This window comes from Panthera uncia, assembly GCF_023721935.1.
Source record: "Panthera uncia isolate 11264 chromosome A1 unlocalized genomic scaffold, Puncia_PCG_1.0 HiC_scaffold_17, whole genome shotgun sequence".
Lineage (NCBI taxonomy): Eukaryota > Metazoa > Chordata > Mammalia > Carnivora > Felidae > Panthera > Panthera uncia.
The window spans coordinates 95,587,252-95,659,340 of NW_026057577.1; positions in this window are offsets into that span (position 1 = coordinate 95,587,252).

Sequence of the window (72,089 nt, forward strand, 5' to 3'; positions counted from 1 at the left end):
TGGAGACAGACACACAGAGACAGACTGAAGTGGGTTTATAATCTATCAATGTTTCTCCTCTCCTCTCCTGTCCCATTTTGCTGTCCTTCCCTCCTTTTGCTTCCCTCTCCTTTCCTTTTCTTCTCTTCTGTTAAATATCAAAGGATTATTTTTATTCCTTAAAATACATTGAAATAATTTTCTAATATAATGCTGTTTTTTCTCCCTTTAAATTCTTTTGGAATCACAACTTGGTATCAGCTGAGAAAGCTATGCCATCCTCTCTCAGCCATGGCACTGCCCAGTGTGACCAAAAAGTATTCAAACCCTAAATTTCTAAGCTCCCTCTTAGGCCTTAGAGACGTAAGATTTAGGGTAAAGATAACAATGGCTGTGTAAAAGTTCATATGTGTTCCCTGTTTAGTCTGCCAGCAGTTAGCTTGGATTGCTTTTTATTTTTAATATTTATTTATTTATTTATTTTAAGAGAGAGAGGGAGAGCACAAGTTGTGGAGGGTCAGAGAGAGAGGGAGAGAGAGAGAGAGAGAGCAAGAGAGAGAGAGAAAATCCCAAGCACGCTCTGTGCTATCAGCATAGAACCTGACATGGGGCTCAAACAGTGAGATCATGACCTGAGCCTAAATCATGATTCTGTTGCTTAACCAAATGATCCACCCAGGCTTTGGATGCAAACCAAACCAAAATCAGACTTAAGTAAGCCACTGTATGGGAAGATCACATTGATAATGGATGACAACACTGAGTCAAAACTCCTAGAAAACGTTATGGATGAGTCTTACAGACAAAGCATAATATGTTGGTTATAGGCTCAGGCTATGGGTTTAAATCTTGCCACTTCCTACCTGAGGAATCAAGTTATGTGACCACTTTAAGCTTTAATGTGCTGAGGCACTGGGAAAATATTATCAATGGTACCCACTATTGTACTAGAGCTGGTTTAGGAAGTCAAGACAAAACTCTTACCACATCCTAGGTAAAATAATCCTTATCACTTCTCTAGAATTATTTTGGACTTTGCTTTCCCTGGCTTCAGCCACCCAGAACTTCTCTCAGTTGCTCACCTGTCCATGCTCCCACCTGTCTCGCAGCCAAACATACCTTGCCTCTCTTGCCTCAGATGTTCTTTCCTAGTTACTGAGCCTTCATTGTTCTGCCCAGTTGACACTTCCTCAGAGGAATGCTTCAGGGATTCCCAGGACTACATCATGTCCTCCCTAGTCCCTAGAATGGAAGCTATGTGAGTTAGGAGCTGAGCCTGCCTTTGACCATTATTCCAATGTCAGCTAGGGACGGAGGACTTGATACATAGTAAGAACTCAGTAAGTAGTAGTTGCTATCATGGTACTATGTGTTATATCTTAAGAGGAGAGGTTGGGAAAAACTAATGTATTTCCTATGGATAGGACACTAAGTCACTGAGAAGGCAAGAAGTGGCATAGTTTTGGTGGCTTTGAATTTTTCAGGTGGACATGATCTCAATCAAATTGTGATTTTAATGAGCAACACTGTTTGCTGAAAAACTCATCAAAATCCAACTGTACACCTCTACTGAGCTGTGATTATTGCCAGGCATGCTAGGTTCACTGGCCATTGTCTTGAAAGCCATCCCTCAATGTGCACTATCCTTGTATTCATAGGCAATAGCCCAGGTATTAGTATTCAAGTTTGATCATCTCTCTGCAAATCCAGTGGCTAAATACATATTTTAATTGAGCCCAGGAGTGTTGACTTGCAGACACAGGGCAGAAAAAAAAAATCACTACAAAAATGGCAAGTGGAAGCAGCCTTTTGCCTTTGAATGGAATGTGATACTTACAAAACATCAATAACAATTTTCTATTGGGGAAAAGCCTGCAGCAAGAATAACCTGCTTAGGTTTTTAAGCTGCAACTCAAAAATTAGTGTTTCTTTTTCTTTAGAAAACAAAACTACCACAGCACTCCAGGTAAGGGAGCTTTAACTGGATGAAATCTAATGCAAGTAGTTGTCTGTGATGTTAAGATATGGGAATTGCCATTAGCCAATGAAAAGCCTTCCTTGTCCAAAATGATGTTAAGAGGGCTCACATTGATTAAAATGGGCAGTATAAATCCAATAAGAAATGGAATGACTGGAGTGGGTGAGGATATGCCTTTGTTAAACATCAAACTGTTTATGGACTAAGATTTCTCATATCTACAGCATAAAATAATACATAAATTTATCATTAACACCAAGCACTCCATAAACTATACATCACTCTGCCCATTAATTTCACTGTCATATATACACATATTCATACAAAAATGACTTCAGTGTATATGTATTTCTTTTTATACGATGCCTTTACGTACATTTATTTTCATATGCGATGTCTTTCTCATGGCAATATTATTTGTGGTTCACTTATCATCACAGCCAATATTTACTGAGAACTTTTTCTGAGATAGGAACTGTTCCCAAAACTTAACATTTATTATCTTAATTGTCACAAGAACTTCATGAGAGAGGTGGACTATTGTCTCCATTTTCTAGATGAGACCATGGAGGTTCAGGGAGCTTAAGTAAATCATCCATGGTCACAGAGTCAGTAAGTGGCTTTGCTGGGATATACCTCAGGCAGTTGGACTGCAGAATACTGGAACCAGCCCACCAGTCTCTACCACATTGTAATCTCATGGTTCACACCATTCTAGAAACATCCCAAGCAAACAAAACAATACTCCTGTGGGCTTTGGGGGCTCCAGGAGAAGCCCAAATATGGCCCATCCAGAAATCATTAAGTCTGATACAGAGTGTCTGCTCATAGCAAACATTTTCTTAATAATCTAGTTATTTTTTAAATTCCAAGGCAGAAGGTGAGATGCCACTAAAATTGGGTGGATTTTTGATCTTTAAAAATAAACTTTATGAACATTCTTAACCTTTCTAGTGGGTTTTCCAACTGCTTGTTTCTGTACCACATAATTATCACATAAAGAACTACCTACTTATGCAGAAGCAAGAAAGAGAAAACAAAACAAATGGAAAACATAGGCATGTTTGTTGTTTCATATTGAGGGTTATTTAGCTTGGATAATAAATCATTACAATGAATGTCAACACTGCACAGGGGAAGGGAGTAGTTAGTTGCATATGCTAATGGAAGACGTGCATTACTAATAAGGAAGAGAATGAACAACTCTAGCCACATGCTAGTTATCACTGCAAATCACAAAGATAAGCCATGTTCATGCAGAGCATATGACTGCTATATGACAGTGCAGGCAAATATTCACACGTCAACAGCAACAGCTCCCATACTCCATCCAAGACTACTGAAGAGTTTAAAAATAAAGCTTTCCTTGTCATGCACCAAGATGTCAAGTTTAAACACATCTGCCAGTCAAAGGGATTTTGCCAGTCTTTACCCCCATAAGTGTGGTCTAAAGGCTTCCAGTGTATCAGAGTTCTAACTGTAAAGAACTGTGATGTTATCCATCAATATCCTGTAGCTTTTCCCTTTAATATAGGTCTCAGATCCACACATCCTCTGCATCTGTATTGCCACTAGACCACCATTGTCTTAATACCGAACTAGAGAAAAATCTTCTTATTGTTTTCTTGCCTTCTTTCTCTCTAGCATAAAATAGTTTGAGGTTTTTTTGTAGCTTTTTTATTGTGGTAAAATAAACAAAACAGAAAATTTTCCCCTTTAACTGTTAAGTGTACAGTTTGGTGGTATTATTTAAATTCACATTTTTATGCAACCATCACCACCATCCACCTTTAAGAACTTTCTCATCCTTCCAAATGAAAACTCTGTCTCCATTAAACACTAACTCCCCATTCTGCTTCCTCCAGCTCCTGGCAACCATCATTCTACTTTCAGTGTCTATGAACTTAACTACTCTAGGTACTTTTTAAGTATAGAATCATAGAATATTTATTTTTGCACCTGGCTTATTTCACTCAGTACAGTATCTTCAAAGTTCATTGTGTTCAGGGACACCTGAGTGGCTCAGTCAGTTAAGCATCTGACTTCAGCTCAGGTCATGATCTTGTGGTCTATGAGTTCAAGCCCTGCATCAGCTGACAACTCAAAGCCTGGAGCCTGCTTTGGATTCTGTGTTTCACTTTCTCTCTCTGCCCCTCCCCTGCTCCTGCTCTGTCTTTGTCACTCTCTCTCAAGAATAAACAAACATTAAAAAAAATTAAAAAAAAAAAGTTCGTTGTGTTCAGGCATGTGTCAGAATTTCCATCCTTTTTAAGGCTAAATAATATTCCATCATATGGGTATACTGCATTTTGCTTATCTGTTGAGGAACAATTTGTTTATTTCCACCTTTTGACTATTGTGTCCAATGATGCTGAAATATAGGCGTCCAAATATCTGTCCGAGTGCCTACTTTCCATTCTTTTAAGAATATACTCAGAAGTGCAATCAATGGATCATATGGTCATTCTATGTTTAATTTTTTTTTGCGGAACCACTGCACCATATTCTACAGAGCTATAGTATTTTCCATTCCCATAAATAATCACAAAGTTTCCCATTTCTCTACAACCTTTCCACACTAATTTTTTTAAATATCATTTTTAAAGATGTAAACTGAACCAAAAATATCTCCCTTCCACGTCTTCTAACTGCACTTAGGATAGAATAATAAATCCGTTACCAGGGCTGTAAAGCTCGCCATGATGTGTTTTCTGCAAAAGCTTCTTTACTTCCACTCAACCCACTCTGCCTCCTTGTTTTGTTCTAGACATGCTCATGTACACTTAATTTTTCAAACATGTCAGACTTTTCCCCGGCTTAGGATCTTTGCACATACTAATTCCTCCATATTTTTTCAAGTTCGTTTTTGAGAGAGGGAGAGCACGCATGCATGGGAGTGTGGAGGGACAGAGAGAGAATCCCAAGCATACCACATGCAGGGCTCGATCTCATGACTGTGAGATCATGACCTGAGCTGAAACCAAGAATTGGATGCTTAACTGACTGAGTGACCCAGGGGCTCCAAATGATTCCTTCATCTTGAAAGCTCTTCTCCCTCTATTTCCAAGACTGGCTTGGCCTCATCCTTTTTGTCTCAGCTTAACTACCATCTCCCCATCAACAGAACTAGTGACTTCCCTTCTCCATAATTCCCTTTTTTCTCTTCTTGTTCTTTCCCCATGAAGCAATGTGCAATTATGGTCTTTTTTCTTGTATATTTTATTATTCGTCTCCATACCTAGGTAGGGATCCTCTGGGATAAGAGCCCAGATCTTGTTGCTCACTGTTACATCCCCAGAGTTGAGCAAAGTTCCTGGCACACAGTAGGTACTTAGTAAATGTCAATTACATTTATGAGTAAATTACAGAAAAATACAGGCCCAGAAACAGAACTCAGTAGCAAGCCACAATGATAACCTCACACAGTTCTGCGAAAAGGTAGGAAGAAACATATCCCATGCAGATATTCATCAGCCCTGGCAACAGGCACTGTGTGTCTTTGGCCTGAAAACCCACACATCTCAATAACAATGGGATCAATTTTGACATTAACACGAATATTACTAAAGCCCAGGAGATACATTTAAATTCACCGAGCTCTGCAGCAGATAATATAAAAGCTCTAACTTGCTCTCTAGAAACAAGAAACTTTCATTTATGGCTTCCCAGCTCTTGCTAATCCTGCCCATTAGGCCAAAATATTGCATTTTACACAGGATGCAAGATCATACGAGAGACTGATGTAATACTCAGGCACAAAACCAGCTGGCAGATTTACCACTGAAATCCCCTCTATTCAGAAGGCACAAATCAGCCTGTGATGCCTTTCTTGACAGATTCCTGTGTGTTCCTCATTAGGGATAGATGAAAGAAGACAACCCTGCATTTGGGGGCTCAACTCCACCTCTGTGCATTTGCATACTCAGTCATTTGTAAATGGAGAGAAACACTGCCCCACATGTGCCCAGAGGTGACTGTTTATTCAGAAAGGTGACTTCTGACATTGACAATAATGTCAGTTTTCCATCTGCATATTTTAAGGTAATGAATCCCTCCTTTAAGTGCTTTCTTTCAGCATCTTGGTTTCCTTCTTTCGATGAGCACAGTGACACCCAGACCTCTAGGTCTCAATCTGAATAACTTTCTGGGAAAAGCGAAAAATGCAGTAAGGCTTCTTACCAGCCCAAGGACAGGCACCCAGGGTTGCTAAAAAGTGAGCACTGATACTGAAGTCCTTTCATATTCCTTAGCCCGCCATACTTGACCAGCTCAGGGCTAAAAGGCTCACCCCAGGATGTGGATGAATCCTTCTCTAAAATGTGGTTTATCCCTGGAGATGTCTCTGGAACATTTGCTCAGGTAGCTGAGTGGTTCATCAGCATAGCAATTTGCCCAGTCAGCTACATCCATCAGAGCGGAGCAGTGTGGCTGGTGGATGGGGAGACTCGTGGCAGAGCTCCCCATGGACAAGTGGAGAAGGCACATTCATCCAGAGATCATAAATATTCATCTTGGCCCTCATCTTCTCTGCATGAGGGTGATAGAATTAAGAGGCAATCCTCCTGGCCCATCGTCTCCAGGTGCCCCTGTTCCACCTAAGAAAGTGCCCTCTTTAGATCTAAAGAGGCAGGCAGATTTGCCACATGTGACTTGGTGAGCTCACTGAAACACAAAGGGAAGAGAGTGCACTCTTTCCAGCTTTCAGATCACAAAGCTTACAAATCCCACCCAGCAGAGGCTTACTTCTTGAGAAGCTACTCCTTGCCAGGTGGAATCCGACAAGGAGTAAGACAGCCTCTTGCTCCTTGGAGAACTGACAATCTAGACAATTTAAATTAAATTGCTAAATTAATTTAAATAGGATATAAGAAGCACTATGATGGAAAAAACAGATGGTGCCGTGAGAGCAGGGAAGAGGAACCTTACTTAACTGTGGGTGGCATGGGGGCGGGGGTCACTGAAAATCTCCCAGGAGGAGTGAAATTTGGACAGGGACAGAAGAAACAGAGAGCAGCTTGCGGGATAAAATCAGGCTATAAGAAGTGGAAGGAAAACTCAGCAGTCCTTCAATTTTAACCACAACCGTATGTATTTTTTGCTTTTCTCTGGAGCAGGAATATTAAGTTGAGAATTTTCCAGCATCTCCCTGTTGGCCAGAATCTATCAAAAGATACCTACTCTATGAAGGCAAAATAAAGTGACACAGCATAGCCCCATCAGCAAGAGTGGCTTGGAAATTGTGACTTTCACTAATGAAGACACCTCTCCCCAAAGAAAGCCCTGATTAACACTATGTCGTTTGTTGGTTATTCATTGGCTTCTGTGCCAGACAAAGATGAGAGTTAAAATGAAACAAGAGAAAGAAAGAAAGAAAGAAAAGGGGGGAGGGAAGCAGTAAATGAATGTCTGTCTAGCTCAACATGTTTGGAGAGTTGACAAAGGCTTAATTAAAGTAAACAGACAATTTACAGTGAGAAGATCATCCTACATGGAAGAAAAATTCTAGGTATTAAATGAAAAGTTACAAGTACCCACTGTCATTTATCACTTACTCAAAGCATGGGTGCTAACAGAGTTAGCAAGCTCCACCCCCCTCATTTGGTGTTAGTATGACTTTGGTCATTGAAACATACTGAGCAATTGAAGATCATGTGTTTGTGTCCATGCAAGACATCATCTTTCTTTTTTCTTTTCTTTCCCTCCCCATTCTACCAGTAACAACAACAACATCATTATCATCATCATCATCATCATCATCCCAGCCCCATTCTGCATGCAGTGCCTCACTATCTCAGGTGGTTGCTATGCCCAGGGGCACTTGACAAGTGCCAATCACTTGGTAGTTTGAAGCTTCAATTTTAAACTCTCAGCATAAAGAATATAATGGGAAGAACTAAATGACAGACTTGGGAACTAAGAAAGCTTGCTGGTAAGAGTTATGCCTCCTATGGTCTGAGTAGGTAAGAAACAAAAGAACCTAACAGGATGGAACAAGAACCAGTCTATCTCAAGTACTTTTTAAAAGTCTGTAAAGCATTCACTTTCTTGGACCATATTTTTGTCTAAGTGGTGAGCTCTGTAGGGGTTGCCTTCATTGAGAGGGCTGGAATACACACTTTTGCAATGTTGAGCACCAATATTTAATGATGTGTGCCTTAGGGGCCTCAGTCCTGGCTTCTGGAAATGCTCTGCAAGGAGAAGGCAGGCCAAAGAGAAAAGTATAAATGTGGAACTTATAAACTAGATAATCAGTGATAACTGAAAAATAAATAAAGGGGAAAGAAAAAAAAAATCAACACTTCAGTTGGATTTAGGTACAGTATTTCTTGCATGGCAGTCATTCTTCAGACCAAAAGACAGCAGCTTTTGGAAGGTAAGAGGTAGAGTCCTTAGTGTAATTCTTTTGGTAGCAATGGTTGGAAGAATTCTGATCCTTTGCAACCTCTGTATTCACTTACTTGAAGCATCTTTAGTTGGAGGTTTTTAAAACTGGGTCAAATAAAGGGGAACAGCACCCTAAACGTTGATGCTACTTTATAACAGATTGAATATGCCATGGCAGTAAATCTGTAAAAACCTTTGCCTAAGCACAGCAGTGAACCAGCAAGCAAAAGCCTTCCGATAAACAGAGATCAATAACAGAACATCTAAAATTGGCTTTTCATCCTAACTTCACCATTGCATGGTGACAATTGGAACTCTGCATTTTGAGGCATCCACTTAAGTTGGAAAGGGTCTCACAGAGCAAGAATAAATGGAAGCAGAAAAGAGGATCGGGAGGCCAGTAACTCTCTGGAAAAATGATTGGCCATTGTAGACATTACACATGCTTTTTCATCTTTCATGTAGTTTCATGTATCTGCTCAAGAAGCTCCAATGCTTTATGCAGATGAAAAAAAACAGAAACAAAACCAAAACCAGATGCTTAGATGGAGATAAAGTTCTCCTATTTTACTCCCACCTAAGAGTAAAATAAGGGTGTCTGGGGATGTGGCAAGAGGGGATTTATTTTTTTTCTCCTGAGGAGCTGGTCAGATGGTTCACTCATTTGTAGAATATCTTAGATCTGTGTATGCATGCATGCACATGTGCGTGTGAGTATGAGACAGAGACTGAAAATTAGTCACTTTGGTTCTCTTCCAGAAAGCCATCTGAGAATCAAGAACAGCATGCTTCTCAAGCGAGCCCCTAGTTAGGCAGTACTTCTGTATCTGCGGGATTCTTTCCGGCAGAGGAACTGCTTCTGGAAACACTCCTAACCCACTGGGAGAAACATATGGGTGAGTCAAAGTTGATTAAAGTTTTCCAACCAGTGATAGTGCTGGACATGGCCTTTCTGACACTGTCTCTGTGTTTCTGTCTCTGGCCCAAGGGCTATAAGGTATTTGTAGGATGCCGCTATGGTGGGAGGAGGATTGGCAAGGCCATGAGCTCTGAATAACTGTCGGGAAGCTCAGAAAGCCAAGTAGGGAAAGTCTAGTTTCCTTAGAGGGCCTTAGGCTGGATGCTGATTCTTTGCATTAGGCCACATAGGTCCTCTGCTGTCTGGAGAGCAATTTTTGTAGGTTCATGCACCACTCAGTGATTTTAATCCTGTGTTTTCAATTTGTTAAGAATCTAAAGCTAAAATATTTATCAATTATAAAGACAAAGTTTTCTTTTGCATCGATACTGTTATTTTAATAGAACACATTCTTTTTCCACTGAGTTTTCCTAAGAGCAGGCTATATACCTTAAGGTGGAGAAACACAACACTGGGCCTTTTTCTGGAGTTAAGAGATTTCTTGCAGAAACTTAGATAACAAAATTTCTTTAGGACACTTTTTTGTTATTCATCATACAGTATATTGGCAGAGAGCCTGCCATGTACCAGGCATCATTCTGGGTCTATGGGATATATCAGTGAACAAACAGACCAAGCTTCCTGCCCTGGTGGAATTTATGTGTTAGCAGGACAAAGAAAAAAGACATAATAAAGCATTACACAGCATGTTAGAAACTCCTAAGTGCCATGAAATAAAAAAAGTAAAATAAGGGGCGCCTGGGTGGCTCAGTCGGTTAAGCGTCTGACTTCAGCTCAGGTCACGATCTCGTGGTCTGTGAGTTCGAGCCCCGCGTCGGGCTCTGGGCTGATGGCTCAGAGCCTGGAGCCTGCTTCCGATTCTGTGTCTCCCTCTCTCTCTGGCCCTCCCCTGTTCATGCTCTGTCTCTGTCTCAAAAATAAACATTAAAAAAAAATTTTAAAAAAAAAGTAAAATAAAAATCAACAGCATAAGGGGGTTTGAGAGTGAGGGGGTGAGTGGGAGAAAGGGCGATTTTTACTTTTCAACAGCATGTTCAGGATAGGTCTCATTGAGAAAGTCCATTTTCAAAATGACTCAAAAGAGGTAAAATGGAATGTAGAAGGGAAGATGCATTCACTGACTATCTTGGTCATGCATAGTCCTGGATATATGTGCCACAGAGGCATTCAATGGCCACTTCTGGGTGGAGATGATGTGGGAATTGCAGTGTGGATAGAGCAGCAAGAAGCCAGCTGTAGGTCATTCCTTTATTTACAAGTGATCCTGAGAATGGCTACCTACAAAGAAATATATTGTTGGCTCTGGGGGCAATTAGCTTCTGGGCCAGAAATCAAAATTATAATCCAAGCATAAGAGAAAACAGGGAGAAAGCAAACAAGTTGGAGAAGCCTGGGCTCCCTGAAACTGGATGTTAGCACCAAGGTCTAACTCACAAAGACCCTATAGCACCGTGGACATCCTTCTATGTTCCTGTGGCCTCTAACAGTGTATTAAATTCTTTCCTTGTCTGACATAAAGTAATAGAGTGTTGTCACTGTCCTGAGCAACAGAAGATGAGATGACTTTATTCCTTGTTCTTTCGGAGGCATGTCACAGTGTCATATTTAAAGATAGAAGAAAAGCACTGGACCTAGGTAAGAAAAACCACAATTTACCAAACCCTTGGGGAGACAAGGAGTAAATCCACTGAGGATAAAATGTACCACATGGAGTCTGAATCGGCAAAGAACTGTGTGTCACTTTCTACTTGAACCAGTAGTTTAGGACAATCCAGCTACCCTCTCTAAACACCCATGGGTACTCTCCAGGATAAAGATGCTCAAGTATAACTGATTTTGCATTCCTGAATATTCATAAAAAATTCAAAAGGAAGAATAAGTATATGAAAAACATTAAAAAAATAGGGACACAATGTTTTATTATTTTATACTCTGAAGCAAAAGAAATCCTGTCTCTAGGTGGGGGCTCATCAGTACCTTTGGAAACTAGTCCCCAAGTTATTCTTGGTGCAGGAACAGCCAAGCACATAGCTGTAATATCAAGCAACACATTCCATGGTCTCCTCCCAGGTCAGCCATCCAGGAATTGGACACCCACTCTGCCGATTCACGTCCCTCCCAGGCAAAACAAAAGCTTCCCTGCACATCCAGGCTTGTCCATCACAGCGCTGTCTGAATTCCTGTTCTATCTGTCCTCACATCCCCGTGACTCACCTCCCCGCCCCCCCCAAAATCTGCCCTTCCCAGTTCCTCATCACTCTTCAGCTCTTGGGCGCCAATGACTCTATCCTCAGGAAATTTTATGACACTGTGAAAGGCTCAGGACAATCTTCAATTTTTTTCCATTTGCAGAATCAGAGTGCTAGTAAGTTGTTTCCATGTATAGAATGTGAGTCCTAACAAATAGCAAATGCTAATAAAAGCTAACATTTATGGAACACTTAGCATGTGCTGGGCACTTAGAAATATTTACTACTGAACGTTATGTGTGCTAAGTTCTCTGAATGCACTGGTATCTTTTTATCTTCCCCATAGCCTTTTAGTCATGAAAGAGAATACTGAGATACAGAGGTTAAGCAACAGTAAGTGGCAGAACTGGGATTTGAACCCAAGACTTTGAACCCATACTTTTAAGTACTCCATCCTATTGCTACTCCCTATGGAAAGCATTATGTATTTATAAAAGACGTATTCATGCCAAGTAGTAAGCTCTCCAGAGTAAAAACCTTCTGGTAGAAAGACTAAGAGTAGGGCTATGGCTATGTATAACCAGCTGGGCTATGGTTTTAGCTGGAGTTGTTACTGTGCCAGTCAAGGTCACAGCACAGAGCAGATAGCATCTAAACTGCATAATGTGAAGAGAGTTTATGAAGGGCACCTTCTAAAAAGTTGTGGTCAGGGTTTGGGAAACCAGAAGAGATGGTGCAGTGCCCAAGGGCTAGCAAAACAGAGAAGTCATTGCCATTGGCAGTCCTGCAGGGGCAAGGAGAGGGAGGGATTGGAGGAGCCCAGAAAGAGAAAATGGTCTGAAGAAGGCCACCTGAGAGGATGGGTATCTCCGGGACAGGAAAATCCTGGAGCCAAGGCCAGGAGGAAGCTGTTAATGGGTGCCCCTGCCTCCTTTTCCTCTGCCCTCTGATCTCCTTCCATCGAGTAAGCCAGATGGCAGCTAAGGAACAAGGGTGTCCATTGCTGCAGCCCACATCAGGTCAGTTTTAAGGACAGGGAAAAGGTCTTGAAGGGTTCACAGCAATATGAAGGACACATAGGAAATATGTAACATGCCATTATCATGATAAACTGGGACAATTCTCAACCTCCCTGGGACCCAATTTCTCATCATTATAATGAGGCAATTGGACCACATGTAATTTACACTGCCTTCCAGCTCTGACATTTCAAGGTTTTATGAATCTACCCTCCACCTATTTCTCAAGAGATTTTCAAAATAACTTCAAAAAGTAAGACTAAAACAGAGCCCCCACAATGCAAACTCGAGGGATACTCTGCATTATTTCTACATATGTGTGTCAATGAAAGCACGAGTGGCTGAGGTTGGGAGGGAATTTGTTCCAGAAAGTAACCAGGACATTGCCTAGCAGTCTAAAAGAAGGCTTGAGAATATGAAAATTGTCTTGGCAAAGGAATTAATGTAACACAAAATCCCTTGCTCTCTTTCTGAAGCAGAAAGAGAGGTACATAATAAAGTACTGCCTAGTACACTAGGTGAATCTTAAAAGAGATGCCTCACATGCTTTTGTGGGATTCTGTATCACCGAAGTTGAAGCCCCATGCTTGTGTTCTCTCAAAGAACCAATGGACATATGCGGTTGGGCACTGAATGTGGATGTTTGGAGGTAAGGCCTTGGTTGGGGAAAAGGAGGGGTGGAACTGGGAAGAGAAGGTTGTATACTACTGAATCATACGAGGCTTATCTAAGTAGTCTTTGCAATTTGCTCCTAGGTCCTTGATGAGCTGTTTTTTGTTCACAAGGTTTCTGGCCAATTCTTGAGGTTGTTTGAAGAGACAGACATCATAGACTCTCGATGAGGGCATCTGCCCTTCTGGGGACACACTTGCTTATTCTCAAAGGCTGAAGTAACTGATGTATGATAATTTCAAGGATATTCAAATTTCCCCCCTGGTTCCCCCTATCTCTCCCACTAAAATAAATGTAAACGAAATTGCACCATAATAGAATCATTCCTTTGTTTTGTCTAGACTCATGAAAGTTAATATTAACCCTTTATTAGGTTTCTGTTGATTTTCATCTTGAATAAGAAGGAAACTTGCCTCACCTCAAGACCCTTAAACCTAGGGTGCCAAGTATGTATAGGGGTGCATGTGTAGTAGAAAGGCAAGGAATGCTCACTTTGATTTATTTTATTTTATTTATTTATTTTTTTTTAATTTTATTTTTGGGACAGAGAGAGACAGAGCATGAACGGGGGAGGGTCAGAGAGAGAGGGAGACACAGAATCGGAAACAGGCTCCAGGCTCTGAGCCATCAGCCCAGAGCCTGACGCGGGGCTCGAACTCACGGACCGCGAGATCGTGACCTGGCTGAAGTCGGACGCTTAACCGACTGCGCCACCCAGGCGCCCCAGGAATGCTCACTTTGAACTTGACCTATTTCACAAGTATTCTTATACCTGAAGAGCAAAAAAAAAAAAAAAAAAAAAGAAAAAAAAAAAAGAAAAAAAGAAAAAAAATGAACATATGCACATATATAAAAAACAGTATGCAAGTAGGAACCTATTTTTGTGTGGTTGTGACAATAATATTTATCTTCTGTTATCAAAGCACCTTCAACCCAATAGATGATATAATCTCAGTCTAACCAGTACCACCTATAGGTCATATGCACTAGAAAATGAAAGCTTGGGACCTGGAGTGGGTTGAAATAGCAACAAGTTCACTTACTAGTTGATGACCTTGGATGAGTCCTTTGCCATTAGTTTCCTCACTTTAAAAAATGGACCTAATGAAAATATTAACACTGATTATGCAGGCTTGATGTGATAAAATGAGATCAATTCAAATACTTATGACAATTAAGTAAAAGCGCTCTGTAGAACCTAAGTTACCCTAAAATGCAAGGGATGATTATTATTATTCCATTTAAATTGATATGACAGCAGCATGCCCTTCGAAGGCAAATGGTGCACCTGAAGATTTGTCAACAAACCCAGCCGCCTACAACAAAGACACCAGGAGTTTCTTAAAAATCTGTTCAGCATACTAAATATCAGATACAGGTCATGACAGGAAGCCACGTTTTGAGGAAAAGTTCAATTAATAGAATGAATCATTTCTCCTCTCTTCGTTTTGCCTATTTTTAAAAACGTCTTAACATAGAGCCATAGTCAAGGGTAAAAACTAATCAGTGCACCGAGAACTACCACAAATAGGTCTCTGAAGGGTGAAAAAAATGTGACAGATGTACAGAGAATCACTTGTAAGAGTATTTCAGCAACAGAGACAAGATGCTTGACTTAACAGATGTTTACAGTTAATAAATCCCATTTTAGGACTATTTTCACCGAATATTTTTCTAGTGATCTACCTGGCAGCCACCATGAAGGGAACAGAAAAATATTTCATGTCGACAGCCTGATCAGAACGAGAAATCACACTCAGTGACAAGAATTCACTGCTACTCTGAGAGCTGTGGAGCAAAACCAGTGTCACAGCTGAATCCCCTACCTTTTCCTAGGTACTCATTAAAGGGTTCAGCTAAAGGCTCCACCTACTCTGTCCATTAGGAGAGGTCCTTGCAAAGCTCCAGCTGCACGCACTTCAAGAAACCTTTACCCAGAGAGTCTATCACAACCTTCTCGTGGACAAAACTCACAGGCTGAGGTGAGGCACTGGCGAGTCTCCATGAGGGGCGGCCTGGCTTGCATTCAGTCTTGCCAGCCACACTGATGAGCAGGAGAGGCTGGCCCACCATTGGCATAGGCTTGGGAAAGGGAAGCTCTTCCTTTTGTGTTCCCCTCTAACTACAGAAAATCACCAGCGATCCCAGCCCGACACAGCTGAGGCCTTCTCCAGCTGCGAAGCAAGAACATAATAGACAATATCTGCTCTCCCCTCCTTTTTCTCTCCATTCCCTGTAGACACACTCAGCATGAGGTTCCTGAGGAATTAGTTGCGGGAGGACGCCTCCCCCGCTGGCAGCCAAATGCCAACTGCACGTCCTGCCCATGTAATGTGTCTGACATTTCTGCATCTCTCTGGGTTAACGTTGTTTGACACGGACTTTCTGAAATACCTCTTTAAAAGGTTTGTGCATGTGTGTATGAGTGTAGGTGTGCACCATTTCTGTTGTTTCATGGCATCACTGCGTGTATTTATTATTATTATTCTAAATTATTCTCTTAGTTGCTGACACATCCCTGCTTTGGCATTTCCACTTAGGCAGAAGTAATTGGTTTCAGAAGGCTGAAAACCCTTATTTGAAACCATGTGCACATTCCTGTTGATGGATGCCATAAAATGTTCAAATATCATCTTCCCTTAAGTAAAACAAGCGTTAAAATCCAGAAGGACGAAGTGTGATTGACAGCATGGCATACTTACATTTTAACTACCTGTTGTCAAATTATTTTAAAGCACCTGTATACGAAATGGGGTCAGTGCTCCTTCTTGGTCAGTTACCTTTACATAGATCTTATCAAGTTTGAAAGGGAATATCTTTCCCTGTACTGGAAAGTACTTTCCATTTCTCATTGTGTTTCCTAATGGGCAAAGGGCTGATTAAGTCAAGATCTCTCTCAAACATTCACACAAGGTGCTGTTTCTGATGGAGAAGACAATAAACAGCTATCCATCATGGTTGGAAGCAAGATCTAGTTGTAGCCCTTATACCCAGAAAGCAAAGCTTTTTTTTTTCTTGTGATGTCTTTGGATATTTTTTGTGATTTTATTTTTAAAGAATGGCATGGCATGGCTGCTGAAATGGATTACACAGATGCCATCAGTATCTGAGACAAAAGAAAATTCTACCCAGAAACAATGAACCCCAATGCCAGATGGAGTACCGAAGGCAACTAGATGTCTTGGCATAGCTACAGCAGAATGATCGACTAGGCACACATGTGGGAACCACGTGTGTTTTGTACCACCACAATATCTGCCTATGTGAGGCACCACAAAATTCACTCTACCACTGGTGGAATTGTCAAAGACCACCCTGGAAACTCAGGGCAGAAATCACATTCACAGCATCCCCACGTGATGCCCAGAGGCAATATGGCAGCACAGTAAAGCCTGTAGAGTCTATACCTGGTCTGACTGCGTTCAAATCCCAGCTTTGTCAGCTATTCATTGGGTGATTTTAGGCAAGCAGCTTAACCATACCATGCCTCAGTTTCTTCATCTGTACCATGGGAATAATAGAGACTACCCCAAAGGATTGTTTTGAGAATTGAGGTAATAAAGACAAAAACACTTCAATCATTGATTTCACAAGCATTGCTATTCAGTCTCTTCCTGATTACTCAGCACACAAGAGAGACTAGGTCCCATTCCATTCTTGGTTAGATACTATTGTCTGAAGTTTCATCTCTACACTGAGCACAAATTAAGCTCCTGCATTTCAATCAATTTACCCCAGGTCTATTAGGAAAGGCACAGCCAGAGAAGTATCATTTCTTCACAAGAAATGCCAATAGTTCTTCACAAGATTTGAGACAGCTGTAATGCATCCTTAGGTCTTGCAAAGACCAAGCCAAGCTTGTTTGAAACAACATTTCCTTATATGGCAGTGGTCATATTTTTCTTCATCTTTATCATCTTTGCTTCATATTTGTTAGCGTCCTTAAGTTTCATCATATCAAATGGAACACAAGTTTCTGGAAGACTATTTCTTAGGCTAGATATGCCGTATCTTTAATCTTAGAAATGACCAGGTATAGTCGATTCATAGTCACATGGCCAGCCACTCATTCTCTTGGCCCAAAATGTGTTTTTCAAATAGAGCTCTAAAGGAGGTTCCCCCCACCTTGATATCAGTGTGAAGGATACACTCTCTTGTGTATAGACCCATATAACTAAATACTTATAATTATCCTGCGGCTAAAGAACCTTCTGAAAAATCAGTTCACAGCTCTCCTGTATGGAAATATTTATCTGGAACTAAGTTTGCCAAGCACCTGGGTGATCAGCCTAACCACCTTATTTTTCCCAAGATACTCAGAAACTTCCCCAAGCTCACATCAAGATAGGGCTGAGCCATTGTGAAACCATGGGCTAGTACTTGCTCAAGGTCTCTCTACATGGCCAAGCAGCATTTTCTGTCTCATGATCTTGCTTATAACCCCAGCCTATTTTTCTTCAAGAGAGATACACCAGTGGAACTCAATAGCTTTTCTGTCATAGCAAATCAGTGCAGCTGATGGGTAATCCCTATTAAAATCAGGCCGTATGCAGGTGTGGGCAGCGATAAATGCTTAGAGTGGTGTTTTTGAAGGGTGTTTCAAGAAGGGGCCGAGAACTAAAGGAAGACCATGTGTAAGTCTTTTTAATTGCAATCCATCCCAAATTTCTTAGGCTGAAGGCATCAAGTCTTTGTTCAGTGGCACAGACATTAGTGTGGGCCTGCGTGGCTGATGTGTTGACTCAGCAGCACCATGTCCTCCAAAAAGAGATTTGTTTCTAAACCCTTCCTAACTCTACTGACAGATGACCTTGAGCAAGAAAAGGGGAATTCATTTATTCCTTCCTAAAAATTCACTTATTCCTTTAAAAAAGGAAAGAATTTAAAAAAAAATAAGAAGCCACTTTCTACCTTGCCTGACACAGACAAGGTGAACCTGAATATAAAATGTGCATTTGTAGCTTTAAAAAAACAAAACTGAAAAAAGGTAGAAATGCTACTTTTAAAATATTTTCATATCCTGGAAGCAGTTGTAACTAAAATAAAAATAACAACAGACAAGCACAACTCAAGGCAAGGCAAATCTCAGGTCACACGAGTCTTTGGATCCCGCTCAATATGTAAGAAGAGATTTCCCTGATTCTGCTCAGAATGACCTTTTCCTGTTCTCACTCTATCTTGCTGAATTTCATGGCACATCACATACTGCACTGTAATAGTTCTATGTGCATATGTCCACTATGGAACTAAATTGTAAGCTTCTGAGGGACCAGGACAAAGCATGCTGCTTTTTGCCATCATGGCATATTGCATGATTTGACAACCTCCCATTGGTTCTCTCAGTATCACTCTTATTCCTCCAATCCCTTATATCTGCATGGCAGGCAAAATGATATTTTATTTTTTAACATTTATTTATTTTGAGAGAGAGAGTGTGTGTGTGAGGGAGGAGAAGAGAGAGGGGGAGAGAGAATCCCAAGCAGGCTCTATGCTGACAGCACAGAGGGGCTCAATCTCACAAACTGTGAGATCATGACCTGAGCCAAAACCAAGAGTCAGATGCTCAACCGAGCCACCCAGGTGCCCCAAAATGATTTTTTAAAAACAAATTTCAGGTCACCTGGGTGGCAGTCAGTTAAGCATCAAACTCTAAATTTCAGCTCATGTCATGATCTCATGGTTTGTGGGTTCAAGTCCCGCTTCAGCATGGACCCTGCTTGGGATCTCCTCACTCCCTCTTGCTCTGCTCCTCCACCTCTCACTTTCTCTGTCTCACACACAAAATAAATAAAACTCGAAAAAGAATCTCATGATTATATCCCCTTCTTAAAAATCCTTCACTGACTTCCATTTTTGTGAGGACAGAGTTTATACCACTTTCTGAGGGTCCAGGAACCTCTGTAGGATGTTACCTGTCCACTCTTATCATGTGTCTCTCCTCATTCCTACTCCCTCTTTCTGCCCCAGCAACCCTGTCCTCCTTTCAGTTATGGGAACACATTATTTTCCTTCCCTGTCCACATGTATGATTTCTCCCCCTCCCTCCCACACCCTTCCCTCTGGTTACCTTCTATAAATCAGTTCACTTCTTTAGGGAAGCCTTTCCTCATATCATATTCAAGTCAAGTTTCCCTGATGTTACATACTATCATTCTATCCTATAAATTTTCTCCAAGACCTTCTGAAGGCATATTTCCTGATCCACTGGTGAAATAGGATATAATCGTATCAGAAAATGTTACATTCCTAAGTTCTCAGAAACCTTCTAAGGAGTGGAACTGTGCCACCAAAGGAGGAATTATATTCCCTTCTGAAAATAAAATATCAGTGCAGACTTGTTTTGGGGTGGGGGAATTAGAATCTACCATAATGCTTCATCAGCCACACACATCATTTTTACTTTAAAAAAAAAAGAAAAAGAAAGAAAGAAAGCCCCAGGCTGTTTAATGAGCTCAATATTTTAAGAAGCTCCCAAAGGTTTAGAGAGGATCAAAGTATAGGTGTATTACTGTATTATAGTGTATTTTCAAAGTTTTAGTTGGCCTTTTTTGATAAACTGCTTCTCTGGTATATCAGTCATTCCCAGCAGACATGTACCACACTTGGACTCCTCCCCTTATAATCAGGCTCAAAACTTCAGAAAAAAGTTGGAGTCAAAAGAAAAGGACCATTGCAGGATCATTAGGGCAACACTGTCACCCACAATTCTTCAGTACATCAAGTTCAAGGAGAAACACCGTGACTCTGAGAATTGGACCCCCTAACTGTGGGTGGCCCTGGAGCCCACAATACTCTAAGAATGTTTATATCAACACCAACTGAAACACACAAGAGCAAGGGACTAAACCAGTCTGGAGTGAGGGCAGGGGGAAAAGGGTGGAGAAATTGTATTTACAGAGCATCTACTCTGGCCAGTTCCTCTGCTAGAGGCTCTATATCCAGTTTGTCATTTAGTTCTACTTGTCACTTGGCTGTTTTGTTAGGATTCTCCAGGTAAGCTGATAACTTTCCTGCTGAATAATGAACCAATACTGCAATTAGCCCCTATATATCTTTTCTGCTTAAAAAATCATCTCCATTACTTACAATATAGAATACAATATACACCCCCGAGATTGGGGGTAAAAAACAAAGACACTCATTCAAAAATACAGGTATCAAATGTGAATGCATAGTCATAGGCAGATTTAACTGTGCTTCTGCCCCTCTCATCCTGACCTGGGAGATGTGGGTCACAGGACTCAGCATAGGATTCATAGAACTACTCAGTCCATAGAGAGCACTCTCTTTCCATTGAACTTTTAACTTCCTTAAGTTCATCTTATTATGGCTATCTGAACATCCTTTTTCCCCTAACCTACTAAAGCATAAGTCCTTTAGAGACAGGACTCAGGTCTTACTTATTACTATATCCCTGTCAGTTCTTAGCATAATGCCTTCTACAGCATTAGTCCTAAATAATATTGTTTTCACTTTTTTTCTCAATTTCTCTAGAGTTCCAGTAAAAGTAATACTTAATTATTCCAATAAATATATAATAAAATCAGTACCATTGTTTGGTATCTTTTAAATAAATGAAGATAAATACATATAAAAATAGGTGAATTGTTCTTTTTTTAAATGAATAACAGCAGCCTTTACAGACTGAAATTTCTTTACACATCAACACCTTGAATGTAGGTCACTGCAACTTAGTGGAATTCTTTTCAATACACATCATAAAACAATTTAACTTCCATGTGGGGTAGGGGGAATTTTATATACCTTTCTTATGAGTGAAGAGAATTAAAGAAAAACAGGAAATAGACCAATGGGAATAATTTTTGTTAATGATGACAGTGAATTGGAAGGAAAATGAACAACTAATTTTTCAGTAGGAAATAGTAGAGGATAGCACATTTTCAAACAGCCAGTTTGATAGGATGTGAAAGGTAAAACTAGACTTTTATCCTAGAAATCTTTAAGTAAAAATGATCACATAACTAAAGGTTTCTGACAACTGGAAACTAACAAGAATTAGAAAAGCTTCATAAAGAATTGTGGAAAGAATTGATAACATGCAGAAAGGAGCTAGAATAAGAGCAGTGCCTCTCAAGATTATAAAAAACAGACAAGAACAGGAACATACATTCATTAAAATAAATTTCAGAACTGAGATTACCTGTTTTACTAATTCATGAAATAATTGAAAATAAAAATCATAGAATACTGTTGATATTGAAGACCAAATCTATGGCAAGTAACCAAAAGGCAAATTCCACGTTAGTCCCTTCAAATGAAAGGGATGGTAGTTTTCTTTCCCCACAGGAAAGTCCTCCCCACACCCTCATAGTCAAATGACTCAGAAAAGGCCCAATAGATGTTACTAGAATTTGGCAAAAGTATTCACATTTCAGCTGGGAATAAGCTTGAGGTATTACAGCCCAGAGGCATATCTTTAAGAAAGTTATAGGAGAACATAAATAGATTCTTAGAATATAAATGGCTCTTTCAGCATAGGTTAATGGAAGATATGTTATCACTAAGTTGGGCAGGGAAAATGGAGAATTGATATATTAGGTTACCCAGGCTTGATAGAGAAATTGCCAATCTTTATGGAAGATTTGCAGAATATTTAAAAAAGACACAGAAGGAAGGGCTTTACGTATTTAAATGTATCTTTCTCTCCATCTCTCCTGCCAGCCTCATGTTCTAAGTCACTGGGATATATGAATTGCTCCTGCTAATTCTTCCTCCACACATTGGCTTGAGGGGCTGTGTTTTGGCTTTTTGTTTTGCTTGGTTATGTTCTGTTTTGTTTTAATGCAGATCTGGGCATGAGCCTTCTGCCCCTGACAGACATAGACAAATCCTCCAGACATCCTCTTTTTGTGTAGCTTTTTACACAGTTTCGATGGTTTATCTGTTTGCTACCCACTGTCTTGGTCAGCTTTGGCTGCCATAACAAATACCATCAACCAGGAGGCTTAAATAACCATCATTTGTTTCTCACAGTTCTGGCTGCTGGCAGTCTGAGGCCAAAGTGACAGCATGGTTGTCTTAAGAGGAAGGTCCTTTCCTTATTTTGTAGACTAAAACCTCTCACTCTGTCCTCATGAGGTGGAGAGAGAGCTGAGGTCTAGTCTCTTCAACCCTTTCTAAATGCACTAATTCCATTCTGGAGTCTCCATCCTTATTACCTCATCCACGCCTGATTACCTTCCAAAGACCTCACCTCCAAATACCATCATGCTGGGGATCAAGGCTTTCACATATGGATTTTAGGGGACAAAAACATTCAGTGCACTCATCTTACCCATAAGAGTTCAAGCTCTAGGAGGTGAGAGAACTCTATTCTACTCCCTACTAATACCTGCATGCCTTGTGCTGTACTTGGAACACTGTTGGTAGTTCATAAAGATTTATGAGATGTATATATGTATTTCTAGAGGAAACTGTAGATTACCCAATTACTACCTGGGAAACACCAAAAATAAACTGCCTTAAACGATGTTAACATTTTTTATGTTTCCACAGAATATCTTCTTAGTAGCTCATTAGTTGTGTAAAATCCAGCTCTGTAGATTAGTAATTTAGCTCTGCAGTGTCCACATAACTCAAAACGGAAATAGGCAGGTGCCATATGAATTTAAGTGGTTTGGGTATTAGCACAGGTTTTTAAGTAATCAAAGCTCTCAGGACATTTGTAGTTGATTCTCTATAATTTAGATGTGTGTGTATGCGTCTTGTCTTTCCATTGTACCACCCTCAGGGGACCATGGTTGTTTGTACCCTTATAGTGCCTATCCTGGTGCTAAGCATAAAGCAAATAAGGAATACATTTGCACTGACCTATGTATCAGTGTGAAAATGGGTGAAAAGTGACCTCTGGGGCTTCTAGAACGTAGAAGAGAGTATTTCTACATGAAAGAATCCTAGGGCAGATTAGCGAACCTCAAATCCATTTAAAGAGGCCACATCAGGCATTTTTGTACGGCTAGAGCTCGGGAGGACAATGGGGCCTGCTTTTCTGTTACTGAGACTACCTGGCATAAAGACCATGACTTTGAATTTTGGCCCCAGACACATTTTTTAAAGGAGTTGTTTCTTTATAAACCTTGTTTCCCCAATTAAAATTCCTGTCTCATGGGTTGTAAAGTCTAAACATGATGCACTGAAAGGGATTAGCATAGTTTGGGGGCACATTAGCACCTAATATGTGGTAGTTAAGACTTTAGAAAACTTAGGTCCATGTAAAGAAAGGTATGCGAGTGTTCATAAGATCATAATAACCCCAAACTGGAATAAAATCCAAATGTGCATCACTTGGTGGATAAAGCAAATATGGTTTATCCATGTCAATGGAGTACTCTTCAGCAATAAAAAGGAATGAATTACTGATACATGTGACAAGATGAATGAACTTGAAAAACATCATGCCACATATTATGTAATTCCAATTGTAAGATATGCCCAGAAAAAGGCAATGGTATAGAGACAAAAGGTAGATCAGGAGCTACTTAGGGCTGGGAGTGGGGCAGAGATGAACAGCAAATGGGCAGTAGGGCATTTCTCGATGATTGAAATGTTCTAAAAGGGGAGGATGTTGATGGATGTAGGACTCCATGTATTTGATAGAAAGTCAGAGCTGTAGATTTTTAATGGATAAATTTTATGGTATGTGAATTATACCTTCATGAAGCAGTTGTGTTTTTTAAGGTCTATTAGAATGCTGAGGGAAACTAAGGAAGCAAGAGACCCGTCCCCTCCCACCCCACACTTCATATTAGGAGAAGAGTCTCAGGGCTAAGCTGGAACTCTGCACAGAAGTGGACACAGAGGCTGTGGTTTCACTGGGCAGAATGATGGCAGGGCTGGCATCGTCAGAGACTCTTGGGAAATACCTTGATGCCTTCCCAGAGCTGGCAACAGTCCAGGATCATGTGGGGTGGCTCCTGCAGCCAAAGCCCATGGAACTGCTGGCCTGGGGACTGTGGTGTCCCTCAGGGGGAGCCAGAGACCTGCTACCAGGACTATTTGAAAATGGAATATTTCGGTACTTCACATTCCTGCTTTCTCCTCTAGCTTTGCAGTCTCTTTCATTGTAATTGTTAACTAATGGTAGGCAGCTCATTTGAGAAGTATCTCTAAGACTTGCTGTTCTGATGAGGATCTATACAGGCTTTGCTGGCAGCTTCCTGTCTAGAGAGGTTATTCAAAGAGAGACAGGCAATGTTGACACTGCTGCACAGTGTCACACAGAGACAAAAAGGTACCTGGAAGACCATCAGTCAGCCACAAACACGCAAGTCCCAATAACAGGGGAATAATTGACATATTAAAATCTATAGGTCCTAGGAGGATACTAAACCCATCACATTTTTCTAAAGAGATAGAGAAAGCACGGTGCCCACAATACATCAATTAAAACCTGCCATTTCCCCAAAGCTGTCAGCTTCAGAGAGGCTGCCAGAAGTCCCCCTTCTCTGAGGGCGTCTTGAAAATGAGCACCTGGGGCAGCTAGAGCTATTAATAGGTGGAAGGAATGATAGAAAATGTCACAATGCACCTTTCCAAATAAAAAGGTGTCCAGACTTCTCTGGGAGGGAAGCAGGAGAGGAAAATGGCCCAGAGTACTTAAGAAGTTATTGCATTTTCTTTTTCTGAACTCCTACAATATATTACAAGGTAGAGCTTGTCACTTCCAAGGTGTCTGGCCTCTCTGGCTGCAGTGCTGGAGTGTCTCGGAGCTTGATCATGGCTAGCGGGGTCGTCTTGCTTCGTTCTTTTCACGGAGGGGGCCAGCGAGGCATTGCTTCTGTTCCAATCAGGAGAGTAAGGACTGTTGCTGAGCTACAGCAGTGGGAAGGACGGGGATCCCCTGACACCACTTCTTCTACTGCCTGAAACCTAGTCCAGACAGAGAAGAGCACCTGGGAGCCCTGCATTCCCAAGAGCTTAACAGGCATACTCAGAATCCCCCACTATACTTCTGGATTGATCTCAAAATAACCTCCATTAATTTCTTGTCAGCTTAATGCTTTCCCAATGAGACTGAAGAAACACATTCTAGAGCTGAGGAAATAGGTTTCAGTTCCTGCTAATTTCTAGAATTTGACCTTGGAATTCAAAAGCTGGGTGAGAACGGACAAGTCACTAGACTGCTTTAGATATTCCTTCTTCCAATTATAAATAAAATAGCCCAACGTAATGATTATTCAAACTCCCTTCTAGTTTTAAAATTACTAGATTGTAGCAGTGAGGTAAGATTTTTGCCCCTGGAACAGACTCAAGAATGCTCTCAATGAGGGGTAAGGTCAGTAGTCATTGCTTCAGTAGAAGCTGATTAAAACATCCATTCTTTTTTTTTTTTTTTAATAGCAAAGGTTGTTCTATTTTCCTCCAACCAAACTATCAAGCTTATAGTCGTTCTAATTTAACTTTATTACTCTTTTGTCTTGTCAATAAGAACATAATAGTGTCCTTAAAGAAGATGACAGCTTTTTTCTTCCTCTTTGAGGTTTATTTCAAACAATTTTCTTTCTCCCTAATGAGGCTGATCCATGTTTGCAATCACATATTGTGTTCTCTTAATGGGAAGGTTTCAAACAAGGAGAAGAAAAAGAAAAGGCTGCTTTCTTTTATTTTTTGCTAGCCTTTTTGTCAGTTCAAATAGTTACCTTACACATCATTGATGAATCATGGTCCCTGCAACACAGTGTGTGTTGAGAATGGTGCCTCTTCTTTGTTTTTTGTAAATGAGGTCTTGCCCAGCCAGTCAATGTGCTTACACTGCCCCACTTTCTGAGGCCCTGGGTCTCCAGGTTTTCTTCTACAAATGGTAGGGGCCCAGCAGCTTTAAAGCTTTTTGATCAGGTTTCATGTGAGGAGACATTAAACATTAAGTGGCATATTGGAACTACCACTGAGGCACCATTAGTCAACAGTTATTGCACTGTTTTTAAACTCTGGTCTCAGCTACCCCCCTCCCCCCAGGAAGTACACGCCCAGGCCTGTTATTCAAAGAGAAAAGCAACCATGTGTGCATGATTGTTTTTTTTCTTCAGTGTTGACAGGAGTTCAAGAATTCGGATTGCTAAGGATTTGGTGGCTCAGAACCAGTGTCCTATTCTAATGACCTGCATGGCAAACATGAATGAGTACAAGAACAAAGATGCTGTAAATCTGCCAGCATGACTCTCTTTAGCCTACTTCCCCTCCCCCCCCTTTTTTTCACAAGGTTCCTCTCCCCCAGTTTACTGGAGAAAACCTCCCTCCTCAGTCCCCACTGTGTTGAAGATTTTAATGGGGTTCTGATAGTAGCTGCTAACATACCAGCCATGTGTACATATACATAGCAAGCCCAAGTGAAAGTGTGCTGGGTAGAGTCTTAAATGTCAGGAAGTGATGTTTGTCTGACTTTAAGTCTGTGAACTCCACTTTTCTTTTTGATACTATCAAATCGTTGGGCTACATAATTTTTTATGTTTATTTTTGAGAGAGAGAGAGAGAGAGAGAGAGAGAGCGAGCATGTGCAGGCTAGCAAGCATGAGTGGGGGAGGGGCAGAGAAAGGGGGAGACACAGAATCTGAAGCATGCTGCAGACTCCAAACTGTCAATACAGAGCCCAATACAGGGCTCAAACTCAGTAACCTTGAGATCATGACCTTAGGACGCTTAACTGACTGAACCACTCAGGCACTCCTGGGCCAAATAATTGTTTAAGGTTTTATCTAAATCTCAATTCTATGCTAGGTATTATAGGAATGGAGTATAAAGGGACAGTGAAGCAAATGACTGAGAAAGAGGGAATTCTTAGAGAAACGTAGGAATAAATTAGAAGGATAGATTATTCAACAAGTTTCAAAAGCTCAGCATAAGAAAACTCTAGCCCTAAAATGGAGTTAGTTTAGGTTCCTGGAGAGGAGGGAGAATAATTGATTACTGTTTGTGATGAGTTTGGCAACAATATGCAAGTTATGGTTAGGAGATTGTCAATGAGGAATGGGGAGCTCATATAAAGAGGGCCTGGTATCCCACAGAGTGGTGCTTATTCTTTTTTTTTCCCATCCAATTAAAATAAAAAAGGGAGATTAAGTTCCAGGGGGAAGGGGGGCATCTGTTCGTTTATAAGCTTAGCACATTTGCTAGGAATAACTGCAGGTGCTGAATGAATGCATGACTGTCTAAAGTGACACAATTCCTTTCTCATCTATTAAGAACAAGGGACAAAGGATGGGGAAGCATCAGTGAGATTTGGCTTTTTTTCTTCTGGAGAAATGAGAAGATGGGCAGTGAGAGGCAATGAGGTAGTTGAGAAAGTAAAAGGAGTTGCTGGGCCAGAAGTAAGGGTAATGTTTTCAGTATATTGAATCTAAGATAGAATCTAGAGAGAAGCAAAGATGCTGTGGTCAAGTAGCAGGCATCCTTAACATCACCAGTGTGGAGGGGATGTGTGAAGCAGGGTCGCTACTTCCCAGAGAGGGCTCATGATTGGCCACTTCTGAAGAACTACAAACTTTAGTGCTATACATGGAGCCAACAGGGCAATTTCTCCAGATTCCCTTTTCCAGATCATTAATGTGTTTTCTTCTCCAGTCCATCCTTCCTTACACTCCTCATCTAAATTTATTCATTCAACAACTGTTGAGTGTTTAATCTGTGCCAGGCACAGGCAAAGAAGCTAGAGAAGAAAAGAGGCTATGACAGCAAGTCCTAACATACATAGATCTTACCTTTGATAGTCATGAAGTTTAGGAGAAAGTAGAATATCATGATGAAAAAGAGACTGGGTGGAGAGGGTGAAATGACTGCACCTTAGGGTGTACAAGGGAAGATTTCTTCAAGGAGGTAATAGGTGAGCTCTTGTTGATTCTCAGATTGGTTGGGAGGATGCAACATGCGATTGGGAAGGAGTGTGCCAGAAAGAAGAAATAAGAGCCTAGATTTTAAGATGGGAAAGAGCTTGGCATGTCTTCAGAGTCTAAAAGAGGCAGTGTGGCTGGAGCCCAGTAGGTGAAGGGGTTTGTTGAGGTCAAAGTGTGGGATTGTCGTGAAAGTAGACATCATCAAGAGGGAATTAAGAAACTGGTTGGGCACGCTTTTTCTCACTAAGAGAAAAATCAAGATTGTGCTTTATTCTCCAAGATTAAGGATCTGGACACAGAACCATCTCCTGTTTGAACTCTACCAGGTACCTTTTGTGAATCCCTAGGCCTAGTAATAGAGACTAAAGGATGGTTCTTATCACAGCAGTATCCCAATTGTTTGCACAGGTAAGATAGGGATCAAGTAGGACATGGAACAGAAAAGAAATAAGAGAAATGCACGACATTGTTTCTCAAAGATTGGCTGAGCTGAGGTATAAAGCCACTGGGACTAGAAATGGGAAATCCTAGCAGAAGGAGAATTGAAGTTATATAGAAAGGGAGATTGAAAGAAGTAGAGTCAACAAAATGTCAATTGACTGCACAATCCAAGAGCAGACAGGAGAGGCATTGTACCAGATGGGAGTGTGCAAGATGCCTCAAACTCCATTCAGCATATTTCAGAAGCTGCTGTCTCTGACTGAAATGCAAATGGTCCTGAATTTCTGAAATCACAATTATTTGCAAATGTTTCTGCATCCCTACTTCTGTAACCCCAGGTGATTGACTAAATGAAGAGAAGGCACTAACTGGAAAGGCAAAGATAAGGATTTGCCAAGTCATTGTTGATTCAGAGAGGTGATTTCTCAGGGAAATGAAAAGGAGAGAACATTCACAAAGCCAAACAAAGGCAGCTATGACCCTGCATTTGGAGTATAGTGTGCAGGACAATTGACTGCTAGGCTGGCACCCCTCGCTAATGAAAGGTTTTAGAAGTCCTTGTTCACCATCCTGGAACTGCACTCTCATAGCATCTTAGCTTGCACAGGGGAACAACGGTTTCCAGGAGACAATAAGGGTAGGAGAGGGTTACAAAAAATTACTTATTGCACTTTGCTGGGGGACTACACTGGAGGCAGGGAGAAAATCCCATGTGTTTCTAGTCATTTCGTTGGTCAAGATGATGTCCCAATTAAGCACCAGAAACAGAAAAGAACAGGAAGCATCAGCAGAATAGGGTAGAAAGTGATCCTTCATGTTGTTTTACCAGTTACCGGCTCTGAGCTTTGGGGTAGGGACGAGAGAGGGACTAAAGTTTGATTATTATAATTACAGAACTAAGGCTTTTCCTGCTTCCTCAACCACTGTATCCCCCAAAGTCAAGCATCACCAACATAGGAGGAAATGGATGGAAGGCAGCAAAGAGCTGTTCCCAGTCACCAGGATGGAAAGCTGGAGCATTTTGTAGGCTTTTTCCTATTTATGAAGTTGCTTAGAGTTGCTTCAAAGTTGCTATTTAGAACACATCCTTAGATAGAGACTTCTGCTTGTCCAGGACTCTCACTTACACATTACTGGAATCCCACTAAGGGAAAAACAAAGACCTCGAGTTCTGGCTTTCTTTCCACAAGCCTTCGAGAAAGAGAATCACTGGAGGTTACTGCTCTTAGTCCAAAAGAATAGCCAGAAGGAATATTTCCACTCTGGTCTGCTTTTCACAGAAAGACAGAATGACTCAAAGATGTCAACCCATTTTGCAGGGTAAAAAAAAAAAAAAAAAAAAAAAAAAAAAAAAAAAAAATGACATGGGGCCCAGAAACAGAAGGACTGACTAGTCTCAAATTACAGAGATAATCTATGACTGAGCCCTAGCTGGAAAACCACTCCTGGCCTGCTGGCTGTAACACCACTCTTTCTACTCCTAGTGAAGGGAACACACAAGGCAGAATGGGCTTATCACAAGGAAGAACCTTAGATCATTTTAATGTCACTTTTGTGGACATTATTCTCAGATTTCTCCCCTTTAACATGAACCAGTTTTCTGTGATACACTTTACCCCGCTTATAGCATTCATCCGTGCCTGAAGTACATCTTTCTCAAGTTCCTATGTTGAAGCTCTAACTTCTAGTACCATAGAATGTGACTGTAATTGGAAATAGGGCCCTTAAAGAGGCAATTAAGTTGAAATGAGGTCGTTAGGGTGGGCCCTAATCCAATCTTGCTGAAGTCCTTATAAGAGAAAAATTTTCACACACAGACACCAGAAATGGGCACACAGAAGAAAAGGCCACCTAAGGACACAGTGATAAGGCAGCCACCTGTAAGCCAAGGACTGAAGCCTCAGGAGAAGCCAAACCTGCAGACACCTTGAACTTGGACTTCTAGCCTCTAGAATTGTGAGAAAATAAATTTTTGTTACTGAAGCCATCCAGCCTGTGGTATTCTGTTATGGCAGCCCCAGCAAGATAATATGATCCCTTTAAGAGCTATTTATCAAACACTTAATTCATGCCAAGTCTGTTTAAGACATTGAGGCTACAGTGAGAAAGAATCCACATTTTGTCAATGGCTTCATGGGAATTACAGTCTTACAAGGGAAAAGACATGCAGTAAGTTATGTTACTGATGATTACTTAGAGTCTTGGTATTTCTTCTCAAAGCCAATCACCCAGCTCAAGAAGTCTCTTCTAGGAAGTGAGAGCTCACCCAATGTGTGAAAAAGCATGTCTGACACAACATAAACTCAAACCTAACCTATCACTTAGAGTTCTCGTAGCTCCTGATGGTACTTTCCTCTATGAACAATCAGGACTTCACAGAGCCAGAAGCTTCCACCACACTGTTGCACTGTGAGATAGTGAGCAGTCACACATGGTGACAGGCCTTCCCAGTTAAGAATCTGCTGCCACCCAAGCACATGCCAGGGAGCCAGGAACCCTGAGGATGCTCACCGATGAAGAAAAGTGTCAACAAAATCATGCAAGCACCAGAACAAGGAAGAAGAGGCAAATAGAAGCCAGGGGTTCAGAATGAAGGGTTGATTAACAGCAGTTACAACTGCTGGGGCCTCCCCAGGTATCCCCTTGACCCCAGAGGGAAAGGGACCAGTTTAATGCCTCCATGAGGCTGTCTGGAAATGAACCTCACAAAGCAGAGGTGATCTATTCCTCTGAGGTCTCCCTTCCACAGAGGTGATATGTTGTCTTATACTTGGTGTCTGTAAGTGACAGAAATAACCTTGATAGGGTAGAGATGGTTTCTTTGGGTCTCTACTAACTTTCAGTGGCTTTTTTTCTTTTTTTTTTTTAACAAGAGCAGTGCTACATCAAGAGGCCTGAACAATTCCTAAATTCCTGCAGCCATGACTGCCGAGCTCTTAATTATGTGGAGCCTCCATGTATCATCTGGCTGCCTCCTGCTTTCGTGTCTGGACTCCCTAGCATGATTGTAGACCCCCAGAGGGCTGCATACTCCACAGGACTGGACCCCTCAGCAGGAACGCATTAAATATTTGTTGAGTTGAAATGAAGGAGAAGATTGCCCGCAACTGGCAGCTTCCCAGCTGGGTTCTCTCTTCCTAGGAGGTACCAGCATGGACCTTCCGAAGCAGCAGCCAAACAGTTAAGCCTCTGCCAAAAGACAGATTTTTGGACTCCCAGGCTAGGGCAGCGGCTCTTGTGAGCAGGCACCATTCAGTAGCCGCCGGCGCTCTGTGACAGGCATGTTCTGATCAGAGGAGAGAGGCTTCCCACCTCCCAGGGAAACTTGTTGATGAGCAGCCTGCCTCTGTATGAAGCGCAGAAGCTTTGCAGGGGCTCAGAGGCAAGGCGCAACAAGAGGACGATCACTTTAGACTTATCCATTTAAAATGCTTTGACGTACTGGCTAAGTACCCAGAGGTGAACTAATGAACTTAAAAATAGGACATGATTGGGAGCGACAGTAGTTGTCTTTCTAGAAGGCAGAAAGATTTGAATCTTAATCCCAGGTGTGACTCGGATGGATTCTACGGCCTTAGGCAAATCTCATAAACTCAGCATCACTTTCAGTAGGGAGACTGGTGCTTCTCTGCAGCCAGGTCCAGCCAAGGTTTAAAAAGCCTAGCTGGCTGCAGCCGGGGAAAGCAGGCTATAGTCCTGCCGGTTGGCCCCTCCACCCCCACCCCCCACCCCCAATCATAAGACCTCCTCCTCCTCCCTTTTGGCAACTCTTTCAGCCTCAAGGTCTTCAGATTTCAACAACATGCCTTGAGATCCCTCTGGGGTGGCCTCACTTGGCAGTATGCATTTCAGGGATCTTTCGTCTCCTTAGACTTTATATCAGCACCTGCAGCGTTTCTGTCCCGGGCCTTGATTCTACAGAGGTTCTAGGTGACTGGCTGCTAATCTAACAGCTTACAGCAGAATCCTCCAGGTGTTGCCATGACTTCATATTTTTCCCTGAGCAGATAGCATCTTTTACGGAGACCTTAAACATTTTAACTTGAAGAAGTGAGTGATACAGGATTTGTAAACTGGTTTGATAACACATGGATTTTTTGGGATCTATAGATAGGAACCAAGAATGCAACCTATAAAATCACAGACAGGTAGATGGGTCCTTCTGTGTCCTGTGGCTTTTGGTTAGAAGCAGAAATGTTTATTTCTAAGATCTTTGGTAACATTTATCTATTTTTAAAGGTTTATTTTGTTATTTATGTAAAATTTTTTTTAACAGTTTTATTTATTTTTGAGAGAGCGAGGGAGCACCAGTGCCAGGGCAGGAGGGGAGGGCAGAGAAAGGAGGAGACACAGAATCTGAAGCCGGTTCCAGGCTCTGAGCTGTCAGCACAGAGCCTGATATAGGGCTCAAACTCATCAACTGCAAGATCATGACCTGAGTTGAAGTTGCATGCTTAACTGACTCAGCCACCCAGGCACCCCTAGATGTTTAATTTTGAGAGAGAAAGAGCACACAAGCGCGGGGAGGTGCAAAGAAAGAAAGGGAGACAGAGGATCAAAAGTGGTTCCATGCTGATATCAGAGAGCCCATTCGGGGCTTGAATCCATGAAACGTGAAGTCCTGACTGCAGCCAAAGTTGGATGCTTACCTGACTGAGCCACCCAGGAACCCCAACATTCATCTAATCTAAACATTTTTTTTCTCCCCTTCCCCACTAGGTTTTAAGCATCCTGAGTGCAGTCTACCACTCCCCATGGCACAGCATTTATCTGGTGCCCAGATAGTAACTGATGAAACAACATGGACCACTCATGGAAATTTCTTGGTCCAAAGTTCTCACATTCAGCCCAACTCACCTTGTTTAAAAAAAAAAAATCTCCAAGGTATTTCTGCTTATAAAAGATTTTGTTTATAAAACTGCATTCATTTAGTATAAATTTTCTAACTACAAGGAACTTGACATTTTATTTAGCCTGTACCAAGAAGGTATGACTTCTATTTGGCTTTTTGAAATACTGAAATGGCCCTGTGTGTCCCTATGTAGTTTATCTGTACACCTTGAGAATCCAACATGGGAATGAGTGGGTAAGATTTATTATAAATATTATAGCAAGTTGGATGACAATTTTCAATAGAACTGCCTGACGTACCACTGTACGATAGTAACAGAACTGTTTTCTCTTATTTTTTTCCTTACACATAGCCGTTTGTTGTCTTTACAGGACTCCAAGAAGAGCAAGCTGCATGATAGATACACTTGATTAATTTGTCCATACCACACTAAACATCCAAATATTTAGCTACTTGGAGACACTATCTGACCAACAGTTTCAATTTTTCATTCAGACCGTCTAAATACCAGGAAGACTGAAACAACGTGTACCAGCCTTCCACCAGTTTTGAAGCATAAGAATTGGGTGTGTGCAATGTGGAGAAAGAGCTGAAGGGAAGGGCGGGGGGGCGGAGAGGGAGAATGAACAGAATTGATTTTTGCAATCACCTCTGCTGCGTGCATCCTTCTCTGCCCTACAAAAGAGGGCAGTAGGTCAAGCTCAGTGTTTAATTGCCCCTGTATTCTTAAGGGTGCAGTACAGATTATGCTAATCACCCCTCTTAAATAATTCAAACCACATTAGTGAAAGCTGCAGAGTCACTGTGAAAAATGCAGACCAAACACATGAAAAAGCTATGGAAATGTGGAATGGTATCTGTTTGATATAACAAGGATGAAATGATGAAACACAGCATTCTTTTCCTTAACCAGCCAAGTTATTAACTGTAATTATTGACGTTTATTTACAATAAGCAATCCTTTTCCCTTTTAGATTTTAACTACCTACAGATTACTCCACTTCTAAAAGTGAGTGAATATTTCTCATCCCATGTGATAGAAAGGACTTCGAGATAAGACATGGGTCTTCTCGTGTGAGTCCTCACAAGGTAGCTCTACCAAATCTCAAAGATGATATGATGGGTTGCATGATAAGGAAATTAAGAACTAGGATCAGAACCCGAAGGTGGCCATGAATGCTATTCATGCCCTGTTCAAAACTCACTTTCATCTGTTTTTTTGTTTGGTATTGTAAATTGTTCCTGCCAAGTATTTCCTCAGTTATAGGCAATCTCTAACACCCATTGGCACATAGTGGAAACATGATCTCCCCAGAATACACCAAGTATGGGGTAGTTTAAATTTGAACAACTTGGGGTCAAATTGTCACTCCACCCCTTACTAATGAGATGTGACCTTGGACAAGTTTCTGTCTGAACCTTAGTTTCCTTACATAGAAAATGTAAAGAGAATTCCTTCCCTGCAGATTCATGTACACTGAGTGGTTGGCACATACACCTTGTCAATATGTGGTAGTCAATTCAACTGTAATACAATGGTATTCTTTTTCATCAATGGGACAGCAAAGTCTGAAATATTAACTTTGTGAAAATTGGGATAGTTTTCTGGTCTTAAGCTGACAACCAGAGCCCTTTCTGTTTAAAAGGAATAAATATGCTTGCATTAGCAGCAACGTGTGTAAACCTATATAAACCAGATCATCAGCTTGTTAAGAACTTGACTTCAGAAATCAGGGGACAGGCATTCTGACTCAGGTCTTTCTTCATGTGATTTCCAGAAAGCCTCTTAACTCCTTTGGATCCTAGTTTTCTCATATGTAAAATAGCAGCTTTGGGATACAGGCAGTAGATCAAGTTGTTAGTATCTTTCCCAAATTCCACATTCAGTATCACATTAATAGCTTGACACCAGCCATAGTGAGAACATTTAGACCCTGAAAATCAAGTCCTCAAATGCTGCACACCAGCCCCCACTCAGGCCTGCAGAGCCTGTTAACAATTTACCAGCACAGTGTTGAATACAGATTTTATCAGACGAATCATGTTTAGTTCCCTGATCTTATACTTCATTTGTATAGTTTGCAGTTTTATAGTAGTACTAGTTGATCAAAATAATGGCTGATTGTGTAGCTTCGCCAGTTTGTGTCTTTTGTTTGCAAGCAATGGGAAACTCAGTGCAGTGATGTTGAGTAATTAAGGCCAAATATTAGGTTATAATACTGGAAAGTCTAGGAATATAGCAGGCTTCAAGGATGGGTTAATTCAAAGGCTTAGAACTCTGTTTACATTTCTTGGAGATTCTTTTAGCTCTGGCCTTTTTGAAAGCCCACTTCAACTTCAGGCTGGCTTCTCTCTTAGCAGCTAAAACTGGCAGCAACATTCTGTCCTCACAACTTTATACCCCACCAACTCCCACGCTGAGCTGCGACACCTCAGTTCCAGCTAGGAGTCCTATGAGGCTTTCTGATTGGCCCAGCTTAGGTCACATGACCTCGTGGCTACAAGGATAGAATCAACTGATAGGCTTAGCCTGCATCAGAGCTGCCTGAGTTCTATCTCCAAACAAACTGGGCACTGCTGGCAACGGTGTGAGATGAGCCTGTTGCTGAGCTAAGGAGGGTAACCAAGAGATACTCCTACCTGTATAGGAACATGCTTTTCTCTGACCACTGCACGCCAATTTGAGGAATCAAACGGAGAAGATGCTTGTGTTAAAGAAAATGCAGAAAATCATTTTGCCTTGTTTGCTGCAGAAAAATACTTTTTGATGGGAAAGAAGAATCGAGCATCAAAAAATTCAAGCTAATGAAGAGTTTGCACTTAGGACCATGTATTATACATGTTTCACTACATAATGAAAAATGAGAACATGGCATTCTTCACATGTTCAGTTACCTGTAACCTGATACACCCAAAAATGAACAAGGAAGCCTTTTCACTTTCAAGGCTCTACGTTTCAGGATCAGTTTGTCATATGTGGCACACCTACAGCCTGTTTGTAAACGGCAAGATTGGTTCAGAACTTCCCCGTTCAATGATAGAATAACATTTTCTTGGAAACGTGAGCCATGTCATCGATCTCTGTCAGAAAATTGTCCGTGCACGATAAAGTGAAGTGTCACTCCACGTCACTAACGAGAAATTTTCCCGTCCTCCAACACTTCCAACCAGGACACAGTAAATGGCAGAAGCAGATCTGACCAACAAACTCTAAAAGCTCACCTCGAATTCAAAAAAGCAAACTGTCAACCATTTGGCAGCAAGAAGAAAAATTATTATCTTTTAAGTCTTCTTAAAAATAATGTATTCGGTTCTTTTTCCCTCTATAATTGATCTTAAATCTCATCATATTGACTAAACAGGGCCTTAAGTGTGAATTTAACACTTTCCAAACCCTCAGATGCACTTAAGTTTTACATAATAGACATTACATTCACAGGGGACACATTTCTCCCTGGACATCTTTAAAAAAATCTAAAAGAAATCTAATTAAAATAAGCACAAACACTGTAATGGCCCAGTGGTTTTTATATATCCTGCTTCTGGCAGTCGTTCTAGGTGCTAGTAACGACCATCTGAAGGAAAGCTAAATACAAAATACCTCACCAATCTGGAATTCAACTACCTCACGATTTTGTGGATTCAGAGCTCAGTTCCAAATCAGGAAGCACTTTTAAGTATTTTTTAAAATATTTTTGAGAGAGGGAGAAAGGGAGGGAGGGGAGAAGGAACAGAGGGAGGGGAGGGGAGAGGGGAGAAGAGAGGAGGAGTGGGTAAGGGGCAGAGAGAGAGGGAGACACAGAATCTGAAGCAGGCTCCAGGTTCTGAGCTGGCAGTACAGAGCCCAAGGCAGGGCTCAAACTCGTGAACTGTGAGATCATGACCTGAGCCGAAGTCAGAAACAACTAACTGAGCCACCCAGGTGTCCCTCAGGAAGCATTTTCAGGAAGCATTTTCACATTTTCAAGGTGATCTCTTGGCAGTGAAAATATATATCACAAAGTTCAAGCCCTTCCTGGGTTTTTATTCCTCAGGTGACTTAAGTCCTCATTTATACACTGTTTAATCTCAACTTGCACATCAATTTGTCACATATGGCTATTTAGATTTCCAAAACCTGAACTAATTACAAACAGGCAATTAGAAAAACTGTAGAACAAATGTAACCCTATGCATGTAACCAGATATGCTACAATAGAAATGAAAAGTGACAATCATTTATTCATTTAATATTTAATGAATACCTACTATTCACCAGGAATTGTGACAAGGCAATAAATACCATGAAAGCAACAAATGAGAAAGTGATGTTATACACAATTAAGAACAACAACAAGAAGGCTTATGGACTCAACAGCAATAGGTTGGGACCATTTAGGAGGTAAGCAAATAGCGCTGTTTATCTCATAACAGCTCTGAGAGATGGATACTTTACTGACCACTCAGAGCCCATGAAAAGAGATTCAATTGTATCAAACATTCTGAAAGGCAGAAACAACATTTTCAAAAGATGAAATGGTTTAAACAAAAAAAAAAAAATGTTTTTGCTATGAAGAAAATTAAGCTACCAATAGGATTACTCTTTCTGAAAGTATAGAGGGTTGAGATTTACCCTAATCAGACCCGGACTGACAATTACAAGGTTCAGAACAAGATGAAGATCAAAGAATAACTTGCTTTATATGGGGGGGTGGGAGGGAGGGGAAAGTGGGTGATCGGCACTGAGGGGGGCATCTGTTGGGATGAGCACTGGGTGTTGTATGGAAACCAATCTGACAATAAATTTCATATTAAAAAAAAGAAACATCTCTAGGTTTCCTTTTAAATGAAACGCATCTATATTGGAGTCAGTTCACTGCAAACATTTATTGCATTCCCACTATGTGCCCCCAAATAGACTAGAAATGATAGAGACGTTATAAAAATCATATATATGACATAATCTTGTCATTTTTCTAATAGTTTACAGTTCAACAGATTATTTAGTCCAGATTATTTAGTCCAACTCCTTATATTTCAGGAAGACATTCAAGTCTAAATTGATCTTCCTCAAGAAGTTAAATTCATTGGGGTAATCACTCTCAGCACCTGTGAAATATATTGCAGTATTTATTCAATTATTTTTTAAGCAGTTACTATTCAAAGTCATTACAGGAGGCACTCAATAGCTGTGAACACAAACTAGCATTTTCCATTTCTGCCAGGAGCCTCTGATCAAGAAGGGAGTAAGTGAAGAGCTTGATACTTTTGAGTAAGTAAGTGAAGTGCTTGATACCTTTGGTTCAAAATGTTGACTTTCATAAGAGGATGCCACAGAGATGTAGGGAAGGGAGGGACCAACTGACTGGTTAGGCAGAACTTCACTGAACTCTAGCAGGGCACCATGTAGGCAGGGCACTATGGTCCAAGAGCCAGTCCTAAGCTTTGAAATGCATAAACTATAGGTTAATTCAGTCTCCTAAGTGAAACTAGAGTTAACCATACTCACAAGAAAATGGTTTATACACACACACACACACACACACACACACACACACACAAATAACTTGCTTTAGATCTCAAAAATCTGAATAAATGATCATGCACTAGAAAAAAAACAAAACAAAACAAAACAAAAAACATTAGAGCACAGACCAGAAAAGTCTCAGTCAGCAGGTGCTGACAAATTTCAGCTCCATGGAGCACATGAAACTCGAAAAGAAGCAAACATCTTCTATCTCACAGAAAATTCTATTGATACAGGTAGAAAAAAAATCAACTCTTCCCAATTAGAACTGCCCCCCCCCCCAAAAAAAATGTCTTGAGGATAAAAACATTTTAGGCCAACTGGTATACTGGTATGGGGTTTTTAATTGGTATTATTCTGATATCAAAAGTCAAAGATTATTTGCATCCTCCAGTAAGACAATTAACTGTGAGACATCTGACTTTGGCTCAGGTCATGATCTCATGGTTTGTGAGTTCAAGCCCCTCATCGGGCTCTGATTTGGTATAGACCCTGATTCAGATTCTTTTTCTCTCTCTCCCTCCCCCTCCCCTGCTCTCTCACTCTCAACAACAAAACCTTAAAAAGAAGACAATTAACTGCACAGTGTCTTTGTACATTGGAACTATGGATGTTTCTGTCCAAAGAATCCTTGAAACTATACAGAAATCAGAGTGAGACTAAAAGGCTACCAGACTATATTACAACAGTGTATGGAATATCTTGTAACTTAGCAGACAATTTTCCTGCGAGAAGCTTTCTCTTGAAACTGTTAGGAATCCAAGTATATTCATATGCTGATTATTCTGCCATTCGTATTGCATACATTTAGTACAGCAGAGAATAAATGCAACAGCCAGTTTGGTAAATTCCTCTGGGGGAAAATGGGAGTTCAGCCTGTTAAGATAGAGTTTATTATGCTAATTTTTGGTTCCAGCAATAAAAAAAAATCAGCTTTTGTTCACAAACAATTGGATTGATAAAATCAGTACTTTTAGTATTGATCATAGAAGTCCATGGAATAAACTGAAAACATATCTAATGCGAAGAAGATTTAAATAGAGTATACTCTCTGATGGTTTGGTTCCAGGTTGACAGGTCAGTGGGTAGGGAAGCAGAGTAGAGAGATGGATCACATCGTATAATAAAGAAACACTTTATTCATCACAAAAAGTCCAAGAAATTTATACATAATCCACCAGCTACAATGGTTACTTTAAATTTGTCGGATGATAGTAAGAATGGGTGTTTACAGAGAAACTCTTCAATGGGAGGCTGTCTTCTGGTTTTCAAAGCCAATGGCTCACAAACAATATATGGTCAGAAATGAGCTTAGAGATTGATAGTATTACTCCTACCTTTGTCTTCACAGCCTCAGTCAGAACTATCCTAACATCCTCAGTTGACCTCAATTCTGTAAATTGCATAAGTGGCCAAAAATTCCCTTCCCTGCAACTATTTGGAAACCACAAGATATTTTCATAAATAGGTTTCTGTAGTACGATCCAATGAGAACATTTACACTGCAAGAACAGAGTCACTAGCAATTCCAGTTGAAAGCTATTGAGAAGACAGAGGATTTTTAGGTTGTGTCATGGAGAGAGTTATTTCCAGTGGTGGAGAAGCTAGGAAATTAAGACCCGTAATATGAATACTCTATATCTTTCCAATAGAATGCAATGCTTCTTGCTATGAGGAGCAGAGAGAGTTCTTTATAATCTCAAACTCCTTTTTTTTAAAAATGTTTGTTTGTTTACTTAGAGAGAACTGGGAAGGGGGAGGGGGGGAGGGAGGGAGAGAGAGGGAGAGAGACAGAGAGAGACAGAGAGAGACAGAGAGAGACAGAGAGAGACAGAGAGAGAATCCCAACACAGGGCTGGAACTCACAAACTCCGAGATCATGACCTAAGCCAAAACCAAGAGTCGGACACTTAACCTACTGAGTCACTCAGGTGCCCCTTAAACTCCTTTTCTAAAAGGAAAAGTATCTCAAACAAAAAAAATCTCCAAAGATTTCTACAAATATGCACAGCATGGTGGCATAAGTACCATGTGGGCATTTACTGCCAACCAGAAAATGACCTTCATTGAGGAGGAGAAATATTCTGAGTATAATTTCCTATAAACTGCTAAATTGAAATTTCTATTACAAAACACAAGCTAGTTTTGACAAACTGAAAGAAAATACAACAGATTCAATAACAGGGCAGAACAAAATACTCATAAACCTCCCCTTAGGCCTTAGACAGTCATTATTACTTTACCAGGACCATATTCCAATCTAGAGGAGAAAATTGATTGTTTAAACATTATTTAACAATCTCCCATTAATTGACATTTCCCAGTTGTTGGGTTCACCCAATTACATTAGCCTTTAAACAGGCAGCACACTTCCATAATTTTTAATAAAAATGGCCATTTTGCAAGATTTAACTTGCTAAATAAGGGTATTAATTTCAATAAAGCAATTAGCACATTTACATAATTTGATATTGTTATTTTAATAGAACACAAGAGCTTTAAAAGGCAGTTTCTAATACAGGAAGGAGAATAGTGGCCTATTCACATGCAAAAACTAAACTTTAGCTCCCTGATAAAAAGTTAATAATAATAGGTCTTTATATTTTAGAAATAAGTAAAATTAGAGAGTCAAGGGCTTGGGAGTCAGCATTCAATATGCTTCAGCATAAACACCTGGACAAGGAGCCAAGGTGGGAGGAGAAGGCAGAGAAGGAAGTCCCTTACAGGAATACCAAGAGGCTACTCAAAGGTGGAAAATGGTGCCTAGGTTTTTGATGATGTTTTTGCAATAGAGCAGTTTGGTGAATGTGCAGTGTTGACAAGGATGTTCAGTTAGAGCGCAAGGGAAGGTAATAAGAAGTAAATAAAGCAAAGTGGGGTTACCACTGAAAACATACTGCCAAATTTAGGTATGTATTGAAATGAAAGCATTTGCCTTCCTAATGATGTCTACATTCCAACATGACAAGTGTCTCTTCCTGGCAACTGCCTGGCAGTATCTTATGGCCAGTCTAGCCTGGGCTGCATCAATTTTATTGGGACCTCTTCCTCAGTTGTAGCTAAGGCTGGACATTTTTAGGAGCCTTTGTGGTTCCCACCTACCCTGTCCCAGGAGTGGAGTTGGGGTTCATTTTTGTTGGGTGTGTTGGTGGTGTGCAGGCCAATAGAACTCCAGTATTCTATGCTGTAGATGAAACACAAAATGGAGCACACTCTGCTTAGCCACTCCATTTAAAATTAAGAAGCTTTACCTAATGCTTATAAACAAGGAGAACTGACAATTCTTAATGAAATAAAATGAGGGGAGGTAGCTTAACTTCATCCTCCTCAGCCTTGAGATAAACCTTGCCAAAAATGAGGGGTAAGGGATGAAGCAGGGTGGAAGAAAAGAATTCTAGGAATAGGAACAGTGTGTGCAGAAGGCTTGCATCACAGCACTGGCCCTCATCCCAAGAGTCAACTCAGTCTCCTTTTCACGTCATCTACATTTAAAATGGTTATGTGGCATGCTACCTGGAGCCAGAATGTTGACAAGGCCTGTGAGACAAGTCCAGTTAAGCTAAGTGCACGCCCACAGTCTCAAAGCAAGTTCCTAATAAAAGGTGAGTATCCAGCACCATTCTTAGCACTAAATGTGTTCATGACACGTTAGAGGAATCTGAATTCAAACCTTGTCTAGCAATGTTGGTAAGTTTCAGAATTGAGGTGGGTATGAACAAACACATATCTATGTTATAAGAGTTGTGATCCTTTCTGCTTCTCCACCACAGTGGATAAATTGCAGGTCTATGACACAGTCTTTGATTCAGGGGGGTCTCAGATGATGCCTATTGGAGCCCCAACAAAATACACAAAAAGAAATGTCAAGAAACTAAAGGATTTATTACTGATTCTGCAAGCTTTACTTTGGGTAGAGTTGGAAGCTTCATTTTGGGATAACCATTTAAAATTTAAAACATACAAATTTTGCATTTGCACAGCTGGGGTTTCTTCAATAAAACATTTATTAACCCATGATGACTTATTCTCTCAATTAATTACTAACAACAGAAATTCAAGCAATCAATTCTACAGGATAAAATTGAAGCTAAGGGAACTTGAGATGGTTAGAGGCATCCCTGGTCATCAGCAAGCCCCTGCAATGAAAGGCACAGTAACGGCATAGATTTCTAAAAGTTGAAATTATTGTGTTTTTTAAAAAAGGAAGAACAAAGGACAGGAAAAGAGAGGGAAGGAAAGAAGTCCCTCTGTTATAACTTAGAATACTGGGATCATCAAACCAATGGCATCATAATGCCTTCCCCCATCAGCTAACAGTCTAGGTGGGTGACTAGACAGGGAGAAGTGACAGTGGAGAATAACTGATGCAGACAGCCGCTGTTGGGCACCTGGGGAGGTACATACATCACTAGACAGGGAGATGGGGCAGATGTGGAACACAACCCTTGGGAGTGGCCTTGAGTTGGCCCTTAAAGCAGGAGTAGAAACTAGGAAAAAGCAGAGGGGTTGAAGTTGGATGGAGGAAGAGCATTTCAGGCCAAAGCTACTTTAAGAGAGAAAGAGAGCAAGACTTCTCTGAGGAAAGGAAGGAATTCAGGGCAATGGTAAGCAGCAGCAAAAGATGTCTCAGAAAGGTAAACAAGGAAAAAAAGGCCCTAGACCACTCCAGACCCTGGGAAGCCAAGCCCAGCAGAAATTTGCAAGCTGGGAGCCAAGGGTCAGATTTGCGTTTGAGAAGACCTCATTGTGAGGCTTCACTAGAAATACTGGGGGAAGAAGGGAGGGAGTCTGAGGAAGGTGTTGGTGGGGATAAAACCAGGTACACATACCAGAGATATGTAGCCGGTGAAATCCACAATATTGATACTTAATAACGATTTAGCATGAGGCATAATACAATCACAAGTATTCACTGGAAGAAAAAATATGCCAGATAAATATGAAAATAGACACCATTTAAAGTTCACCAAAGAAGACCTTCAAAGCCTCTTTTGACTCACAAGGGCTTTCAGGAAGTACAGACATCCCCCTTTATCTTTGGTTTTGCTTCTCATGTTCAGTTAGCTCCTGGCTCCCACCTCTTACTGTTACCCTTTTCTGAACATCCCATGGGATCTTTGTACACCCGATTCTTCTTGCATTTAGATCTCAGCACCAAGAGAAATCTTCCCTGATAACTCCACCTTAAGTGGTTTCTCTCTCTTATACATGCACACCTTTCTTCTGTTCCAGCACTCTAGGATTTTTTTTTTCTTTGAGAACACTTCCCAAAATATTTTACCAAATTTCTTATCTCCTTCCTACTTTACCCCCAGTAGACTGAAAGCTACATCTTATTTGTCTCATATACCCCTCTTCTGCTAGTACCTGGGTTATGTCTGAACCATAGCAGGTGCTCCATAAAATACTTATCACGTGAATAAATGAGACCCTTACAATTTTTTTTTTCATTTTATTTTTAAAGGAATTCTGATTTATATAGGCAGAGATTCAGATAGGTTAAGAAACTTGCCCAAAGTCACAAGCAAGTAAATGGAACGACTATTTTGCCCTCAGTCTTTTTCAGTTGGTAACAATGCTGCTGGAGACAAAGGCAAGTCACACTGAAGCTGAACAGGTGCGCTATGTGAATAATTTGGTATGTGTACTAATATTTACTGATTTAAGACACAGTGAGATATGTAAAGCAAGAATGGACCAAAGGGAAAGAACCTATCTGTGATTTCACTGCAACAACTATCTTGGGTCAGTTACAAAGTACTCAGGAAATTCACTTCAGATCAAGCAGGTAGTGACAAATGCACAGAGTCAGGAAGATAGGGGAATTCACGGATTTATAGTCTTGTGAGTATTAACACCGAAATTTACAGCCGCACTGGACACTGTCTTTTACACTATATTCAAGTCCTTGCTTAGTGGGATATATATCCAATTTGGAGAAATGAAGGCTTGTTTTCTTTCAGACTTTTAAAACTAAGTATCAAATCCCAATTATGTGGGAATACTGTACTGAGTGCTAAGGACACAGCAATGACGCAGATTAGTTGTGGTCCCTGCTCCAAGAGCTAACTTTTTAAAGGGAGACCCCAAACTCACAAATATGTGGGATAAGTGCTATGAAGGAAATAAACAGGGTGATGAATTAGAAAATTCAGGCAGTACCAAAAACAGGACTGTCAGCAAAAGGTTCCATGAACATTACTTGTGCATCCATTTCTTCAAAAGATATTGAGTACCTACTAAATGCGTATTTTAGAACCTGAAATTATGGTAGTAATGAGGGAAGTGAGGGAGGGAGCATTGCATACATCTAGGTGAAGACCATTAAGATAAGGTACATCAAGAGCAAATGGGAGAATGTTCAGTCTGTTTGAGGGATGTGGGAAAATCGGAGTATGACCAAGAGAGGGTGGGAAGAAGAGGATGTCTAGAAGCAACTGAGGCCAGATTGTGGAGGGCCTTTGAGATCACTGTAAAGACCTGGGCTTGTATCCTCAGTGAGATGAGAGGCCTTTGGAAGGCTGTGAGCAGAGCTGGGACCATTCAGATTGTAACCAGCGCCCTCTGGCGGTTGTACGAAGAACACATTTATGAATGAAGCAGGAGAGGCAGGAAGAGTTTTGCAGCCAGGAGTGCCAAGTGCAAAGATCCAGAGACAGGGCAACTCTGGCACTTTCCAGAAACAGAAAGAAGCCTCATGTGACCATAGAACAAGGAATCAAGGCAGAGGGTGGCATGAGATGAGCATGCAAGAGCCCAATCAGGAAAGGCATCAGAATTTCATTCTGAATATAAGGAAAACCATGGATACAAGAATCTTTTTATAAAGCCAGCAAATGCCTTAGGCCAAGGCTCACTTTATAATGCTTTTCTTTGCTCAGTTGGCCTTAGCCAAGAGTGGGACAGTAAAGTGCGTTTTATAAACACTAAGTACAAAAATACCTTAATTTTTCAAAGTGTGCCAATAGAGTTATAACTACTCAACATACAACCTCATGCGAATTTAATGATAGATGCAATGGTTACAGTGTTAAAGTCCTTCAAGACTAAATAAATCGAATACTACCATTCTAGTTCCAAAGAGGGTTTTTGTAGTTGGCTGCCTTATCACACTCTCATTACCAATAAATTTCCTCATTTCTCCATGACTAGTCATAATGGAAACATGCATTTTCTGTAATTTAGGAGAAAAAGATTCAAGGTTCAAGTAGAAACATTTTTAAGAAAGTAGATAAAAACTTTAGGATTTTTCAGCTCTTCCAGACATACACCCTGCTCCTCCTTTTTAGTCTACAACAAGTACCCATGAATGAACAAGGGTCCATTTTCTATAGCTTTCATGGAAAATGAGCAATACTTTATTCTGGCCACAGCATCTTTCACATTAGAAAGCCTGGCTTGATATGCTCAAAGAGAGTTTATCTCCAATGGGTACACTGATGGGGTTCAAATGATTCCTTTTACCAAATATTAACAGCTAATCATGCAGCCAGCCATAGCCACATGCTTGCTGACACTAGTAATTGTCTGCTTGTAGTATTCAGTGCTTGAGGGAAGGCACAAGTGACACAGCTGAGCTTCACTGAGCTAGACACACAGGCTAGGGGGTGACACATGGGTATTCATAGCTGGAAGTTGACAGGGGAGATGTTCCACCAACTTCTACTTACCTCTAGTCCTGGGACAAATCTTACTCAACATCTTTGGGAATTTTATTTCTACAGCATGAATGGAAAAAAATGGAGCTGAGAATTTCATGTCTGGGTTAATTTAATTTTAAAGCTGAAGAAGGAATGACTCATGTTTTAAATACACTTAGAAATATGCTTTTCTGATTTTTGAGAATCATTTGGAATTTCTCTGAAATCACATCAGAAATGAGGAAGTCAGTCATGGTAGACATAATAATGAGCTCCCAAAGATGTCCATGTCTTAATCCCTAGAATTTCTGAATATGTTACCTTCCATGGCAAAAGGGACTTTACAGATGTAATTAATATTGAGGACCTTGAGATAGGTAGATTATCCTGCATTATCTAGGTGGGCTCAATCTAATTCATGAATCTGTAATAAATGGAGAAACTTTCCTGGCTGCGATCAGAAGGAAATGGGACAATGAAAGCAGGGTCAGAGAAACATGGCATTGCTATCTTTGAAGATGGAGAACAGGGCCATGAACCAAGGAGGGCAGGCAGCTTCTAAAACTTGGAAAAGGCAAGGGAAGATTCTCCTCTGGAGCACAAAGAAACGCAACCCTGCCGACAGTTTGATTTTAGCCCAGTGCAACTTGTGTCAGACTTCTGACATCCAGAACTAGGAGATAATAAATTTGTGTTGTTTTAAGTCCCTACCTGTGATAATCTGTTATGGCAGCAATACAGAAACTAATGCATAAGGTTGTTAGTTGTGTTTGATACAAAATTAAGCCACTCAGTTTTTCATCATTCTTTTCAAATGATGTATTACCTTTTGTAAAACGTGCTAAATAATGATAGCTGATTATATTAACTGACTTCTCTGCAAATGGAAATGGGGATTAGGTATAACATCAAGCTAATGAATGGCTGAAGGACAAAAGGTCCTAAGGCTTTTAATCCCTTAATACTATGGTAAGTAGGATCAAAAGAGAGGAGATAGAAGTTTTCTCCTAGAAAATTAAGTAATTGGGCTACTAGAATTCAGGGATTTATTATGCTAAATACACATGCCTATTTCCTAATAAATTGCCATTTGTAATAGATTACTGCAGATTTCATTCTGACCCAGCACACACCCTACTTGCTCTTCTGCATAACGCTCCTTCTAGATCGTCTTTTGAGAAATGCATATTATGTTCAAGTAACTAAGGGGCTTTAGAGCTTCAGTATAGTCTGTAAACATAAGTTGTCCACTTCTGTTTTTCTGGTCTTCTCCTTTAATTCAAAAGCTCCGATGTTAGCCCAACACCTCTATTTAAATTATGGCTCCACATTCAAGCAGAGAGTACACATTATTCTTGTTCTCTTTTGAAGACATCTTTTAGGAAGATGCACTAAAATAAATACATGCAGTATTTCAGAGGAAAAAAATGCAAGTGAATAGAATCCTTTTACAAACAATGTAATCAGATGTGAGCATCTGCTCTAACTACTTACTTATAAACACGAGTGGGGAGAATCACTTAAGTATCAACAATAAATTCAGTTCAACAAATGTACTGAGTGCCTACTAGGGAAAAGCCTGTGTTAGCATATTGATGTGACGTTAGACTTTTGTCATTCTTACTCCTAGAGATGGTAGGAAGGGGCTATGGACTAGAACATTCTTTTGTTTCATCACTGCCCCCAAAACCATTAAGATGGTGTACACGCGGTCAGGATGTAATATTTTGTGCCCACATGTTGTTTTTCTTCCCTATATGCATGGCTAGGTTTTATGTTTGATTGTGTGTGTGTGTGTGTGTGTGTGTGTGTGTGTGTGCGCGCGCGCGCGCACGCGTTACACAATTTAAGGTCAACTAAGTCTACTTTTTTTCAAATAAATATCATAGCATTTGTCACTAAAAAGTAATTGATATGAAAATGTGATTGGTGTTTCACGTACTATGTTTTGTGGAACATTTTAACTTACTGAAGTTTTTCTTGGGAAATTGGCTTTGACAATGCTTTCTTTTTTTAAGTAGATTTCATGCCCAGCAAAGAGCCCAAGGTGGGACTTAAACTTACAACCCTGAGATCAAGACCTGAGCCAAGATCAAGAGTCAGATGCTCAACTGACTAAGCCACCTAGATGCCTCAAAGCATTCCTTATTATTATTATTATTATTATTATTATTATTATTAAGTATTCGTAGCCTTCTGTAGTACAGAAACCAATTTACATTTGTGGGTCACAGAGCTTCCTGAATTCACTGGGACACACAACCCCTCTTCTTCAAGCACATTTCTTTCTCCCCATCTCAAATGTGTGTTTATCCTGTGGCATGCCCTTGGAATGCAGTTTTGAAAACGTTGTTTTAGGATGGGGCTTCCTCACCTGGGCACCCTTGGCATCTTGGCCTGGGCAGTTCTTCGTTGGGGGCAGCGCTGTCCTGTGCATTGCAGGATGCTCCCCAGCATCCCTGGATTCTATCCACTAGATGCCAGTAGTGTGAAACAAAAATGTCTGCAGACACTGCCAAGATCCTTTCCCGGGGCAGGGGACAAATTACCCCCTGGTTGAGAATTACTCTTCTAGAGTGTCTGCTAAGGCCCTGGAAAGACCATCTTTTGTGTACTTAAATGCAAATATTCTGGTTATGTATTTTTTACTTCCTTCTTGCCATTATGCCCAAACATCATCCATGGCTTAGGCTACTTATTGTCGGTCATTCTGCACTCATTTTTAGTACTTTAAACATTCATTTTGCCTTTCACCTCCTGAGAAACACATTCTCTCCCTGTGGAAATTTAAGCTGGTCAAGGCATCCCCCTATACTTCAGGGCCCTCCGAGATAAAACCTTTAGGAACTTTTCTGACATCTTAGTGTTGTCTTAAACTCTCAATACTTGTCACCAAAGAGCTGTCTTTTCTACCTAGTCCTTTGTGATAAATCATTGAGACCAAGGGTACTGACTTAAGAATGGGGCTTGGTCCAGTGGGAACTCCACAAGCATGTAGGCCAATTCATCTCACAAAGTGTTTCCATTCTAAAATTCACCTTGAAGGATGGTGCATGTTTTATTAGGAATGGGATCTCCTACCTGACAAAATTTCTTTCATCTCTTCTATTTTAACTACATTTCCAACATTTCCTGTCCTTGATTTTTTGTGTAGAATTCTTTACATCCTTCTTTTATGTATATACTTGTGAATACCTAAAAAACAATTTTTAACACATGAATTGAGTTCAACATCTAGTTTAGTTGTACACTTTAAGGACATAAAAACTAGAAACAATAATTATTACTACTTTGGAGCCTGTGTGTCTCCAGAATTGTCCTTGTTTTTATATATTTTGTCTCCAATTCACACCAAAAAAAAAACAAACAAAAAAATAACAAGAAAAATCTGGCCAATTAATATTACCACTGTGTTGATAAGGAAACTGAAGCTCAGTAAGGGTGAGTGAAATGCCAAAGGTCACAAAACTCGTAAATTGTGAAGGAAAGAAGAAAAAAAAAACAATCAAACCCAACTATTGATTCACACTAGACTTTCTTAACTGGAGCTTGCTTTGTTGTGCTTGGAAATTGGTTTCTCTCTAATTTGTCTGAACCATGATCTATGATATGACCTGAAAACCCTTATTCTTTTTAACATACAATGGATAAAATGATTCAGATATCAAACCTCACTCAACCTTTGAATTTCCTATTTGACTTTAGCCCCTTTTAGTCCCTGAGGGTTATGCAGTCTCTGTGCTTTTCATTACTACCAATGGTTCATCTGGGATTTGTTCATCCCAGGAGATTTTTCAAAGCACTTTAACATACATTATTTCTGGTAAGGCAGAGAGGACAGGGGTGATTGCCCTGTTTTAGAGAGGCAGACACCAAGCCACAGAGAAGCTATAACTTGCCCTCGTCAGCAGCTCTTCTGCGAGTGGACCAGCAACAGGACCCAATTTGTCAGACAATAAGCCCAAAAATGTTCCCCTCACACCACATGTCTTCAAGAGAGGTCCTCGGAGCAGGACCAGTTCTACCACAACAGAGAGAGGGATGGAAGAAATTATGAGGACATGTAAAAAATACACTAAGACAAAGTGGACGATGGCTTTCCAGATCTTCAGTCTGTGAAGAGAATTGAAGTCCTCCAAGTTATGTTAGAGAAATGGTGTCCTTTTGATTCAGGAAATAGCTTTTATGGTATGACTAAAAGCAAATTCATATATGGATGATAGATATTCAGAATTTCAGAACAGCCAAAACTTTAGAAATCACCTACTTAAAATTAAAACTCATTTGCAAATTAGCAGGACTAAAAATCTAAGAGGAAAAGTAAGGCTGTTTGACAAATATAGAACAACTCACTGTAATTCCAAGTTCAAAGACACACACTGGTCTGTCAGAGTGAAGTTCTTTGCCTGCAAGTGCCTTTCGTGGTAGTACCTGTGACAATATTTGCCCCACAGAGATTACAGACCTTGTTTATTTTAATCCCCATTTTTCATATTTAAAAACTGAGGCTTAGAGTGGTGAACTCAAGGGCACAAGTCTGTCAGTGATGCAGTTTTAATCCTGAGAGAGGATTCCAAAGATCACTTTCTTTCCTTTGCTCTCATTCCTCTCAACCAGAAAGGGAAAATATGGTGTCCCTAAAAAGCAGAAAAATATCTTCCTTTTTAAACATTAATAAAATCTCTAAAAAGATAAATGGTATAAAAACTGTAGCATGCTGGTAAAAGGCATTCAAGAAGGCAAAGAATTCAGAGTATGAAGTGTGTGCCAAAGGAATCGTTCAATTACAACTCTTAGGTTATTTTAGGATATCTGAGAATATGTTCAACCTATTTCTAAGTCATCTCACTTTGAGACTTTAAAGCTGAGGACGTAGGAGGGGTCAGTTTATAGCTAAGTATGAAGCACTCAAAATAGTGAGTTTGTGGTCAAATTAAAGAAAGCGGGTTAGTGTGGTCCAGTAGTACTGGAAAATGTACAAATCTGAGTTAAGATGGCTTTATGTTAATTGCAGTCACTTGAAAATAAAGGAAATGGAAAGGACTTAAAATAGATTTTTTCCTCCAGAATTTTGTATTATAGATACAGTACTGGCTTGCCTCAGAAAGTTGAGTTCACCCAGCTCCCCGATACTAGTGCTTAGTGTCCATTGGGATCGCTAAGACTTGCATGAAAGAGAATCTTCTATTTTACTTTTGCCCATTTCTCTAGAAGCCATTCAACTCATTTCATTAATTAAAAACATAAATAAAATACATTAAAAAAAAGCAAAGAAGCAACTTTCTGAGCTCCTTGACCTTGGCTCATTCTGCATTCCATTGATCTCCCCACCCAAAGGCCACAATCTGGAAGTTATGGAAATATTAACAATAAAAGCCAATGAGTGAAACTGCTGTTAATTTCAACTGACATTAACCCATTGCTGATGAACACTCATATCTTAGTAATAAACTCTCAGATGAAAGGCAAGGGAGTGATGTACATTTTACAGACATGGCACAAAAATGAGAAACGGGTGGTACTCAAGGAGATGAAAGCTGAAGTCGACAGACTACCAGATTGCTGGAAAAGACATGAATGTTAAAGAGATACCTAGGGATCCTTCAAAATAGTTTTCCAGTCAGCATCCACACTCAAGTGACTTGTTCTCAAATCTTCCTGACAGGGGTCACAAAGGACCCCTCCATATCCCTGTATTCCCAGGCTGGTTTGGCATGAATGGGAGACGATATTCCTCATGGCCTGGAACACTTCTAGCACACACTGGCAGCTGCCTGCAGTGTGTGCTGCTGCTGGAAGGATTCTACCATCCCTCCCAGCTCAACTTCCTTTTGTGTTATGACAGCAAGCACAGGGTGCCTCATCTTTGGACCTCCACTGTCCTTCTTAAAAGTCCCATTTGCAAGATGTAACTTCATGAAACTCAGTAACTTCAGAGGGCATTAGAAAATTAAAAAATTGGGGCTCCTGGGTGGCTCAGTCGGTTAAGCATCCGACTTCAGCTCAGGTCACGATCTCACGCTTCGTGAGTTCGAGCCCCACCTTGGGCTCTGTGCTGACAGCTCAGAGCCTGGAATCTGCTTCAGATCCTGTGTCTTCCTCTATCTCTCTGCCTCTCCCCTGCTCATGCTCTGTCACTTTCTGCCTCAAAAATAAATAAAACATTAAAAAAATTAAAAGAAAGAAAATTAAAAAATTCTCCAATAATGGAAACATTCTAAAATAACTGAGTCCCCAACCTGAAATGTATCCCTTATGTGTCACCAACAAATACTAGAATGTGGCAGCAATATATTCTGTATTTAGCAGCTTGCATGACGTATATAAAATGAGAACTGAAAAAGCCAAGTTTTGATTTCACTCCTGGTCTTCTTTTGCTACTTGGACGTTTTTTTCTCTGCCATTTTGACCCCATCATTTATTCTAGATAAATGGGTTCTATATGGAAAGGTATAGGAAATTGATTGAGAAATTAAGTTGGCTTAATTGTATTGTCCTTGGAAGTATTTTCAATTAAGTATTCATTAATTTTGGTACAATTCTGTTGAAGATTTCTATGTTCATGACCATAAAGTCAAAACATCCGAGGGGTCAAAACACTGAAAGTGATGTTTTAATTCTATTGCTTTAAATCCTTCAATGGCTCATTTTGGAATAAATGGATTGTGATGGCCTCTTTTAGCCCCTTCCCCATTTGAGTCTCTACATGTAGCCCATGTTACCCATCTCCAGAGGCAGACTTCTTGAAATATCCTCAAAGAAGCAAGTGGTCCCCACCTTATACATACATACATACATACACACACACACACACATATATACACACATATATACTTTTCTCTCTACTTGGACATATCATCCCAGCTATGTTAAACACCTCTTTTCTTTGTCTTATGATAGAGTTTAAACTCTATCTCTTGGGTCTATACTGCCAAGCCAGCTATGTTTCTGCTATCATGTCCTTAGCCTCCCCTCCCCTCACCCCCCACCGCCACCACCCTCCCCACTATCCATCCATTACTATCCATCTATTTCTGTACAGATTTTGTGTAATATTAACTTTCCTGCCTTTTTTTTTTTTATAGATGTTTATTCATTTTTGAGACAGAGATAGCATGAGTGGGGCAGGGACAAAGAGAGAGGTGTCTGATGATCAAAACTGGTCTCTGTACGGATAGCAGTGGCCCAATGAGGGGCTCAAACTCACAAACCATGAAATCATGACCTGAAATGAAATTGGATGCTCAACCAACTGAGCCACTGAGCCACCCAGGTGTCCCAACTTTCCTGTCTAAGACCATGAGATCTTTAAGTTCTGGGGCTATGTTGGCATCTTTAGAGCCTATCACTGCATCATTACAATTAGTATTAAGTACTCAAAGGTCTATTAACAACAAAGAGTATGCTGTTTACAGATCATAAGCAAGGTAGAAAGTTTATAATTATATACATCACTACTCCAGGTCTTTTTGAGCTAACATTTGGAAGCCCCACTTATGTTATATTCCCCAGCTCACCCATCTTGGGGGTGAATGCTACAATAGAGGGCTGTGGAGGTGGCCCCATGGCTCTGGTGCATCATCGGGTGAGAGAAGATAGAAGACTAGGAAAATATTCCAAGAATCTTACAGGATTTGAACTGCCAGAAGTTTCCTCTGTCTGGCTAGTAAACCTTAATAAGTTTATTCACCTGGTCTCATTTTATCACAAAAGCCAGCTCCTCTTACTGGTCTATTTTTTAGGGGCCTGCACTGCAGTGGCTTGTTGGGCTGTATACAGATAGCTCTCAGAACCCTGAGCTCACAGGCCTGGGAAGCCCAAGTCTCCCCAAAACAAGAAAGGTAGAATTCAAGGGCTTGGGCAACCCAGCCAGGTTATCATTTTCTTGTTGTTTCCAGTCTGTTCCACTGATTTAGCAGAGATGAGACCCAGAGATGCCCTTTCTCAATTTCTGAAACAAAAGCCAAACAGGGAAGAGATAAGATCTATGAAGAGTAATGAAGCCACTCCCCAATCCATGATACTTCATGCCCAGTGAAGAAATCACTTTAATAAACTCTCTCCCTTGGAATGCCTGTGTGGCTCAGTCAGTTGAGCGTCTGACTCTTGATTTGGGCTCAGGTCATGATCTCACAGTTTGGGAGATTGAGCCCTGCATTGGGCTCTGTGATGACAGCACGGAGCCTGCTTGGGATTCTCCTTCCCTCTCTCTCACTAGTGCACATGCGTGCTCTCTCTTGCTCTCTCTCACTCACTCTCCCTCAAAATAAATACACATTAAAAAAGAAAAGAATCCTTTTAGTTCTACATTCCTGTTTCCTTGAAAAAAAAAAAATCTCTGCAGTCTAATGCAAACTGGAGCACTAGAAAGTGCTGGAACATAAAAACCAAGATCCCTCACAAGGAAGTTATAGCCAAAGAGGGTTAGAAAACACATGGAAATCCCTCCATGTGATTACAGCCCAGTTTTAGGTGAGAAGTCTGTATGCAGCTCTCAATTCCATGTCCCTCACTTATTACAACATGGACAGCCAAAGTCAGAAGACAAGGCCAAGGTGACCCTTGTTTTTTGAGGGTTAAGCCTCAATGATTTGATGTTTCTTCTATTCAGGCAGGTTATGAAAACTTCCATATCTGGTACATAGGGACCGCTCAATGCTCTTGCAAAAAGATAAACACAGGCCTTGTCAAGAGAAATTTCATATTCTTAACAATGGTGAACTATACAATAATCTCAAGAGTCTCAATACTGGGGAGAATAGGAATTGAAAAAATGGGAGCAAAGGAAAAATTTAAGGTGGGAAAGGGAGGGAAAGGGTATCCAATCTAGGATTGTATATGTGGATATGTGTGTGTATATGTGTGTCCCTATGCATGCATTTGCATGTATGTGACAATGCATATGCATATGTATGTATGCACATACATACTATGCATGTGTGTATATGTGGTATGCCCGCAGGTATGTTCAAGTGTTTATGTATGTTGTACATGCACACACATGTGCAATGGTTCATAGGCATTTATGTGCATACATGCATATGTGTGCCTGTGGGTACATGTATATGCATGCATATTTGCATGTGGTATGTTCATGTGTGCCTGTGCTTCTGCGTATATGCATATGTGTGAGCCTGTGTGTTTAGTACGTGAGATCAGTACCCTATGTCCAAACTGGTAAAATAATTCATCAGGAAGATAGTACAAGCCAAGTGAAATAGGAAGCTACAACTACAACGGTCTCAAGCAGCTTTGGCATAAGAAACCCTAAAAGAGTTTTAGGCACTGAGAGTAAAAAGTAACTTCCTGAAGTCTATGCTGTTGATTTGGCACCTCTTACCAGCATTTTATATTTTAGAAGAAAGGAAAAATAATCTTTCTAGGAGGATGGAAAACATGGCAGAGGCTTGAGGAAGTCAGGACTTTGTAACATAGACAAGGAGTGGGTATATTAGCTGAAAAATACACAAACTATTGTATTCTTTTCAAAATGCTATTAAAATACATCCATAGACATACTTAAGTGCGTACATACACATAGCAGCACCAACTGTGAGACTGTGAGGCAGGAATACACTGTGTCCTGACTGTATCTTAAGCTTGATTTGTATAACCAGATGCGTCAACATGCAAACACTAAAATCCAGAGCTAGAGTGACTTTATCATTTAATAAGAGAAACATGTACACGCTAACACATATGGGTATTTGCTGAAAGAAATATTCCATCATTTTAGAGCAAGTTAATTGTCTTTTCCACTAAACTCCTACTGGGGTACAAACACTGAAAAATGTGTTCTCATTTGCTCATGTCTAGAGTCATGTTTTATTCCATATTAAAAAAAAAAAGCCTCTTCAGTTACAGGCTTTTCTTCCCTTGTGGTGTTTCAATCTTTACTGAAGCTAAGTTTATGTAACTGATTAAAACTACTGAGCAAAGACATCAAAAAACCAATTCTTAACCTAAGACAGAAACAGGCATCATGCGTCTCAAATACTTCTTTATAAAACAAAAAATAAAGAGGGCACTATGACCTGAATAGAAATTTTCTCAACTGACCAAGTTAGACTTAGCTACAAGTGCTAGATAAAGAGAAGCTTAATGCTAAGGTCAAACTTACTAGCTTGTCTTACTTATAGGATGCACTTTGTTCTCACATTTTCATATTCACATTTCTGAAACTGGAATTAAATTTGCATTCATGTGTTTATTACCCCCCCAACCCCTTATTAAAAAATACCCTAACAATTACTGGCATCTCAAGACTTGTTAGTATAATATCTCATCTAGCAAAAGACACAGTTTGAAATATTAATGAGGTTTACCTTTTTATGTTTTTAACTTACTTTCTATCCAGTAATTCATTAGCCAAAGGATAGAAATGGAAGTAAAACATTTAGGAACTACTTAAAATCTTGCTGATTGGAGCTTCACCTACTTTATCCTGACCTTCTCTGTGGGTGAGGAAATATGGCCTCTCTTGCCTTTTATTGCAGGATGGTGAAAGCTGTATTTATAAAAAAATACTTTTATAGAGATAGGAATTTTAAAGTAACTGATTTTGAACCATGCACAAGTTTTAAATAATGCATTGAAAATAATTTGCACACAATTGATATAACAAAGCTCGGTAGTGGCAAGATAAGAAACCACCTTTTTCTGAAATCTCAGTGGAAAGACAAGAATGGAAATGATAGAAAGGCAGGAGGTGGTGGGATCAACAAACTTGAGAGACTTCAACTTGCATGACCTTGATATCCAAAGTCAGTGGCAAAGTCATTGTGCAAAGAGCAAGTGGCTGGTAATGGTGTAAGGAGATGGGCTCAGTGCAAAACAAGAGGAAAACGTGATGGGAAAAGAGGGGCAAGAGTGAGTGAAAACACTAGGCACAGCTGATTTTTATAGGCATCACTGCATGGTTTTCAGCAGCTGGCACAGCATACATGGACAACTGGTTTAATGCCCAGAAAATAGCTGACAAGGTAGGTATGGTAAAAGGTCAGGAGACAAAATAACTAAAGCGCATAGCTGGAAATACTGGTCAAGAGGCCCACACCAAGAAGGGTGGAAAGAGTGAATACCACAGAATGCCTAGAGAGAGTTATATTGAAAAAGGACTGGGTTTTAGGTGATCCATCAATTGGAATGAATGTGAAAGACACTTTTCAAATATGGAAAATACTACATCCTTCTGTATCCACTATCCTAGACACTATCCCTGGCCCAAAATGCAGTTGTTAACCTTAGTACATTCTCTTCCAGCTCAGAACCTATCCACGGTCTACTCTGAGTAATTCTACATCCTCAATTTTTCTTAACTGTATCCCCTCTTCTTCATAGCTATTGCCATTGGCATAGTGGTTAACATTACTGAAGTCTGTCAGAGGAACTTACATTTCAACTTTTTCTTTTTTTTTTTTTTTTTGGCCACTTATTGGCTAAGAGAACTTTGGTGAGATAATTCATCCCTCACCTTCAGCTTTTCCATCTGTAATACCTGCTCTTTTGAGCACGTGAATAAGATGATCCAAGTAATGTACCTAGCACTGTGCATGGCACCCAAGAAACGTTAACTATTTCATAAATAATTGGTAGCTATACTATTATTACTTCAGTTTTAGTTTACATCTCCATCTTTCCACTAGTGTACTGCAAAAGTTCATTAACTCGTCTTCCTGCCTCCTGGATGGACTTCCTCTCAAATTCATTTATCATGTGTTTCAAGGTGATGTCTATAAAACACAGGTTTTTTGTCACTTTTCTGTTTAAGAATCTTGTGATGGTTTCCTAATGTCCTTAGGTTAGAATTTGGATTTATTAACCGTGCCAATAAGGTTATTTAAAATCTGTCCTTTGTTCCTTCCCTACAACCTTTCTTACTCTTTATGCGGTTACCAGTTTGGGGTGTGTGTGTACGTATGTGTATGTATTTATATGTATACACACACTCATACATAAGGTCTCTTGAATTTCAGGTTCAAAACAGGAAGTTATAATGTTTCACTTCTTTCTCTCCTTTCATCTATCTCTATGTCAGTCTACCATTCAATTCTACCGCTGTAGCAAACCCTTTGGGGGTTGTGCCTGATTCAGAAAGACTCCCCTTAACTTACCCGCGGGTGTGGGATGCCAGAGACTTAACTTCACCACCTAACTTGGCATTCTTTGTTCCAGATTATTGGACCAGATGTGGACACTTGACCAAGCTGGATCAAGCAGAATCTTTTTCCTTTCCCGCTCTTACTCACTTGTTCTATTACCTTGAACTATTTCTAAAATAGGTTTTGAGAGCCACTTTCTCAAAGATGATGTAAAATTTCAGGGTGTCAGCAGTGCTATTCTGCCATGTAAACTGAATGAAGGAAAATGGGTCTGTTACAATGGTAAAGATATGCAGAGACAAAGAAGTTGTCCTAAAACTCATTTTTGCATTCATTCTAGCTCCCGTGTTGCACGAACAAGCAAGTTTGTGCCTGACCTGGATGCACTGGAGGGAGTGCATGAAATGAAATTCATACGAAATACAAAGGATTATGCTTAGAAAAGGAAAAAAAAATATTTTTTATAAAACCAAAGTAGAAAAGTGCTGGAGAGAAAATGAGAGAAGACCAAACCACCTGGGAAACAGGAGGTCACACAGGCAACCCACATTGTAGGAAATGGGAAGTACAAAGCAGGAAACTGACTTGGTGAAGGACATGTGGGACTGGAGTAGGAGGAGACAAATGTCCACCTTCTGTTCACCCCCATGGTCTCCTCCAGAGCTCAGGTTCAGTTTTGGGGTGCACTTGGATTCAAATGCTGATGTGTTCACCTTTAGAGAGGACTATACCTGAGAGACCTCTTGAAGCACAGACATGACTCATGAAGGGAGGGCCTCAGTTCTCAATGTGTGCATTTAATGAAAGACTAAGAATACTTGGGGGAGGTTTCTTAGGAGATGGAAAAATATGGAATTTGTATGAGAAGAGAATGGTCTTTTGCTTTCTTGTATCTTCATCTGTACTTTCATTGTGTTTTGCACTTTACTAAAAAGCTGTGAGAAAGTATTAGTCAATGTTGGCAAATGACCCCAATTATGTGGCACTGCACAAGTTTTATTTCTTGTTCATTGCAGGACCGTACAGATGGGCAGGAAAAAGGGGGAGTGGGCTGGAAGGAGGCCTCTGACCCATGTAGCCACTCAGGGACTCAGGCCCCTTCTTGTGGTGGCAGGCTCTTCTAGGTCCTCCGACCCAGCTCCTCTCCATTCCTTTGGCCAGTGCCCGGAGAAATACAAAAGAGGATTGCATGTACAAGGATTTATTTTCCATGTCTGGAAGTGGTGAATGCTATTTCCTCCCACACATTCCATCGTCAAGAACTCACACACACGACTATACCTAACCTCAACAGAGGCTGAAATTGAACTTCAGTTGTCTGCTCAAGAGGAAAAGGGATAATGGATTCATGAACAATTAGTGAATATTTGCCACTTGTATTGTACCATTTCACCCTTGCAATGACCACTCAAAATTAAAACGTGCAAATGCTATTGTTCTGATAACATAGTATATACGTGTATGGTAAGTAGGTATATGAGATACATCCCCATTTCCCCCACCTCATGGTAGAAAGTACTCTTTAATTGTGACTTTTTGTTTTACTCAGTCTATATACAAGGATACGAACTTTCTGACTATATTTTAGGCAGCCACTAACCACCAGTAGGAATCTAGTTTTCTTTCCAACTCTACACTGTCTCAACAATGATTAAAATTTACCCAAGACAGCAAGAAAGTCCGGTTCATATTCAGTGATCAGAGAAATGGTTGGACCAGAAAACTGTCAGTATCACCCTTTTGCATTTGGTTAAATTGTAGTTCTATTTTACCTTTACATAAGTCTCTGAACACCCTTTCCCTACGTGCTGGGGACTACCTACAAATCAGAACTACTTCAAGACCTATAAAGGCTATGGTGGTTTTGAGTCCTCAGGAGCAATAAAGTGTTTTGTTACCTGTATACATTTTCAGTCCGGTTTGGACCTCCACACCAAAGCCTAATGGAATACAGCAGTTTAAATGCCCATGACTCCAGGCAGGGTTCAAATACTAGGTTCTAGAATTTCTCAAGGTTTATCCTGTGCAATTCATGCTATTATTTGTGGTGTGTTTTTAACAACACCTCTATGTGTTACGAGTCTAAAACATTGCTAAGCATAGAGCAGAGGACGCAACTGGGTACTACCATGAACAGCATGAATTAATCCTAACCTAGTGTTAGAAGAAGCCATCCTTCCCCTTCCCACCACAACCAGTAAGTACAAAGCTTTGCTGTTTATTCCCTTTTAGTTTCAAATTCAGAAATAAATTACAGTGGTAGATAAATGGTAAGAAGAATCTTAGGGGTAGACTCCAAGGTAATCAAGTCAATAACATATTCTGAAGTTCCATCCAGAATAACTAGGAGGAAAATGAAATATGAACACATAGATTTCCATCAATTATTCTACATTTGAAAAATTAGTTTCATGAGTTGAGGTATTATTTTTCTGTTTCATTCAAATATGTGTTCATCCATTAGCTGGTTTTATATCAGCATTAGACGATCACCTAGTTTGATCATCACGCACCCAACAGCAACAAGGTAACCACAACTGAAAGAGTTATTACAAGAACATCAATAATATTTACCATTAAGAAATAATTTCTAGTCTTCTAGCACTTTTCACATTCCAATACACCAAGATCACAGAGGTAGTCAGCATTGTAAGTAAGGGGTTTTCTTCATCAGGTGCTTCCGCAAACTCAAAGTAATATAAAGTTTCTTGACAGTGACTTTTGCCAACTTCAAGTTATTCCAACTCTGATCAACGCACATTACAGAATTGACTTGAAAACAATACACCCGAGCTCCTCTACCTCCATTCCAGATTCTACCAAATCTAACACATGCCTTCTCTCCTACCTGAGGTGCCACTTCTTGGCATCCTAGGAAGGCGGCTCAGAAGACATCACATTTCAACATTAGGAATTCTAGCTCAGAAGCACTGTACAAAAATTTTTAGATACACAAATAAAGCTGATTCTTTCAACTCTAACACAGCAGCAAGAAGCAAAACCAGTTAACTCATACAACGTTACTGTAATTCAAAGCCCCCTTTCTCCATTTTTCTGGCCTGCACATCCCTCTTCCATTGTGGCCCCTTCCCTTTTTGTCATTGCTGTTTCCATACCCAATATTGGTATTGTATCTTCTGTTTGAACATATTTTATGTTCCTAATTATAGTGAGGAGTGAGGGTGGAATATTCTTTTATGAGAGGCATTTACTTTTCCCCCACAAGTAATGACTTCACTCCAAGTAGTAATTTTTGTATTATGGGCCTTATATTAAATGATGTATGAGGGATGGCTCCTCTTGGGGAAGATGTCCTGTGATTATAGCCCTCCAAAAAATAAAATTGTTCAAGTAAACACAAAGTTGGGTAAGGTCGTATCCAGAGAAATTATCTGTAGCAGCAAATAGGTGTCATTGGTCAAGACAGGGGCCCAGAGTGCAGAGGAGACCGAAAAGATGATGGCCATGCCCCCCTGCAAGGTTGGTTCCACAGACGAATTCTACCACAAAGTTCTCTAAGTAACCAAACTCAGAACTGTCTGCAGGTAGTTTTTTACCTTAAAGGAAGGGCTTCTCTTAGTTCTTTCACTCCATGTCCTGCTCTTTCCTTCTGTCTCTTATGGCTAAGAGAAAGGACTGGAAAGAGAGGTATCAACCAAAGTAACAACAAAAAGCAAAACACGTTTTTGCCCTTGTTTACCCTCCCCTAGTAGCCTAAAAGAAAACTATGTGCTCCATCATACAATGACCTAAGCTATTGACACACTTTCCTAAAATAAGTCAATGAGCCTATAGACCAACTCACTGAAGTATTTGTTGGATTCTAATAAATACCTTGGGGTTTTGGGGGTAGATTCCCATGATTCATTGCTTACGTACAACACCCAGTGCTCATCTGGGGGAAAAAATGGAAACTTTTCTAAATGATATAAAGTAATCTTTCTTGAATAAAATAAATTGTACCCAATTCACCTGTTGCTTAAATAAGGATTTAAGTGTTTTTTAAAGCTGTATACAATTTACCTAGCATATATTGTACATGGCTTTGGATTGGAAGTTTCTCAACCATTTGTAGACAAGGCAAGGCATGGTATGAAACTATGACAAAGCAGACTGAAAGGGCTGCTATGTGCACATGGTTGTGTATGTATGTTCATGCATGAGTGCAAGAGAAAGAGCAAGACAGGCATAGAGCTAAAGCTGGAGTGAGCAAGAAAGCACAAATAAAGACACTTGAAGAAAACAAGAGCAGCAGTTCTTGGAAAAACATTTACGATTTAAAGGACTCACATTGTGGCAAAAACAGCCCTTTCTTCATTAAAACAAAGTGAAATTCAATGAGAGACATGGCCCCATAGAGCGAAGCAAGACCCAAACCAGAACATCAATGTATCAACAAGTATGTTGGTAAGGTGGAGGTGTCCTTGGACCATAGAGAGAAGACCTGGAAGGAATGAGAAGGCACAGCTTTCCCAAGGAAAGACGTGATACTCAAACCCAAGCCATTCTTTCTTTCATTACCTTGTGTATGCGATTTAGTCACCCACATGTGGAAGATCAAATGCTATTTCATTCGTGTGAGTGAATGGGCAAGAGTTAAAAAGATTTGCTCATTAAATAGTCCAATCAGCATGCTGTATCAGTTATTATAGGTGTATTAAGCCTTCCTTTGCCATTTCAGGGTGATTCCTCTTCTGCATTAAAAAGATGTCAATAATTCTCCCCCACATCTCTCTGAAGGCAGAGAACATACTTTATAGTTTTCTCTAACTGTTGCAATGTTCAAAATGGTGTGAAAATTTCTTAAATAAGCCAGTTCCTTTGATTAAATCAGGATATACCTCTAGTTGCTAAATCAAGTATTCTCTAAAAAGGGACTTGTAGGTAATAACATTTAAAGAAGTATTTATTTTTAGTACAGTTCAAGTTTATTACACAATTCATTAAAATAAGACAATATTTATAGAGTGAGGCAGGCAGATCCTTTCCCAGTGCAAAGCAGAAAATACTACAGTGCAGTAATAATGAAAGCTACAATTAAGTGTCCTACTAACTAGGATGCAGGCACTTTGCCAAACACTTTATTACACATCAATTCAGTGAACCCTTATGACAATGAATGAGGTGAAGACTCTCTGATCTTTTCCAAAGGAGGACACAGAGCCAGAGCTTAAGTGACTCGCCCAAGATCTCACAGGTGCTTCATGACAAACAAAGCCAAAGTTGGCCTGATTCCAAAGCCAATGGTTTCAAACATTATTTGTCAGGAATCCATGTTATTTTTCCTTCTCATTGAAGCTTCACAGAGTTAAAGAGTAATTGCTACCATATGCTAATTTCATGCACAGTAATTTGAAACGGATATAAAAAAATCATGATAATGCTGCTATTTTACACTTCTACCTTTCAAAGCCGTTCAGAGTATTCATAACTTCATGTTTATACAGCTTTAGCCAAGTCAAAAAGGTGCCTCATTTAACCATGAATTTGCAACTTATGCAAAAATCCTACATGCTCCAAGGGGGGGGGGAGGGGATGCAATGGTTGAGAAAAAAATGCAATAGCTAGAACACAAATATTCCATTTTCCATAGAACTGCCACATTTCTTGTGTACATTTCTCCAGCAGCTGTTGTTTACGAAGGTGCTACTGGTCACACTGAAAATGTGGCAGTTCTGTCCTATTAACAAGTATTTTTACCTGAATAATTCCTGCTGTTCTTTTGAAACTGAAATTAATTCATATTGCTTTCCCTCGTTTCCCCCAAAACTTACCAGCTTTTTTTTTTTTTTTTTTTTTTAAAGCAGAGAACAACTGTGTGTGCTGGTGCTGAACCAAGCACATTTGTAAAGAGCGATTTTATTTTTCTAGCACAAGCTATACCAAGAAATGGGATAATGGTACTGAATATACAATCAATACATATTCAAATGGAATCAGTTTATTTTGCGTTTAAAAATGTATCCCCTCAAGATGGGCTGAGTTGTGATATTCACCATCTATTGCTAATGGTATCAAATCATTAATGACTGGCTTCATGCTTCCTCTGAACAAGAGTTTCATATAACTCAGACTAGAATGGCCACACTGATTTAATCACCCATTCTCGGCCCCAAGAGAGGATGCTTGCTTATACGCATACTGGTGTACAAGAGCAGTAAGGAGCAAGACATCGGAAGTAGTGTGCTCTGGGTTCAGATCTCAGTCCAGTCCTTTTCCAGGTGAAGCTTAAACTCACTACCAAGCTTATGCATTCTCAACAGAAGTGGGAGAATATTAACCATTTCAGAGGCAGAGTCATTGCACTGTCCTACATCCAGAGCTGCATAGAGGTCATAGTTTGTATCAATGGGGACTTTGTAGATTTGTACAGTGAGCAACCCGAACATACAAAGCCTGCTGAGGGGTTGTGGGGATTCAAACCATTATGTGTCTAAAATAGCCTAGCCCCTAGTATGTATTAAGTTCCCAGGGAATGCTAGCTTTTTATTAACTTGGTGTGTATTATCTATTGCTTCTAGTTACACATTCTAATATTTAAAAGACTTAAGTACTATGGTCCATGTTTCATCTGATTCCCCTATCAAGGGGATTTTTTTAAGTTTTTTGAGTTAAGTACTCTTTCTATCTTTTTAGATAAACTGTCTTTGCAAATTTCATTTCTCTTACCATGATTTATCAGGTCTCTGAAGAGGTCTGAAGAATTCAAGATGCCCTCAAATGCACTATGTAAAAATTCCCCCTAAACCTCAATATACTAATGCATTTGGAGAAGTGAGTTTGGAGCCAGACTGGGTCAAATCCAGCTCTATTTTTAGCTCTTTCATTTCTCCAAGTTCATCTGTTAAGCCTCAGTTTTCTCATTTGTACATTGGGGAGAATAATTCTTACCACAGAACGTTATTGGGGCTGCTGAGGAAGACAATGCATAGTGAAGTGTTTAGCAAAAGCCTGGCTCATGGGTGATACTGAACCAACCACCACTACATTATTACTAGCTGCTAGTCTGTATCTCTCAGCCACTGGCAGAGGGATATTAGATCCAGAAGCCTCTTAAACTTCAAGTCATGCCACAGGAATGTTGCCCCATGAACTCAGCAGGGTTCAGAATTCTTAGAAAGATAATCAGCAGGGCATTGTTCTAGGTCTATCTTTGTTATTGTGGAGACCTGCTCAGCATACTGATTCTATAAACCTTAGCAGCTTCATCTGTAAAACATGGCGATTAGATTCAGGGATGTCGAAAGAGGTCTCTTGAAGTACAGGCTTCTCTGATTTAAATACAAGGTAAAATAGGCTTAACTTTTGTTAGGATTTTTCTCTTTTTAGTTACCTCTTTTAGAGTTTGGATGTTACACATGTAGCCATCCCTGCTCAATGTTCACAGCACATTTTGTTGATGGGTCTAGCTATTCTTTTTACTGAGCTTGGAAGAGACTTCAGAATCCTACTCAACACAGTATACCAATGTGTTGAGCCACTATCAACCCTTTGGCTTTTGATTTTAAGAACTTCACATATTTGCAATCTTAAGTACTTAGAACTGTCTTTTGTAGTAGCCCCGTATTTTTTTCTTGTCACTACACTTAATTTTTTGTAACTTGCTAACCATTGAATGGATTCTCAGTTTGGGCAAATTTACATGTAAGGTACCTAATTCTTTTAAAAAAATAAAATTTTCAGCCCTTCTCTATTCCTCCCACTGTGTGTTTCTAAGCAATGTGGAGAGGGGGGTAAGCCACTGAATAGGCAACTGTAGCTGTAGTGTTCGAAGCACAATGGCACTTAGAAAATCAGGGGCTAGGTAGATGGGTGGAAAAGACATGCAACTAATTCTGGAAATTAAATAATTGTTTCTAGAAAAGGCCATGGGCAAGAATGTTCTAACGTAGGGAGGGGTGCACCCAAAACCTGATGGAGAGACAGATACTATGGCCTGGTTGGGAAAGGTTAGATCATTCAGAACAGCCAAGCATACCATAGAGTGGACTGGGAATATGGGAGACACAAAATGAGAAGGTGATCAGAAGGCATGATGTTTAAAAAAAAAAAAAAAAAAAAAAAAAAAGAAAGAAAAAGAAATTCACTACTTTGATTCAAGAGAGAACTTTAAAGGTAAAGACATAAACAAAAAACACCCCCGCCACCACCACCCTGGGCTGGGGGACAGTAATGGTAAAAGGAATATTAGGGAAAATAGCTCTTTATGTCAAATTATTTCATATAAATAAAGTCTCATATAATGAGAAAAAGGGCAGAGGAGAAATTCCCCTCTATAGCATTTGGAGTTAGGTTTATTGTCCTGTCCACGATAAAGGCAAATACCAGAGCACTTGTACCCTAAACGTGACAGCAATTAATATACTTAGAGCTTCTCAAGATTTATTTTTCGGTGTTACATAACCCAAATCATAACATCTTGGAATGGTGCTTATGCCAACAGATTATAGGCACATAGCATTAAAGAATGAGAATTCCACTTGGTTGACTCAAATTTATCTATGGATATGCCCAAATATGCCAGGCACTGTGGTAAATGATGGAAATAAGGCCATGAACGAATTAAAATGCCTTCAAAGGGCTTCTCATCTAGCCTATAGACATACATCAACTGTTGAGACAAGCACTTACAAGGAAAAGTTATGTATAGAAAGAGGATCATATGAAAGGACACTTTAAAAAGCAGGACTCAGGGAGGCTGTAGAAGTTTAACACATTCTGAGTCCTAAAAGGCCAAGAAGAAAAATAAGGGGACAGAGCCCCAGGTTTCTCAAGTGGTAAGACACGGGGCACCCTGTGGGGGCATTTTTGTTTGCTTTAACTAGTGGGGAGGGGATGCTCCTAGCACCTAACCTAGAGCCCAGAATTGATAAATATCCTGGGATGTATAGGTCAGCTTCCTCTAACTGAGAATTATCTGGCCCAAGTGTCAGTAGTATCAAGGTGAGAAGCTGAGCTAGAGTGAACAGCATCTCTGCCTCAGGCCTCACAGCGGCAAGAACCAGGCAAAGGTGCAAACTGAAGGAAGGTCAGGGGCTGCACTGAGGCAGGAGCATGAGCTGAGGTCCCAATATGGCAAGGACCACATCATGTCTCACAGGTACAGAGTTTGGGTGGTTGTTTTGCCTAAGGCAGTGATGAGCCTCCTGAGGTATTTAAGCAGGACAGCCACAGGCTGATTCCCTTAAAATTTACTGGCATGTGAGTGAGATGTAAGGAAAAAAGGTGAAAAGTGAGGTAAGAACCCAGAGAGGCATCAAGAGGAGACTGGGATGCTAAATATTAGCAAGGCCTCGGCATTAATGCAAACATTTGTAATCACAGAGCAATTCATCATTTTAGCTTAGGAAGTTTTATCCACCTTCTTTCAGAACAATACCGCCTAATCTTTGCCCCATCTGTTTTCCTATTTCTGTTGATTTGTATCAACATATATGGAGTACTTTCATGTAAATAAAGGGGAGGGTCACCATTTTGGATACAGATGAGGAAGTCAGCTCCTGATGGTACAGTATGAACATGCTAAGCATTAAAAGGTTAAGATAAAAGATGTGGTAAGAAATGACAGGAGATTATATTGTACTCTTCCATAGATGATTAAGAGAAGCAATTAAACTACTCTTGCTCTGTGTATTTCAAGAGTCATCTCAAGTTTTAACCTTATTTTACTTTGGCTTTCCTATCTCAGCTGGCTCTGATATGAGTAGGTGGATGGGGAATTTGTGTGTTTAATTGGTTTTCTTTTTTCCTCCCTCCTCCAGAAACACAGGTATTCCTCAAAAACCAGTCACAGATAATCAAATCTAGATAGCAACTTCCCAAATTCTAACCCTTTAATACACCTCTCATGATCATTGCCAGTTCACTTATCACCTGAATTCTTAATATTTTTCTGTAAATACATTTTTTAATCACTGTTCTAGATAGAAAATCCATTTAACTAGACATAAATACAAGTTAGATTAAAAAACACAATTTAAGGGACTCAACACAATGTGGGGAAATTCAAGCTAACTATTCTTGTCAGATAAAGAGACCAACAGGAAGCTACTGCATTAAAAAAAAATCAAATTCACAGATTTTAGAGAAGTATTCACGTCTATCATCAAACAGAAGCTTCCCTAATGGCCAAGAATCGGCAATCTGGTCTGGCAATTGTTTTTGTACAAATGGTGAGCTAAGAATGATTTTTATGTTTAAATGGCTAGGGAAAAAATCCGAGTAAGATTAGTATTAAATGACATATAAAAATTACATGAAACTCTAGTCTCAGTGTTTATAAAAAAAAAAAAAAGGTTTATTTGGAGTCACAGCTATCATTTATTGTGCTGTATCATACTATCTACAGCTGGGTTCTTTTTAAAATGGCTGAGCTGAAGAGCAGTTACAGAGACTGTATGGCCTGCAAAGCTTAAGGTATTTACTATCTAGTTTTTTTAAAATAAAAAGTTCGTTCCCTCTCCTGTGTGATCCACATCAGGCACTCTACCTAAAATTACTGTGTACCACCTGTGGTATATATAGCTCTAACACTGGAAAATTCTGTCCTGTGAATGAACATTGCTAAAGACTGGGGTTTTGCATGCCACACAAAAAGCAATAAAGCTCCAGAGAAGTGGGTATCCCTTTGGTAAATGACAACATCAAAAGCAAGAGTAGATAAATATTACACAATAATATACAGAACGTATCCAAATTTCTGGCTTTTAGATGCAGACTGACTGGAAAAATGAATAGAAATAAGTTTGGTGACTGTTCCTGTTTGTGTACAAACAGGCTATTTATCTACTTGTGAGAATGATGATGGGTTTTTTCCTCCTTATAAACAGTGAAATCCATTCTGATGAACACAGTGATAACACGGTAAAGTCTCAACTTCTATACTTAGTTTCACTTAATGCACTTACCACAGCTAATGAGAGCTATTCGTGCACACCTTGAAATTTAAAAAAATGTCCTAATTCTCCAAAGTGTGGGGAATGAAAAAAATGATTAGCAAGCTCTGTCTACACCAACAAGGTTACCACCACCAACTCATTTAAAGCACAACATACTAAGTAAGCAAAGCAATGACAGACTGAATAAGTGCATCATGATAACTTCTCTGAAGAAAACAACACTGTGCTGTTATATAAAAGCAGTCAGGGGCACAATATGCTGCTAATTTATCAAAGCTAAGTACAAAAAATAAAGCTGAGTCACCTTAGACCTGCGGAAAGTGATACTCCCCTGTTGAGTGGAAACCTCCGAATCTTGGGCATGCTGTGCAAAAGAATCACCACCTTTTATAGCTTTTAAAAGCCTGATTCCCAGGCCCCGCCCCCAATTAACCAGCACCAGGGTTTAGTAAAGATGCTCAGATGATGCCAATCAGCAGCCACAGCTGGGCACCATTGCTAGCCAACGATCCTACTGTGGGCCCCGCTGCTTGCAAGATGTTAAATGGGCTCACTTGGGATGAGAAATTGAGTTGATCAGGTGCACATGAGGTGGAATGAACAAAAGTAATTCTAGGAGGATATCACTTGAGAAGGCTGATGGGTTTGCAGATCTCTGAGAATACTAAAATTTTAACTTGAGGTTTATAGTACCTGTCTAAAAATCTTAAGTTAATGGAATGTAAAAAGTTCATCCAACTAATTAGTCTGTTCTGTTTCCATGACTTAAGTTATTTTTAAAAGTTAAAAGGAATGATTATGCCAGGTTCCTTGAATTCCTCCTTAAGCTAAATCTTTGGGGGAACAGGAACTGGGAGTAAAGGATATTCCCATAAGTGACAAGCTGTCACACATGGCGATGATAGCAGTGCTGCCCTAGTCAGTACACTTTGAGATATAAATCAAACAAAAGGCATTGAAGGCTATCTGCATATTGGTTTTGGTGCTGAGTACAGAATCATCTGAGCTATGTTTCTTCCACCATCATCCCCAGATCCCTTCACCCTGACTCGTGCTTAATAACCCTTGCATTAATCAGCATGGGTTTTGCCCAGAAGCTTCTTAAAAGGCAGATGACAGGGGGAGGAGCATCAGTTGTTAGCATATGACAGTTACCCAGTTCTCCAGCAACAATTCCTCAGTTTACCCATTGAGACTAATCCTTAGGAGATTAATTTTTGAGTCCTCTGAATCAAGCCCAATTTTTGCTTCTAGGAATCCAGTCTGTCTTCCAGGAAAATTATGCAAGTATTTAAAATTCTCTTAAAAACTGAGAACAAACTGAGGGTTGATGGGGGTGGGAGGGAGGGGAGGGTGGGTGATGGGTATTGAGGAAGGCACCTGTTGGGATGAGCACTGGGTGTTGTATGGAAACGAATTTGACAATAAATTTCATATTTAAAAAATAAAAATTCATTTATTAAAACTTCTAATTTCATAGAGCAAATGTCAAATAAAATTTGGCAGAGGGATTTTTTTAGCATGAAAAGTCTCATTATTCTCACTTTTTCTGCACCCCATCAAACACCTTTGGCCAATGCCTCTCTTAACCAACGGGGACAAGATTTCTCACACTTTGGAGACTTAGTAGGGCATTTTCTGGCAGTGGAATGGTATGAATTAATATTCCTGGAGGCTATGATTTTGCATATATGGAGCACCATCTACACAAAATGCCAGGCACACTATCCTGACAGCTCATCACAAACCCATGAGTTAGACAATATTATCCATGAGTTAGACAATATTATCCCTAATTACAGATGAAAGAGCTGAGCCCCACAAAGGCTATGTAAAATGCCTCATATAATCAGTGGTCATTCTATGATTCATACCCAGGCTGCCTGACTGTAAAATATGGGCTCCCAATCTCTATACTGCCAACTGGATACATGCAGGGCAACCAAGCAGCACTTCTGGGTACCAATGGAAGATCTCACAATAGCATCATTCCCAGCACAAATGGCTCTGTCATACTAGAGGCTATCTGCCACAATGCTATGGTATAATGATGCCATTGTAGAAGAAAACCCAAGGTCATTTGACAAACTCTCAGCAGTTCACCATTTTCTTTGTTAACCTATTGATCTTTTTCTTGGGGAGGAAGCATGTGACTAGATAGCAGGTATTTCTACCATATCCCAAACCGGTTATGGATAAATACAATTGTTTCTACCAGAAACACACAAACAAATTGGATAAGCTTTTGAGGAATATACTTTAAAAATCATGGGTACATAATTAATTGCTTGCAACTCAGGAAATGTGGTTTAAGTGATGCTGACAATGAAGTTCTGCCTTCAGTAATATTCCCCATGGGAGTAATTCTCATATATTGGTCTAGGCACTGGTTGTGTCCAGTCACTAAGATGCTTATTAAAAATGCAGATTCCTAAGGTTCACCCAAACTGAATCAGACTATCCAGGGGTGATGATCTGGAAACTGTGTTTCCAACAAAGCCCAAGTGATGGTAGTATATAGCCAGAATTAGGAACTAATTCACTAAGTTAGAGTGAATAGGGACAATTGCCTCGCACCAATCCATTTGACTTTTTAATAAATATTTACTGAGCGAATACTGCCTGCCAAGCACTGTGGAACTTGGAGAACAGGCTGTGAACAGGG